General features: G+C 54.4%; 3 protein-coding genes across 7 annotated transcripts in view; 2 read left to right on the top strand and 1 right to left on the bottom strand.

The window, feature by feature from the left end:
• Positions 1 to 5,427: 5,427 nt before the first annotated feature.
• Positions 5,428 to 11,372, top strand: ATG101 (autophagy related 101). Of its 4 annotated transcripts, XM_054590792.1 has the most exons (5): positions 5,428 to 5,573; positions 5,830 to 5,956; positions 6,070 to 6,190; positions 9,411 to 9,738; positions 10,670 to 11,372. In XM_054590792.1, the coding sequence occupies exons 4-5, from the start codon at positions 9,487 to 9,489 to the stop codon at positions 11,072 to 11,074; spliced, it is 657 nt and encodes a 218-aa protein (XP_054446767.1). In that variant the 5' UTR covers positions 5,428 to 5,573; positions 5,830 to 5,956; positions 6,070 to 6,190; positions 9,411 to 9,486; the 3' UTR covers positions 11,075 to 11,372. The 4 variants fall into 4 exon arrangements, with proteins under 4 accessions (XP_054446767.1, XP_054446768.1, XP_054446766.1 ...); XM_054590793.1 differs by lacking the exon at positions 5,428 to 5,573 and having other exon boundaries at positions 5,703 to 5,890; XM_054590791.1 differs by lacking the exon at positions 5,428 to 5,573 and having other exon boundaries at positions 5,703 to 5,956.
• A 1,988-nt stretch (positions 11,373 to 13,360) lies between these two features.
• On the top strand, positions 13,361 to 13,621 carry SMIM41 (small integral membrane protein 41). Its single transcript, XM_054590790.1, has one exon. The coding sequence runs from the start codon at positions 13,361 to 13,363 to the stop codon at positions 13,619 to 13,621; it is 261 nt and encodes an 86-aa protein (XP_054446765.1).
• Positions 13,622 to 53,979: 40,358 nt separating this feature from the next.
• KRT80 (keratin 80) overlaps positions 53,980 to 64,933 on the bottom strand; it is a 22,951-nt gene continuing 11,997 nt past the window's right edge. The window contains exons 5-9 of one of the 2 annotated variants that reach the window (XM_054591079.1): positions 58,070 to 58,234; positions 57,418 to 57,543; positions 56,551 to 56,771; positions 56,030 to 56,085; positions 53,980 to 55,903 (exon numbers count right to left, since the gene is read on the bottom strand). In XM_054591079.1, the coding sequence (XP_054447054.1) occupies positions 55,776 to 55,903; positions 56,030 to 56,085; positions 56,551 to 56,771; positions 57,418 to 57,543; positions 58,070 to 58,234 (696 nt within the window). In that variant the 3' untranslated portion in view covers positions 53,980 to 55,775. Of the gene's footprint in view, positions 55,939 to 56,029; positions 56,086 to 56,550; positions 56,772 to 57,417; positions 57,544 to 58,069; positions 58,235 to 64,933 lie in introns of both variants that reach the window. The other variant, XM_054591080.1, reaches the window with a different exon arrangement.

Raw genomic sequence — 64,933 nt, 5'->3', positions numbered from 1 at the left:
CCCCATACCTGGGCTCCAGCCACGAGGACTGGGTTATAGAGGGAGGTGGTGAGGGTCAGCCTCAAGGAAGCTGAGAAGCTTCTGAAGGTCATGGGCAGCCCGACCTCAACACTGGACTTGAGCTGTATGGTGCCACATGGTCAGGTCTGAGTGTCCAGCGTGTTTGGCTGTGCAGCTGCCAGCCTTGTGGCTGTAGAAGGAAGCCTGTGAAAGAACCTGTCACAGGTAGAAGGGCATTATGACTGGACAGTTAACAGGTTACTAGTGATGTTCTTTCATGGTCATGAGGCAACTGTGTGCTGAGGGCACTGCTAGGTCCCTGTCATGTGAAGCTGAGCCTGGGGAGTCCCAGAAAGTTTTAGGCTAAATCTGGACAAGCCACAGTGCCCACCAAGTCCCTGACGACTGCAGCGGAGACTCTCGGCCACTGGGCTTTCTCGGAAGATGATTCTGAAAGGTGAGAGACTCTGTCCATCATCAGCCGTCTGGCCCGGGCCAGGCCTGGCCTTGCAGTCCCACTGCTCAGCCAGCAGCTGCTCTGTTCTCCCTGGATCGGCCAGAGCCCAGCCCTGAACCTTTGCCTCCACCCCAGCTCCACACTCAGGCTTCCCCCAGGCTCTGCCTTGGCTCCGGACAGGGGGTATCTCTGGCTAATGGGACTTTGAAACCTCCAGCTCCCTGTGGTGAAGACAGGGAGTAGTTAGTGCAGAGTTGAGTAAAAGCCCCTTCCACCCCCACCCACAATGTCTCCTTCCCCACATAGTCAGGGACATTCTGAGGGAAGGAGGCACATTCCAGGGTCCTCAGCAGGACTCAGAGCTGGCCTGAGGGCTATGGGGCCCTGGAGGCTCTGGCCTTGGCTTCTGCCTCTTGCCTCGCTCTTTGCCTTTGGGCCCATGCTCCAGTCATCCTCCCCACAAGCCTGGCTTTGCCTCCTGCAGGCCCTGACCCTGCCAATTGAGGTCTCCTCAAGGTCTGACTCAGGAGCTGGCACTGTCCAGCCCCTACTCAGGCGAGGCCGAAGGGACTGGGGGTGGCTGCCGGGCCAGGGAGTGGAGTGCTGGAGGCGGGGTGGCTGTCCTGCTACATGTTAGCAGGGAGCCGCGTCCAGCTGCAAGCCAGGCAGATGGGGCACCCTCCTAGTTTGGCACATCAGAGAGAAGGGCCCCCCACCCGGAGAGCCCAGCCTTGGGGGAGGCCAAGCAGGAGACCTGGACCCCACCCCATGTAACTGGGCTACCACAAGGATTGATTGAGATGTCCGCAGCTCCACAAGATACCAGGGAGAGAAACTCAGCCCCTAGGGGGAGACAGAATCTCTGACAAGGGTGGGTAAATGGCCCTTCCCTTTTGCAAGATGCAAGAACAGTTACACAGAATCCTGTGCCCCAAAGAACAGCAGATACGCACATGCCTCCCAAAGGAACAGATGCACAGACTTTGCAGGACAGAGAGAGGACTCCTCACCCCTGTGGGACTAACATAGAAATAAAGTCTCATCCCCACCCCAACTTGGCCAGAGGAACAGACACATAGACCTTCCCCAGAAGAAGAGATGCACCACTTCTCCCCAACGTGGAAGGACAGACCCCCACGTCCCCCAGGAGAACTGGCAGCAGACGTGCCACCTCCCAGCCCAGTCCAGGTCTAGAGGCTGCCTGATGATGTTGGGCTGGGAGGTGCCTCTTTCTCACGCTCTCTGTCACTCTCTCGTCCGCCCAGCCATTTCCTCTGCCTTGGAGGCGGGGGTGGGGTGGGGTGGGGGTGGGAGTGGGGGGGAGTGGGGGGGGTGGGGGGTGGGGGGTGCTGGGAGTAACATCCCAGAAAGGGTGGGAGGAGGAGAAGCCCCTGCCCAGGATTCCAGGAGGCACATGTCAGACAGGGAGAGCTGGCCATCCTCACCCTTGAGGCCCAGCCTGGTTACATGTCAGCAGGCAGGGTGCTGGCCACCCAGCCAGGCTGGTCACCGTCAGGAGCCCCCAGCCTGACGTCAGTCCCACTTATTGTTGTTGCTGGGGCCTGAGTCATTCCTGTGACGCCACAGGGGTCAGCTCTGGAATGGCTCGGGGTGGCCTGCAGGGCCAGCTTCAGGGATCAGCTCTCCCCTGGGGCATGCACTAGGATGGGTGGGGACATCCGAGGTCACACTCATCATGCACAGCCAGCTGCCTACTCCCAAGGTCTCAAGTTGGCCTTCACGGTCCCTCCACTGACCTTTGCTGCGGGCCTGGCTCAGAGGGCCTCGGCCAAACGGCCCCTCTGCCTGCTAGCCGTGGCTCGGGCTCTGGCTGAGACGTCCGTGCCTTTTCCGCCTCGGAACCCTCAGTTTCCACCCTGAGTCCTCAGTGAGACCTCTTCCCCGACTCTTTTCTTTCCTCTTCCCAGGGAAGCCTCCCCAGGGGAATTCACTGTAGCACCACTTCTTTCTGGAATCATCTTCCAGAATCCCCTTCCTGTCCATCTCCACAGGCGGTTATCATGTATTCACTGCAGCTGCGCTGGTTTTCTTCTGGGGCCCAGTCACCTCCCAGCTTGCTGAGAGCATGGCCTGGGACTCCTCCTGACTCTAAATGTGTCATTTTCTATCCAGGCCACAGGCATCTCTCTGGAATGACAGCAGCGGCCTCCATGCTGGCCCCTTCTAGTCCTGCAAAACCTGCTGCCATTTCTTTCATACCACTTGCTGTGTTCTCCTGCCCAGGTATATATCTCCTGGTCCATCTCCTCTGCAAGGCTCTGCGCTCCCAGAGGGTCAGGCTGTGACTCGTCCACCTTGGTATGACACGGGCCCACTAGCATGTGGACAGATATATGTGTAGCATGAATGAATGAATGAATGAATGACTACAGCTCGATCATCAAGGGTAGTGGCATAGGATGGGAGAATTCACTCCACACTGTCTCCCTATTTTGACCAAGACCTTCCTTCCCTGACAGGACTACCCACATGGGTGTAGGACCCAAGAACAGAGGGGTCATGAGAACCACCCTAGAAGGATTCAGGGAGGTAAGAGGAGGCAAGCCTTGACCAGCGTCTGAGCTTGAGATATGAGAGGTGACAGGCCTCGGCCTCATCCTCAGGCAAGAAAGGGTCCATGGACAGGGTGTGTTTTGGAGTAGGGACAAGAATGGGTAAAAGGACTGGTGGAATGAAGAAAGAGTAGTTGTGTGGCCTTGGCAAGTACATTAGTCAGGGTCCCGCAGAGAAACAGAACCAAATAGGATGGATAGACATATATATAAATTTAGAATTGGCTCCTGTGAGTATGGAGGCTGACAAGCCCCAAGATCTGCAGTCAGCAAGCTGGAGACCCAGGGAAGCCAAAGGTGTAGTTCCAAATGCTGGGAGCCTCAAGACCAAGAAGAGCAGATATTTCAGTTCAAGTCTGAAGGGAGAAAAACCAATGTCCCTTGGAAGCTGTTAGGCAGGAGGAGTTCCCCTCCCTCGCTTGTGCCAGGGTCAGGCCTTTTATTCTATGTGGGATGAAAGCAGTGATGTTAATCTCATCCAGAAACACCCTTACAGACATACCCAGAATAATGTTTGACCAAATGTCTGGGCATTCTGTGGTACAGACGAGTTGACACATAAAATCAGCCATTGAAGCAAGTCATTACATCCCTAAACCTCCGTTGCATTATGTGTAAGTTGGGGGGAAATGATCTTTCCCTTCAAAGGTGGTTGGAGAAATCAACACAATAGTGTGTGTGAAGTGCTGGATTGGTACCATTTGTAAGTCTCAATGAATGGTAGTATGGATGATGATGATGTTGAGATGGTGGTAGCAAAGGGCCCTGAGACAGATGGACTGTGTCAGAGGTAGAGAGAGGTCAGCCACTTCCCTCACTCACTGCAGTGCCTGGGAATTATGCTCTGGTTCCCCCCACCCTGGAGTTCTAACCTCCCAGGGTTCCCATCCTTTGCCTCCTCGCAGACCCTCCCCTCTTAATATTTATCCTGATTCCCTGCAGGGTAAGCCCAGGCTCCAGGAAAGTTTGCTGGTCTGTAGGGCAGGCAGCTTTCTCCTTCCCGAGGCCCTGCGGGTACTCTGAGGCTGCCTGGCGAGAGGCTTACACTGGGACAGAGACAAAGCAGGGACCAAGGCTGCACAGGGCCCAACTATGGGAAGGAAGAAAGGGGACAGGAAATAGATGGAGTAGGGAGGTCAGCCAGAAGAGGCTGAATAGGGGGTTTGGAGGACTGGGTGGGAGAAGGAACCCTAAAGGCAGGTAGGGGACAATGGTATGCTGGAGCCAGCTTGTCCTGGTACCCTACAGCCAATTGTAACTCTGATGATCAAAATGTAATCTTTCATTCATTCTGGACTCTGCATTCAGCCATGGCCTATAGCTTGAAATTGTTGATAGTGGAAAATTGGCAAATGCTACTAATCAAGGCTTTTCTCTGCCAGAGAGAAGGTGCTGGGGGCAGCGTAGTACACGGGAAGGTGAGGGTGGAGAAACCAGGAAGAGAACTTCTGTAGTGGTAAGGAATCCTTCATTTGAACCCCAGGCTCTGCCATTTACCCAGCGACCTTTGCCAACTAACAACGTGTCCCAGCATCAATTTTTTATGTCCTAGGATTAAATTAATTAACATATATAAAACACTTAGAATCATGCCCTTTCCATTCCATTCAATAAATGTTTTGTATTATTATTGTGGGAGAGAAAGTGTATGTTAGAAAAATGAGCATCTTAATCTCCAAGTAAACAATTTAGGAGTCGCTTCCTCCTGTTTGGAGTTGGGGGCATGCCAGAACCAGCAGGCATTAACAGAGTAACTGAAAGACCCCTGTCTGCCCTGGGCATATAATCTACTTGGAGAAGCAAACATGCTCCCAGGAAGTTATACAGCACTAAAAATGAACTCATATTCATATAACGCTTTACAGTCCACAAAGGTTTTCCACATGAATGATCTCTTGTGATCCTTAGAACAGCTCGTCGGTTAGAGGAGGAAATCAGAAAGGGTGAGTGACGTCAAGAGGCACAAGCAAAGACAATGCCAGAACTACCAGCCTTACAAGAACTATCACCAGATTGGGCCAGGTAAAGCACCAAGTCGTGCTTCTGTTTGGTGATAACACAGGGTAAGGTGAAGTCCCTTTCTCCAGCCTCTTCGTGGGACCAGGGATCCTGGCTATTATGCACTAGAAAAGCTAAAGTTTTGCCATCCACTCAGGGTCATACAGCACACTGGCCTGGACTTACCTCCAGGGCACTTCTCCACGTAGCATGCCCCTCATCTTGGGCGATCGGTACCCCTTTCGGGCCTTTGAGGCCGGAGTTAGGGACCACGTCTCCGCCTCAGGGGCTGGCTCGCCGCGGATGACTCCTCTCTGCCTCGGGAGGCAGCACAGAGCTCACCGGCCTCTCCTTCCTTCTCATCTCTATGGCGGAAGTGAGTTGTTCCACGCGAAACACAGCAACATTCTCGGTGGTGGGAGTGAATGGAGGCGTCCAGATGAGGGGGGTACTTCTCCCCATCTAATCTTAAAATTCGAGAGATAATCAAGAGCAAGAGAGAACAGAAGTTACGGGGAAGTGTAAGACTATATTTTTCCGCTCACGTGAGTGTAAAACGGTCTGGGAAGCTGCACTCGTGTCAAGGTTAGGCCAGCCGTGCTCCCCCTCGCCGGTGGCCGCTGGGGCAAGTGGAGCCGTCCGACGGGCAGGGGCGGGGCGCGGGTTTCCGGGGCCGGCTTCACCTCCCTTGGTGGTGGTCTGGCGCCGCCAGCATCGGGGTTGCATTGCCCGCGAGTCCCGGGCGCGGGCTCGGGGAGGTAGGCCCCCGTTCTAACCAGCTGCCCCCTTCTTTTGGGCAAGCGCGGGCGTTCCCTGAGCCGGCAGGAGGAAGGACGCGCCTCGAACTTCCTAGCCCGGCCAGGTGGGTCGCGGAGCGCCGTCCCCGAGACCTCTGCCGAGTCACCTGCACCCTTGGTATCCGAACTGTGTAGGTTCTTGGGGAGTGGCGGTGGGAAAAACGGGACACAGATCAGGAGTCGTTCCTGAGTCCTGCCTAAGTCTCTTTATGCCTTGCCGAATGCTTTTTGTTTTTGCTTTTAGTCCTCTTGCCCTCGATCGCCCGCGCGGAGGTTGGGGCGGACCTGTGGGGATCGCAGCCGGGCGTGAGGAGGAAGAGGATGATTAGCGCCTGAGTGATCCTGCTTCAGCCTATACGCTTAAGGTGTGTATAAGGGTGCTCTGGGCTCCAGCTTGGCTCTGAGAAAACATCAGTCAGTCTCCGCCCCTGTGCTCTATTGACCTGGGCCTTTGGCGGGGGTGGGGGGTGGGGTACCAGAGTGACGAGACTTCCCGGGCCCTGCTTCGGAGAACTCCCTGCTCATCGGAGGCAGGGGTGAGGGTGAGAGGACAGGCAAGCTCATCGCGGCCCAAAGGTGGATGCTGTGGGAAGGAGGCTGCAGTACTGATTTCCTGCAGAAGTGGAGCCTAGAATAGCGCTGAGAATGAGGGAAGAAAGAGTCTGGGCTTGGGACAAAGGTGAAGCGATGTATATGGCTTGTCTGAAGGTTTGTGGGGGACATTAGAGGGGGAAGTTGTGGAAGAAAGGGGAGCTGGACCAGAGCTGGGAGTCTCTAGATGGGGAACTGCTGGATGGAGCTCAACTAGAGGGCAGAAAAGAATAAGAGAGCCCTGCTTATCCTTGATCTAAGAGTGTAGGGAAGTGAATCCAGCAACCCTTGGAAGGACCTGGAATTCCTGGGTCAGGGTGAATTGAGCAGTAACTTTGTACTAGCGTCTAGGTACTGAGTTTCTGGTGATGAGTAGGATACGGCCCCTGCCCATCAGGAACTGTCTGCCGGTGGGAGAGGGAGGACAAGGTAACACCTGTGAACAGATGACTGCTAGTACAGGTGGCCCTGGGCTGATTGCCCAGTGAGAGGCAGAGCCAGTTGGATTTCTGACCGCTGCCTGTGTGTTCAGTGGTAAGCACCACTGTTTACAGGGGATAGAGACAAACTGAAATAAACCGAGAAAGAGCTGTCAGGACCCTGAGGAGATAAGGTGGGATATGGAGCTGGCAAGTTTACGGGGAATGGAGATCGTTTAATCTGTAAGAAGGGGTGAGGGGGTGGCAGAAGAAATTTGCCTCTAAATAGCTAAAAGGCTTGTTTGTGGGAAAGGGGTGAGCTTTTTTCTGTGTGGCTCCTGATACCAAAACTAGGACTAGTGTTTTGGAGCACGAAGAAACGAATTTCTTCAGTAGAGCTGTCTGAAGAGGGGATGATGTGCTGGGGGAGGTCCTGAGTTCCCCGTCAGGGGAGATTGGTAAGCTGAACACGCTCAGCCAAGAATCTTGACTGTTCCCTCCTGCTCTGGGCTTGTATTTAGTTACTAAGTTCTGGTTCTTAAGTCTGTTTTCTTTTCATTCCCTCCACCAGTGCAGTCATGTAGCCTTGCATCATCTTTCAGCAATTACAGTATAATAACTATAGCAGCTAATACTTGCTGAGTGTTTCCTACTTGCCAGGTACTGCTTTAAGTGCTTTAGAGATGCTAACTCATCTAATCTCCCAGACAACCCTTTTAAGGTGGCTATTGTTACTATCCCCTTTTTATTGACAGGGGAAACTAAGACACATAGGAGTTAAGCAGCTTGCCCAAGAGCACACAGTGAGCAGCTGGCAGAGCTCCGGCTGCCTGCCTTTAGAGCTGCTGTTCTGAACCACTATACTACTATGTTTTGCATGTGTAGTTTTACTTAATTCTCACAACAATCCAAATTTGCAGGTAAGAAAACAGACTCAGAGAGGTTGTGGGGTTTGTTGAAGGTCACAGCAAGATATGAGAGAGTTGGGATTCACACCCAGGATTGCTGGGCATGAAAACCCCCACACGGCGCACTTCACTCCCCCCACATCCATTTCACTGCCTGTGTAACTGCCGCTGCTGTGGTGGCCTCTGACTGGACTCCTTGCCCAGCCTTTCGTTTTAAGAGTGGCAAGTTTTCCCCCCAGAGTCTGTAGATGGCCCTGGGAGTAAGCGAGGTTTGGGGTGCATGCGCATGGGTCGGTTTGGCTTTAAAGCCCAGCCTTCTTAGCTTTCATTGACTTCTCAGAGCATTGTGTAATTCCCCAAATAGTGAAGAGCCAGAGTTAGCTTACTTTCTTTTTCCCCAGCATTATAAAATGTCTTTTTTTAATGTCTTGGGATATAAGCTCTTTGGCTTATACGAATTACATATTTTTCATCTGCATTGAGGAAAAAATGTACATCTTTCTCCAGAGTAATGTTATCTAGGATAAGCCTAAGAGAGTCGTAAAAATGGACTTTATCACCCACGACCTTCAGTACTGTTACTTTTATTAAACTCTTGAACATTCTTTGGCCACTTGGCACATTGCCCATTTGGAGGGACCTGTGCATGGGTCCTGGGACCATACAGAGTTTGCCTCCATAAAACTTGGGGGCATAGACCAACCTAACGGGAACCATTTACAAAGTGAAGCAGTGCAAACTATGGAGGAGTAGTTCCTGTTTCTCAGACACAAGTTCTTTGAGAGGTAGTTTTTCCGATTTCAGACTCCTGAAGTCTTGTCTTTACTAACTGAAGGCTTTTGTTGGGAAATACCTGTTTGGGCGCTGGCAGTTGCAAGGCCTGACTGCCCAGGGGGAGGGGCACCTGCTGATCCTGGAAGGAGACAAAGAAGCAGTCAGAACAGCAGCTCTGTTCCTAGCACATGGTTCAGTGGCCCTGGGTTTGGGCACCCCGGCTTGGAAGGGCGAACTTCCAGATCAGTTCACAGGGTCCAAATCAAGGTGTTGGCAGGACTGCATTCCCTCTAGAGACTAGGGGAGAATATGGCACTTCTTGGCTTGTGTCTGTGTTACTTCAGTCTCTGTCTCTGTGGTCACATTGGTGTTTCCCTCTTCAGTTGTTTCAGAGTTAACTTTCCGAGGTACAGATTTGATCTTGGCACAGTGATGCATTGCCTTTTCATTGCCCTTAGGACAGAGTCCAAATCCTTAACCTGGTCATTCGAGGTCCCAGGAAGTCAGACTTCCTTTTCCTTCTCCCACCATGTAGTGTCGCCACTATGGTAACATTTACCCACCTGTCTCTCCTCCACCTTGGCAGCTTCTCAAGGGCAGAGGCCATGTTCGCCTTTAATGGCCAGTGCCTGACAGCTGGTGCACAGGGAGCATGGGTTTTAAACTGCAATGAATACCGTCATGGAATTCAGGCCTGGCGGGTTGTTTGGCCTTGTAGCTTTGAAGCTCCCCGCTTTCTGCTCCCATAGTCTAAGATTCTCTGAGAGTGGGTGCCGCCGAAATGCAGAGAAAGGCTCTGGAGGCAGGGCCTGGGCTGGGCCTGGAAGGAAGCGAATAGGTGACAGGCAGAGCATTCAGCAGATGTCAGCATTCTGACCTGGCTCCTCTTGCAGGGCAGCCCCTGGGTAGGGCGAAGCTTCTCTGTCTTTACTGCTGTCCCCCACCCTGTTGTGGGCTGCGGGCTGCAGGATGAACTGTCGCTCGGAGGTGCTGGAGGTGTCGGTGGAGGGGCGGCAGGTGGAGGAGGCCATGCTGGCCGTGCTGCACACGGTGCTCCTGCACCGCAGCACGGGCAAGTTCCACTACAAGAAGGAGGGCACGTACTCCATCGGCACCGTGGGCACCCAGGATGTCGACTGTGACTTCATCGATTTCACCTATGTGCGAGTCTCCTCGGAGGAACTGGACCGTGCCCTGCGCAAGGTTGTTGGGGAATTCAAGGTAGGGCGTGGCCCAGTCCTGTCAGGGCTCGAGGGAAGCATCCTTACCCTCTGCTTGGCTCTCCGTGGCTGAGATGGAAAGGGTCCTGGCTGCCCCGGGGAGGAAGAGTGTGGGGTCACCACATGCCACAGGGGTGGGGGGAGCATGTGCAGAATTATTGGACCAGGTGGTCCCATTTGCTTCTCAGACGAGAAGAGGGAGAAGCGGCCAGGTCTGGTCTGTCCTTCCTCTCCTTTCCCTCTTCCATTCCTTGGCTTCCTTCTTTGTAACCAAGGATCACTGGGCTCTATACTCCCCCCTCCTTTTCTTTAGAGACTCAGTTTAGGTTGTCATTGAGTGAGAGAAGTGGGAGGATTGTGCTTAACTGGCAGTGGAGAAGGCAAGTAGGATTTACCTGGGGAGTAGGAGATGCTAGAACACATTTCAAAGGACGGGCGCCCCAGGGGTAGGGATGTGGAAGTAGAAGGAAGGCCCTCCATGTAAGGGTGAAAAGCAAGGATTTTGAAATTAGACAATGTGGGTTCGAACCCTGGCGCAGCCACTCCCTGGCCCGTGACTTTTGGCAAGATAGTTTGACTCGGAGCCTCATTTTGCTTCAATATTCCTGCCTCCCAGAGTTGTTGAGAGGAGCGAGTGGGATTGTGTGTTTAAGTGCCTGGCCCAGAATAAAATGCTTAAAAAACAATTCTGAACAAAGCTGGAGGAGTTGGGCAAGGAGGCAGGTTTGGTTGTTTTGCTTGAACCACTCAATTTCAGGTGCGCAGTTTTGCGGTGTGATGTTACCCAAATCCTTTCCCGCCTCTGCTCCTTCCCTGCCCTCCCTGAAGGACTGACAGAGCTAGGACAGCATAGTCCCCTGGGATGTAGGAAGCAGGTGCTCACAGGGCAAGAACTCTTTTCCTGGCCTCCTCATCTGTTACCTCTTCCCCAGGATGCATTGCGCAACTCAGGTGGCGATGGGCTGGGACAGATGTCCTTGGAGTTCTACCAGAAGAAGAAATCTCGCTGGCCTTTCTCAGACGAGTGCATCCCCTGGGAAGTGTGGACGGTCAAGGTGCACGTGGTAGCTCTGGCCACAGAGCAGGAGCGGCAGATCTGCCGGGAGAAGGTGGGTGAGAAGCTCTGTGAGAAGATCATCAACATTGTGGAAGTGATGAATCGGCATGAGTACCTGCCCAAGATGCCCACGCAGTCGGAGGTGGACAACGTGTTTGACACAGGCTTGCGGGACGTGCAGCCCTACCTCTACAAGATCTCCTTCCAGATCACCGACGCTCTGGGCACCTCAGTCACCACCACCATGCGCAGGCTCATCAAAGACACCCTTGCTCTCTAGGCCTTGCTGGGGGCCTTGGGTGCTCCTTGATGGCTCGCAGACTTTGGTTTCTGGGGATTGTGCTGTTAGGCCCTTGGGGCTCTGGAACCTGATCCAGGTCCTTGATGAGACTTGGAAGGGCCACCCCCTGGCTTCCTTGACCTGTGGTTGCCAGTCTCTGGTCAGCCTCGTAACCTTCACTGACGGTTAAGCCAGGCCAACACTGTCTCACCTCCCCTCTGGGGGGTCCCCCCTCCTTCTCTACTGTACAGAAGCACCATCATTAGGATGGCGAATAAAGTTGAGAATGTGAGCTTGGGCTGAGCTGTCTCTCCCTTGCTTGTGTTTGTTCTGCCCTGAAACATTAATGCTTCCTGATAGACTTCTGAGGACACAGGTATGTGTTGAGGACATTATTCCAAGATGAGGGGAATGTATGGATCGGATTACAGAAAGATTAAAGCCAACCGATTTTGTACTTTGTTGGGTATTCACATAGTGTTACCCACCCAGGAGTGAGCATGGTCGGTCCCTTGAATGAGGATGCAGGTCAGGATCTGTGGCTTTAAACATGACTGTGTGTCCTCCCTTCCTAAGGAAGCTGTAACATTCCTACCCTTTACATTATGTGGTCTTCATGGTGGCTCCAAAGAATGTCTTCTGTCTCCCTAGAGCACAGACAGGCCCACTGTGCACCAGAAAGCTCATTTGATTTGAGGTTTCTTTCAGGGGAGAGAGGGGCCAGCCTGAGGCGTGTGTGGTGCCACTTCTTCCAAGTTGGACTGGCGCTTGCTTGTTAGGACGTTCCTTTGGTACCTCGACTAGTTTCAACACCAGTATTCTCACAGTCAATGAACTCCATTGTGCGCTTTTTATTGATTTATTCCATATTTTACAATGGTTTTTGTTTACATCAGGGCCAGTTGTAACAGACTAAACTGTGTGCAGGGAGGCGTGCTCAGGGAGAAGTGGCTGGGGTGGGGGAGGGGCCATGCCCATCGGCCTGTAACAGGTAGGTTGGAACCGGGATTGCCAGAAAGTGTTTGCACATTTTTCTCATTCCAAGCAGTTTTTGGCCATGTGATATTTCATGACAGGTTTTGTGATGTTCTACCCTTGATTTCTGGGGATTGGAGAACTCAGAAGGTTCTCAGGGATTTGGAGATGGGGAAGGCACATTCTCAGCAAGTCCTTAATGGTGTATGGTCCCTACCTGGCCTGCTGTGGTCCGGGGACCTTTTCCTCCTAGCCGGCCATCAGCTCATCTCTTCTGAGCGGGTGGATGGTACAGGTGTTCGCCAGCAGTGCGTTTGTTTTAAAGAACTGGAGGTTGCTACAGGAGTTTTCAGGAGACCTGGGCAACAGGGTCTCCCTCCATCCCAACCTTCTCATTTTCTGCACCCAGACTCTGCTCCATGCTCCGACGCTGGCTTGGCTGTAGGATAACCAGCGGGCAGCAAGCTCCCTTTGGTGGGCAGGACAGTAACATCTCTGTCCCTTTTGGCATTGAGATTTCCCCAGAGGTAGGGGACTAATTTACTCAAGGTCAGAACCCAAGGCTTGGTGACTCAAATCTGCTTTCCCATTGTTTTGTAACTCTCCTTGACCCCTGGGGCCTGAGCAAAGGAATGGGGGTATGCCCTAAAATCCCCCTGCCCCCTTTTCTCCCTGCATGGGGCCAAGGAGGCACTGGCCTGCTTGTCCACCCCCAGGAGGCTCCCAAAGGGTGGGAAGGATACATGCCGCTCAGGTCTTAGAGGCTGCTCATTGACCTGGGCCATCAAGCAGTACTGAGCTTTGCCCCAGGGCCAGGGAGCCCAGACATGGGGATGGTTCTTGCCGGTCCTGTGCCTTGCTAAGCTGGCAGAACCCCAGCCAGCGCCTGGGATGGGGTCTGGAAGAGCTTTTCAGGGTTCTGAGTAAGGTGACATCTCTTGACTTCTTTTGCCAAGAGGGAGGGAGAGCCTCGGGGACAGGATTCCTGATTTTGGCTGGTTGGACGCCAGTGGGCCAGATTGGCGTGCCTCGGTGTGTGGGCCTTTGGGGCCAGAAGATCTGTCCCCCGCCCGGAAATCTGGGCCATAGTTCATACTGGAGGAGCCCTTTGTCTAGGAAGGGCCTGAGCGGCTCTGCGCAAAGGGTGGGGACTTAGGGGTGCTTGGGACCCGCCCCTTAAGGCCCCTTCCGGATGCTTGTGGTCCGCCCCGAGGCCCGCCAGCTAGCTCCAGCTCCCACACGTCTGACCATCTGGCGGTCTCGCGCACATCAGGGCACATCTGGGCACATCTGGGCAGCTGGCGCTGAAGCATGAACGCCTCGCAGGCGGGCGCTACGGCCGAAGCCGCGTGGCTGAGCTCCTGCTGCAACCAGTCGGGCGTGCAGCCGGAGGTCCCAGAAGGGCCGCGCCTGGTGCAGGCAGCTGTGCTGAGCGTGCTGGCACTGCTCGTTCTCTGTGGGGTCCTGTTCCTCGGAGGTGACCTCCTCCTCCGAGCCCAGGGCCTGACTGCTCTGTTGGCCCGTGAGCCGCGCACATCCCCTGAGGCTGAGCCCGGCAGCGACGACTCCTAGGCACCCCGCTGCGCTCCAGGTTCCGACTGTCCAGGCCACCCTCGAACTCCGCGCAGGACTTCATGGAAGCTGCCGCGGGTGCCGGTGCCTCCAGGAGCGTGCCCATGGCCCCTGCGGAGAAGCGAGGGCTCGGGTTCCTGCCCTTGAGGCCCGCGGGCTGCGTAGGTGAGGAAGGGCAGAGGGGGTACAGTCATACCAGTTCTTCAGCGCCTCTGGTTCGCGCCTCTGGAAGTCCCCGGCGTGGGGACGCAGCTGCTCCCACCCCCACCTCATGTGCTGGGCTGTGAGGGATGGGGCTGCCCCTTCCCCGCATCATCTCTCCTGCAGGGGCGCCCCCACCCAAGTGCTTTTTCTAGAGCAAGCGGTCACAAACTGAGAGGGGGAGGCAGGGCGCGCAAGAGGAGGGCATCTGGAGGGGCCGCGGTGTACCTTGGAGTCTTTCTTCCCCACACCCACTTTGCTCCTGCTCCAACTCCAGCGTCCCGGCACTGCCCATTCCACTGGAAGGTGGAGGATAGGCTGCGGCAGAAACTCGGACACCCTGGGCCTTTGGCTTCTGTGTCCCCCCTCCCCTCCATCTAAAAGTCTGTCTTGGTGGGGTTGGGGGGGTGTTGAGAAAGATTCCTCACTGTGACCTCCCTCCTGAGGCAGGGATAGGAGGGCAGAGCCAGGGGTCTGGATGACCCTGGGGGGTGGGGAAGTGTGCAGGGGGAAGGGGGACTCCCCCAGCCCCTGCTCAGGTTGGGGTGGACAGAGGTGTCCCACAGCAAGGAGTTTTGGGGTGTGTTTGGGGGATAGTATTGGATGGAGGTTGCTAACAGCTGGGGGGAGCCTCAGTAGCACTTTCTCCAGGAAGCTGGGGCTGATGATTCCCAGCTGTGGGGTCCCTCCAAGGACGGGAACCATCTGGAGGGAAGGGCCTGGGTGGCCTAAAGACTAGGTGATTTCAGGCCAAGGCCACCTTGGGCAGAGCCACAGAGATTGGGCAGAGAAGCCTTCACTGCCCTTCTCTACCATTCAGCATTGTATCTGGGGGGGTCCTGGCCGATTTGTGGGTGTGGCAGTCCATTGGGGGTGTCTCTACCCCCGCCCCACTCTAAAACCCCTCCCTGCTTGCAGAGGCAGAGTCCTGGCTTTCTTCTGAGAAAGCAGTTAATGCATGTGAGGAGGGGCTGGTGAGTGAGGGGCAAGGGGACAGTGTGGGCAGGGTGCTGCTAAGCAGCTGTGAAGCGGATGACCCGCGATCCCTATCCAGAGCAGCCCAGGGTGTGGTGCTAATCCCAGTGGCCAAGCCACTCTGGCCTTGCTGAGCTGTGGACATCTCACCTCTGGACGCCATCCTCACCCCTTTGGAGAGAGGGCTGTCTGGGGCGGTGAGGGGGCTGTGTGTGTCTGCTCCTGGCACAGGGAAGCAGGCTGGGTGCTGGGGACACACCGCGCCTCCCTGGGCTGTGTCCTGGGGGAGGGGTGGGAACTCCTTCTCTGTTGCATCCAGGTTCACGAACCCCGGATGAAGCCTGAGGCCGCCTGCTGCTTTTCCGTCCTTCCCCCGTGCGCTCCTCTGCCTCCCCAGCTGGGTGGAGGACTCTCCGTGTCCACTGTGAACCCTTCGTTTTACACGTGGAAAAGCACAGAGAGAAGAAAGTGATGTGCCCAAGTGAATGACAGAACTGGAACTGGACCCTGGGGCTCCTGATTCTGAGCTCAGGGGTGGGGGTGGCATCTGAGTGAGAAGTCCTCCCTTAGGTTACCCATCTTGCTCTGTCCCCACCTCCCCACTTCCTACTACTCTTTGCTATTCTGATCCCCCCAACCTCCTAAAGAAACCAGAACCCCAAACCCTCGTGTTACTGCCTCCCTCCTGTCCGTCCTTCCCAGCAGCCTTGTTAGGTACCTGCTTGCTGCGGGGGACAGCTTTCCAGATGCTGCAGCAGCTCCTCAGCCAGCTGGGCTCAGCTTTCCTGGTCTGAACCTGAGGTTGGGGATGGGCTCAGAGGGTCACCTGGACTATACATCTGTGAAAAAAACCCAGTGGCCAGAGCAGGGGGATCAGAAGTAAGGGTGATGACTTTGGATTGGCCTTTGGGTTCAAGTCTGGGTGGTTTTAGGGGCCTAGAGAGATTCAGTAGAGGCCAGGGCTGTGTCCCAACACCATCATGTCTGCTGACACCCAGGCAGGGCTGAGGGGAGGAGGAGAGGGGGTAGGCAAAGGCTTTCTTTATCCAACTTTCTGCATTTGCTGTCCCTTCCGCTCAAGGCCTGTTGAGTCAGGGTGTGTCATGAGCTGGGGACCTCAGTGTTCCCTGGGAAAGATACTGAGATGTTTGCTGTGGAACCCTGACCCTGGTCAAGGCTGCCAGACAGAGTGGGAAGGAAAGAATTTAGGAAGTTGGGAAATGGGCGCTGCTGCCACCCCATCTCTCAGGTTACAGCCGGGAGTGAGGGGTGGGGGAACGGGTGCAGACCGGAGCGCCACGGAGCGAGGCTGGGCATCTGGATCCTTGGCAAGCTCTGTCCGTCTGCACAGTCCTTGGGGGAACGATGGGCCAACAGTTGGGTGGAGATCCTGCCTTAACTTTCCTCTGGCCCCTGAGTTTCACCCTGAGCTGGAAAACACTGTTGGAGTTTATCCAGTTCATTCCTTGGCTTCCACACAGCGCAGCTCCCTTTCCAGCAAAGATGAGGCCGGCTGTCTCGTACAGATTCCTGAGCCTTGCGTGGTCTGCTCTGCGGAGAGTGCTCCCTCAGCCTGCTGGAATTCTGCTGCGTTAGATCCACGCACGGTGCACACGACTGACGGAGAAACCTGGGTGTGGTGAGACCTCCACCGAAGATCCTTGCACTCAGCTGCTGCCTCTCATGAGCTTCACTCAGCCTCCTGAAGTCCTCGTGGGCGTCGGGCTGCAAGGTCAGGAATGAAAGCCCGTGGGCCACTGCAGTGTGTCCTGGGCGCTGAAGTGGCCACGCACCCTGGATACTCTGCAGCAGACGCTGGCTGTGCCCCTTGCCTGCTGGGCCTCTGAGGACATGCACATGTCCTGTGTCTGGTATAAGGTGGCCGTAATCTGACAGACCAGTGACTGGTCCCTGCTGAGAGCTGTGGGTCAGTGTCACCCATGTGGAAGTCTTGGGTGCCCCAGCAATGACCCATCAGTTGCTGTGGCTTGTTATTAAATCTGCTGGTAATGCAAGTGTGTGGTATATAGTCTATGTTTCCAGCTCCTGACTCTTGGAATCAGTGGTGCCCCCGCCTCTCCTTCCAGTTTGAACTGTTTGTGGCAGATACTGAAATAACAGCTCCAGCCAGGGCCTCTCTCCCCAGGTCTCTCCCTGGTGGTGGCTTTTCGAGTCTCAGGTCCAGATCTAAAGGTGTGGGAGGAGGCAGACAGTAATTTTCACCCAACACTCTGCTGCCGCCATGTGGCCAGTGTGGGCAAAACCGGCTTCATTCTACCAGGTATATTGGGGTCTGAGCAGAGTCCAGCCCCAGCTGGTGCTTCAGAATGAGAGTGGATTTTGTGGTTGTGCTCAGTGAATTCTAGATTGTAAACTTGCCTGAACCTCAACCTGTCTCTTTTTTAAAGATTTATTTTATTTATTTTACTTTTAGAGAGAGGGAAAAGCAGGGAGAGAGAGAGAGGGAAAGAAACATCAATGTATGAGAGATTCGGTTGCCTCTCACACACTCCCACCCAGGGACCTGGCCCGCAACCCAGACACCTGCCCTGCCCTGACCGCGAGTTGACCTGGCAACCTCTCGGTTAGCTGGCCAGCGCTCAATCCGCTGAGCCACACCAGCCAAGGCTCAGTCTCTTTATTTATAAAACGAAGGCAACAACGTCCTTCTGAGGATGAAATATGTAATGTGCTTGTCTATAGATAAAAGATTTCTGCACTGCAATGATCGTGTAATGTTATTATTTCCTCAAACCTGACCACTCCCAGAGAAGACAGAGTGTCACCCACCCTGTGTTTGGGGACTGCTTCATTTCTTTGTCTTTTCCATGAGTATTTATGGAGTGACGGCTCCGTGCCAGGTGTGCTCTGAGGGCTGGGGATGAGGAGGTGAATGAGACGGAGCTATTGCGCTTGAGGGGCTCACAGTCCAGTAAAGAGCGTTGCTCACAGAGCTAACGTTAACAGCTGATAAGAAGCGCCAGTGTTGACAGATGCAAGAGCACAGAGCGATGGGCTCATAGAGGAGGCATGGGCTGAATGGGTGTTCATGGACGAAGAAGGGGAAGAAAAACATTACGGGCAGAGGTGCAGAGGGGTGTGGGCCAGGGTGCCCTAAAAGCAGGGTAGTTAGAGCAGAGTGTGGAGGGAGGTGAGACCAGAGAGCTGAGAAAGGGATGGGATTTACCTAAGGTGGGACCATGGTAAGATATGGATCTTAGGGAATTAGGTTAACTTCGCAGGCTGGACGTAGAGTTGGCAAGGAGGCTGTGGTCAAAAACTGGCAAAAATGGTGGTGGCCTGGACTAGGGTGGAAAGGGAGGGGACAGACTGGAGTGGTATTTGGGATTCAGGCTTTGGTTACTAGTTGGACGTGAGGGACGAGGAAGAGGGAGGGGGGAGGATGGCGCCCTAGCTCCTGGCCTGGATTGCGGGGGTGGGGGGGTGCCTGCCACCCACCAAGGTGATGTGTGTCAGTTAGTACTCTCTGGTCTGACTTTACAGGGAACCCACACGATGTATGGCTTGAGCAGAAGGAAATTTATCGGCCCGTGTGGCCGCAAAGCCGAGGGGGTGGTCCTCAGGCCTGCTGTGGGTCAGGCCTGAGGAGGAGGGCAGGGCCTCGGCCTTTTCTTGGCATGGTTGGTCGTCTGCTCGCCTCTGCCAGCCTCCTGGGGACTGTCTTGTGGTCGGAGCGAGGGCTTGGGGTCATGCTGCTGGGTCTGAATGCTGGCACCACATTCACTAGCTGTGCAACCAGAGAAGGTGCCTACCTGCTCTGTGGCTCCCTTCCCTCCCCTTTAGAGCGTGGAAAAGCGGCGCTGGGCTAGTGCATTTTTGTGAGGACAAAATGTGATTCACACATGTAGAGTGTGCATGTTATTAGTTCCACGTGAGGCAGGATGTTGACTTTATGGGCTCTCAAATCTATCAGGAAAGAGGGGGGTCATCTCTGAGTTCATTCAGGCCAAACCCCTGGATCAACTGTGACCGGGCCTGTTTGACTCTGTGCTAACCCCAAAGTACTGAGCTGTAAGTATGGAATGTTCTAGGCCTAGGTCATTGCTCTACTCAGACTGGTGGTGGGGTGGGGTGAGACACCCCAAACCACAGGGCCAAAGGAGGGGCATATCTTCTCACCAAATCTAGGCCTGTTTCAGTCCCGAGGTGAACAGATGCTTGGTGGCTGTAAACCAACTCAGCTGCTGCAAATGGAAGGCCACAGGGGGCGCTGATGAGTTTGGTTCTTGCGTGGGGAGTTTGAGGCAGTCAGGGACATCCAAGGGGAGCTGTCAGGTGGACAAGTAGCAGGTGGAGCTGGGGCTCAGCAAAGAGAGTTCTGGTCCCTGACGCTGCTAGAGATGGAAAATGGAACTGTGGGAACAGATCAGCTAGGGGTGGGGTCGCTGGGGCATGAAGGGAGGAGACTGAGCATGCAGGGTCCCCCACTCACAGGCAGGGCAGGGGAGGAGCTGGCGAGGGGGTGGAGGAAGTGCAGTGAGGAGGTGGGAGGGACATGCGAGGCAGGCAAGGAAAGATTTTGGAACTGAGGGTGCATGTGACCAGGAGTGTCAGCGCCCTCAGCAGTTTCAGTGTGCTAGGAAGGGACATGTGGCCTGAGACCTAGGAGGGAGGGCCAGGTGAGGGTGGCCTCTTCATGCACCTCATAGCCCACCTGAGCTGCCTCTGCCACTACCCTCAGCCTCGGAATAAAGGAGCCCCATACAGATGAAAGTGGGAATGTGGTTCCCACTGGGCCAATGAACTCACTGTAGAGAGAAGAGGGTTTTTTTTTTTTTGGTTTTTTGTTTGGTTTTTTAAAAATATAGTACATGCCTTTGGACAGTGTGAATGCTTTACCATGCACATGTCTCGCCTAGGCAAAGTAAAACAATAAAAAAGCAACACACACACGAACCTTATCTCACTGCAGCCTACTTTTGTGAGTGTGGCATCCCATTGGAGAGTCTGAGCCTGCAGCCACTTTAGCCACGCCTGCCACCTCTGTCTCCTGTGTCTCTGAGCCCTGACTTTATATGCTGTGCTTTATGGGCAGACCTTCTATTCTCCCAGCCTCCTCATTCAAACATCTGCTCGATGGTCCCCTGACCTTGTCACCATCGCCTTCCCTGTTCCTCAGCCCTCCTACCCCTGCTTCCTTCCCCTCCGGGTTGGCTTCTGGTGCATACTCAGCCGTGCCCCTGCCCATTTCCTGACCTTGCTCCCACGGGGCCCTCCTGGTAGAACCTTAGCCCCGGAGGGCTGTGACTCTGTTCTTTGAACTTGCACCTGGGCTGCTGAGTGCCCCCAAAGAACATCCCAGCCCTGAGCAGACTGGTGGCGCCAAGAACGGTCACCAGGCCCTGCTGGACCCTTGCCAGGCCTGCCCCCCACCCCTCTAGCCAGCTCTCTGCCAAGGCTGAGTTGCTGCAAATCACCCCGACTCTCAATCCCTGCCCGCCTTTCCTTCTGTGCTCTGGGCAGATACCCTCACCTCCCGCTTCTCATGGGAGAGAGGCCCCAGAGCACAAGACTCCCTCCACTTGTGTCCCAGACCCACAAGCACACCTTCTCTGGAGCATCTTCGCTCGGGAAAGACGCGCGCTCCACCTCTCCATCCCACCCCTCCTGTATGCCCATCGTCCTTCTTCACCCCAGTTTTCTTAAGGCTTCTTTAATGCCTACTGGCTTCCACTTCGAAACACACTCAGGTTTCTTCCACCTTAAAATAGCCTTCTTCTCACCCAGTGCTTCTCCACTTACTACCCTGTGTCTGTCTTTGCGGCCAAACTTCTCTGAAGAGTTACCCGTGCTTGCCACCCCACGTCCTCAGCTCCTGCTTACTCCTCAATCCTCTCCAGCAGCTTCTGCCTACATTGGCGGCTCAAGGTCACCAGCCCCTGCGTGGTTGCTCTGAAGCCTCTTTTCAGCACGTATCCCAGCTGCCTCCTGGACACCCACACCTGGACACTCACCACTGCCGAGCCCCTCCTCCTCCCCAACCCCCCTGTGGCTCCTGTGACACTCCAGAGAAGCTTGGAGGCTGGAGAGGAGAGGCTGAGACCTTGGGTTCTGGAACAGCCCTGGGTCTCCACGCCGGGACCGCCACTTACTGGGTAATGGAAATCCTCCCTGCATTAGTAAAATGGAGTAAGGATAATACCCACTTTGGGAACCCCCACCCCCTCCTCCCCAGGTGATGTGTACTTCAACGTGTGGGAGCCTGGGCTCTGGACGCCTCCCTGGATTGAATCTAGGCCCTTCTCCCAGCTGCATTCCTTTGGGGGGACATCTTGCTTAGCTTGTCCCTGTCTCACCCCTCTCTGAGGGTCCTGTGCCAGGCCCCTCTCTCCTCCCCCAGCACTCGCACGCTAAGCGCCTCAGGACACTGTCCTAGGCCTCTCTCTCACCTTGCCTTCTGGCCCCAGGTGCTCCCCGCTCTCCGGGGACTGAAGTCACCCTCCGTATGCCAACAGCTCTGAAATCAAAAATCGGCAGCCGCAGCTTCACCTGGCTCCTGAGCACCCATTAATCCTGCTGTCCCTTCTACAGAGATTTACTGAGCAGCCCCTCTGGGCAGCCCCTGTTCTAGGTGCTAGAGAGAATGCAGGAGAAGAGACAGGATCCTTGCCCACAGAGCCCATGATCTGACGGGAAGGGATATTTGATGGATGCGTGAACAACTACATGAGGTAATTGCACACAGTGATTGTGCTGTGGAGAAAATATAACAGTGCAATGAGATGGAGACCTGTGGGGTGACTTTAGGTGGAGGTGGTCAGGGAACCTCTCCCAGGAGGTGACATTTGAGTCAATTCCTGACCCATGAGGAGGATCCAGCCAAGCGAAGCGCTGGGGCACAGCGTTCCTGCCAGAGGGACAGTGGGTGAAAAGGCCCTGCCCTGAGCATAAGATTGGCACCTCTGAGGGAAGGGAAGGAGGCTAGTGCAGCAGGAACTTAATGAGCGACAGGGGGGGTGGCTGGGCCAGGACACGGAGGCTCGTGGTGAGGGTGGCCTCGTTCCAAGCGCATGATCTTCACTCTTGCCATCTTCTGGCTCTCGGTGCGTGGTACCTCCCCCTCCCTTGCAGCCGTCCTTGATTCCCCTTTCTCCTTCCCTTCCACAGCCAGTCCATCACCAAATATGGTCCATGCTTTGGACCTTGGAGCTTTGCTCCATCTCTCTGGCCACCATCCTTCCCTCTCAATCTAGATGCCTTCACCCCATGACAGCTGCTCATCATTTGCAGTTGACAGTCCACGTGAACCCTTCTCTTTTCATGACTTTGTACCCCTTCCTTGCAAAATGCCAACTAGCTTTGCCTCCTTCTTGGACTGGTTTCCATGATAGGAACCACCATATTAGCTGGCAACTTCTCTGCCTGAGCCATCTGCTCAAATGTTAGCTCCATTAAGATAGGAATTTTTGTTGTTTTCTTCACTGCACATGGAGGGCTGTCAAGAAATACATTTTTGAATGAATAACATCATCTCAAACTTTTCCCAGCACAAGGTAGGGAGGAGGGGAAAAACTGTAAACGCATTATAACCCCTTTGTTTTCTCAAGCAAAAATGTGTTAATTCCCAGGAATGTGCTAGAACCTAACCAAGGCACATGAAGTAGATCATATGCTATGCTGCTGGTATAAACGGAAGCTTTAGAGAATGGCAACAACATTTAAGGAGAAAATTGGTAGATTTCCAGATAGTGTCAGACACATCTTTTGGAGTTGGCCACAATGAAGTTTTGCAAGGAAATCAAAGAACTACAGAATGCTTTTCATACTGTCAGTTCCTTAGACACCACTCTTCATGGGTTTGCCAAAAAAAAAAAAAAAAAAAAAAAAAAAAAATCAGCATATTCCCCCCCACTGTGTGGGAGCTGGGCGAAGAGGGACAGACCTGTGTGATTGGCTGATGATTTGAATAGCACGCTCTACACCTGGGAAGGCGTTCCGGAGGTTCCGGCAACAGTGGGCTCAGAACCAGCCGCTTCAAACGCACAGGCAGCCAATGAATGGAACAGTGTGCTCGCTGCCTGTTGGTTCTCGATTACGGACGTATATTTTTATTTAAAATGTCTTTATCAGATACCAAATGTTCCAGGAACTGTAGGCGAAATGAATTAAAAGTAGAAATAATATTTTGTCCTTTGTCATTTGAGAGAAATGATGAATATTTCATTTCAAAACCATTTGGCAGGAAGAAATGGCGTCCCCCCTCCTCTTCCCAGTGGCTGAGGTGGTGCTTCTTAAAGTGGGTTCATGCTCCTCCCGCCTCAAGGAACTTTAATGAAAAAGATTCTGTGGCCTAAGAAATTTGGGGAGTATTGTGGTATGCAAAGCTAAACAGGCTTCTTTACTCCAGTTCTTTTACGAGGCATGATTATGCCAATATTATAATTAATCTAAGAACGGCATAGAGGATTTTTAAGCAGATTTGGCCAAAGAATTATTTTTCCCCTTCCTCGTTTTTTTTTCGTTTAATTTTGAAAAGGAACATCTCATGGGACCAACATTCCAATAAATATACTTTGGGAAATGTCGTTTAAAATCTTTCCTTTGGAAGAGAAGAAAAATTTTGGAAAAAATTAGATTATATCACTTCAGATAGTGCATTTTCCTTACTTTGTCAGAACAGTATAAAATTAACTTTATTTCTCAGGACTGTAATGTCACATTACTAAATTTAAATTCACACCCCCCCCCCCCCAACAAAGAGTGTTTTAAAAAACACATTTCGGAACTACTCCTTATGTGAAACAAACCTCCACAAGGAGCAATGGCCAAATATGTTCATGAATTTTATACAGGATGCAAATGTGATCCCAGAATTTCAGTCTTGCCACAACTCTTTTACGCAGAGTTCACTGTAGTCTGTGGTTCTTGTGACAGTAGATCTTGGCTAGGTTTCCTTTAACATGTTGGATTGTCACAAATAAAGCCCAGTCCTCGAAGAGCTATTTTGTTTGCTTTGATCTGACCAATCCCTATAGCAGCTCAGCTCGCTTATTGCCTAAAATGAGCTGGGCTCAGTGGCCTGAGCTGTTGGCTGGGGAACGGGGACTGGGGGCCAAGCCAAGGGAGCCCGAGGACCTGACATACCGGCTCTGCAGGGAAATTGGCTGCACCGGTCTGGAGATTGGTAATATTTTACTGGACTAATGTGAGTTTACTTTGGTATGTTTTATCATGTTATACATTCTGAACTTTAATTTCTGAGTTGTAACTCTGACCACTGTGGTTACGGCTGGAGGCTGTCATGTGAACTTTGTGGCTGGACTAAAAGAATAGAAATGAACAGATTATTTATGAGCCTATTTTCTTATTAAAAAGTAAGTAATCACCCTGGCCAGTGAGGCTCAGTGGGTTGGAGCATCATCCCCTAAAGGTTGTGGATTCGGTTCCTGGTCAGGACACATGCCATGGTTGTGGGTTCCATTCCCAGTCGGGGTCCCTAGAAGAAGCAACTGATCTATATTTCTCTCTCACATAGATGTTTCTTCTCCTCTTCCCCCACTCCTGTCTTCCTTTTCTGAAATCAATAAGCATGTTCTCAGGAGAGGAATGAAAAAAAAAAAAAAAGCCCTGGCAGGTGTGGCTCAGTTGGTTGGTCACTGTCCCACAAACCGAAAAGGCCACCAGCTCAATTCTTGGTCAGGGCACATGAACTGCGTTGCGGGTTTGGTCCCTGGTTGCATGGTGTGTAGAAGGCGGCCAAGGCCAATCGATGTTTCTCTCCCTCTCTCTTCCCTTCCCCTTTCTCTCTCTCTCTTAAAAAAAAAAAAAAGTAAGGAGCCCTTTGGAAGTAACCTTTTTGGAAGAATTAACCCATGGGCTGCCAGTTTGCGATTACTGGTGACTGAAAAATCTCTGTCTCCAGCTTTAATTCTCCCCTGAGCACCGGAGCCACATACAGAACTGTTTACCAGGTGCCTCCACCTGGATGTCATGTGTCCCAAAGGGTCTCAATCCCACATGTCCAAAATGGAGTTGACCGTTTCCTCCGTGCCTGTTCCCCCGAGATTCCTGTTCTCAGTGATGATACAGCAAGCATCCAACCACCCAGACCACGCTGGGCGTCTCGCTATGCTCTCCTTCCTTTCCTCTTCACATTCAGATCATCACCATGACTTATGTTTTTGTTCTAGAGACTAACAATCTCTAGCATCCATGCCCTCTTCTCCGTTTCCTTGCCACTGTCTTTGGGCCCTTATCTTCTCTTACCTGGACAATTTCCACAGCCTCTAAGGTGGTGTCCCTGCCTCCAAATCTTCTTCCTTCCCGCCCTTCCTCTAGAGCTGTGCTATCCAATACTGTAGCCACTAACCACACGTGCCTATTTAAATGAATTAAAACTAAATAAAATGTAAAAATTCAGTCCTTCAGTATTAGTAGCCACATTTCAAGTGCTCAGTACTCATGTGTGACTAGTGGCTTTCATATTGGACAGTGCGGATTTAGAACAATTCCATTACTGCAGAGAATTCTACTGTACGGTGTTGCTCTGTGATTATGTTAATGTCTAAAACTTCCCTGGTTGTTCATTTCCCTCTGGATAAAGTCCAGATTCCTTAACCTATTGTACGCCTCCACCCCACCTGGCCGTACCTGTCCAGAGGCACCTCCCCTCTTGTCTCCACTTGTACCCTTTGTTCCAGCCGTCCCAGCTCCCTGTCTCTGCTGATTCTCTCCTGCCTTCATGCCTGGCCACCTCTGGCCCTGCAGCCTGGAGCCCCTTGTTTATCTGCATGACCCCAGGCTCAGTTCAAACACTGCTCTTGTTTGGGGTTTTGTAGTGCCCCATCCAGGCCCACACACCTGCCTGCATCCCGTGTACATTACCATTGGCACTGCCTTACTGTAGCGCTTAACACTCTGTTGATAATTTGTCTGTCTCACTCTGTGCGCTCTAGCTGTGCTTCCTGCCCATCTGCATTGCCCAAGCCTAGCCCAGTAGGTTGCTCCAGAGGTAGGAATGGGGGTGGGTGGGAAACACAATCTTTTTTTTTTTAAATTAAATTTATTGATGTTGGCGGGGAGGGCTGAGATTTGTTGTTCCACTTATTGATACATTCATTGGTTGATTCTTGCCCTAATTGGGAATCAAACCTGCAACATTGATATATTGGGATGACACTGTAACCAACTGAGCTACCTGGCCAAGATCTTTTTTTTTAATCCTTCTGAGGATTTTGGTTTAAGAAAGAGAGGAAGGAGGAGAGTAAGGGAGAGAAACATTGATCTATTGCCTCTAGAACTCACCCAGACCTAGGCATGTGCCCTGACCAGAAATGAACCTGAGACCTTTCAGTTTTTGGGATGAAGTTCTAACCAACTGAGCCACAATGGCCAGGGCGGGAATACAATCTTGAAAAGCAACTGCAGCTAGCAGGAGGCTTTCATTTACAAGGACACTCCTCACTCACACTGAATTAAGCAGTAAAGGGGGTTTATCAACTCAACCAACTGGCCCGTGCAGAGGAAAGATGGACATCAGGGCTGACTTGACTTGGACTCAGCAGGTAAAGGCCTGGGGAGTCCGGTCTCTTTCCATGCAGGCGATGCGCCGCCTCTACCTGAGACTGGCACCCTCGTGTGGCCCAAAGGGGTACAGCAGCTTGATCTGTGGCTTCCCAGTCCAGGTCCTGGGAGGAAGGGAAGGCAGCTTTTGGAAGCTCTTCTAGAAAACTGAGGAAGCAACTTCTCAGAGAGCCCCAGCAAACTCTTGTTGGCCCAGATGGGCCATGTGCCCACCCTGACTGTGTAACTGGCAGAGTGAGGGCCTGGTCTTGTATGCCTACCCTAGGGATCCATGGAGGAGCCAGTTTCCCACAAAGCATATGGGTTGCCTGGGGACATGTGTGGACATAAAATAAAATTAGGAATGTTACTAAGAAGAGGGGGAGTGGTTGTCGGGGGAGGCACCTGAGAGCCACCTGAGCACAGCAGCCCTCCCCTCGGTGGTTAGCCAGGGGGCAGCAGCACCTTCCCAATCAGGAGTGGGTAAAAACTGGAGGGCACCCCATTCTTTCTCTCCCCAGACCCAGGGCAGGACAATCTCTGTCCACAGTCCACAGCTACTTAGTGCAAAAGTCTGGGAAGGTCATGCCAGGGGAGCTGATCAGAACCCCCTTTACTCCCATACATGCTGCCTCCTCACCTGAATGCCTTTTTTTTTTTTTTTTTTTTTTTTTTTTTTAGAGAAGGCGGGGAGGTTGGGAGAAAGGGAGAGAAACATCAATGTGGGAGAGAAACATCTATGTGAGAGAGAAACATCGATTGGTTGCCTCTCTCATGCCCCAAACCGGAGACCCGGCCTGCAACCCAGGCACGTGCCCTGGCTGGGAATTGAGCCTGTGACCTTTCAGTCTGCAGGATGACTCCCAACTCACTGAACTGCACCAGTCAGGGCATCCCCCCCACCCCCCGCCCCCCACACACTCGTACTTACGCAATGGGTGGGAGCAAGGGAGAGCCATCTGTTTGAGCTTGAACTTCCTCAGATAAGCTCCCAAGGTGCCCTGAAAGTGTGCTAGGGGAATAGAAGGACCTCTCATTTCTTCATAAAGACACTCTGAGTCAAAGAACATAATCCAGTCCAGAGTCCTTTTCTCCTGATTGCACAAGGCCCTGGGGGACCAGGAAACAATGAGGGAATGGGGACCCAATGACTTCCAGAGCAAGACAGGCACCTTTCAAATGTGGAAATGCTCTTCCCGAAATCTCATTTGTCTGAACTTCTTGTCCCTGGAGATGCTGTAAGTGTTCATGTAGGCTGGAGTCACCCAAGAAAAAACTGGTGCGTCTCTAGCTCTCTTTGGAGGGAATCCTGAAAAGGAATCAAATGGGAGGATTCCGGTCATTGTGGGACTGCACCCACCTTCTCCCAGCCCCAGCCCCAGCCCCCGTAAGGGTAGGCAGCAACGCAGGCCTCCCCCGCCCCCACCCTGCCGAAGCCTGGGGTGGTATTTAGGGCCGCAGGGCTCAGACCTGAGGCTGTTATGAAGGAAGGTGATGGGGGAATGATGCTGGGAGCCAGACAGTTTCCCGAAAAAGGAGCAGATGTCTGAGGGAGGGGAGAGAGCTGCTGGGGGGCTGGCGGCGGCCTGCAGGCCGGAGAGCAGCTGGGAGAGGGGCAGCTCTATGTGGGAGAGTCCCTTCCCTGGAAAGACCCAAATTTTTAGGTACATTCCTTAGTGAAATGCAGTGGAAAATCCAAATGATTTGAGGCTTTAACTGCTTCCTCTCAGAAGAGGTAATTCCCTTTTATGTAAACACTTCAGTGAATAAATTTGCATATGTAGCCAAACTGTCTGTGTGGGAGATTTAAGGGACATGGTGGCAAAGGGAACCAGTGTCATCCTATCTCCCACTTTCCAGCAGAGAGGATGTCAGCTTACTGAGGCCATGAGGTCCATGGGGGTGATGGATGGCTCTGGAGGTGGCAAACAAGGGCAGGAAAAATAAACCAGAGGACATGCCAGAGAGATAAGAGACTTTATTTATTTATTTATTTTAATATTTAGAGTATTTTTAAAAATACGTTATTTATTTTATTTTTAGAGAAGGGAAGGGAGGGAGAAAGAGAGAGAGAGAGAGAGAGAGAGAGAGAGAGAAACATCAGTGTGTGGTTGCATCTCACTGGGGACCTGGCCTGCAACCCAGGCACATGCCCTTCACTGAGAATTGAACCGGCGACCCTTTGGTTCACAGACTGGTGCTTAATCCACTGAACCACACCAGCCAGGGCCCCATTCCTGATTTACTCAGAGAATAGGAAGTTCTGCTGCCCCCACCCTGAGAGAAGGGGACAGTGAACTCCTGCCTTGTCATCCTTGCTGGCATGGTGTGCTTGCTCTCAGCATCCATTCCCTTCTCCTTTGAGGTGCCTTCTGTCCCCTCAGAGGCCAGAATGCCAGACACCACACTGCTCAGTCTCCCTGGCAGCTAGGCGCCCCCAAAGATGGAGGTGCTTTGGGGGTTGTCTTCCTCCTGCTGTTTCTGCTGCCCAGCAAAGTTGGGGAAGGTGGTTGTGGTATCTGGCCTCTGTGTCCCAGTGTCTGATCATGATCGTCCTGGGCGACAGATAGTAGTTGTGGTGATGGCAGCATCAACAACAGATTCTTGATCCGTGGATGGCGATGTGGTATGTTGGTGTGTCCTTGACTTCAACAGTTCCATCGGAAACCTCCTGCCTTGCAAACTGCCATCTGCTGCCTCCAACCATGATTTTATATGCGCCTAATTCCTTGTATTGAATCCCTTTTTCACACCCAGAATGGTTTGTTTTCTGCACTGCTGGTGCAGTAGGCACTCAGAGAAGGCTGGTTTGAATGAATGAAAACAGAATGTCGCATCTACTCCTACAACAGATCTTTGGGGCCCTTGACTCTAAAAGAGAGAGGGCCACACCACAGTGACAATGGGAGGTAGGGAGGAATCCTTGGACGTGCAGGACCGGATGGGCGTCCTGTTTTTCAGAAGCCAGTGGGATGAGGGCAGGGAGAGTGCAGGTGGGGTGAAGCAAAAGCTTGCAGGAGGACCAGCCTCTGACTTAAGGGCAACAGGGAGGGCCCTTTACCTGAGAACCTTAGACCCCGCTTCTCTCCTTTCCTCCCCCTTCCCAGGCGTCCAGTCAGGATGGACCTTTGGTGAAAAGCAATAGCTCAGGTGCTCCCTCCTCCTCTCTCAGCCACAGCTGCTCTCTGGAAAGATCTGGTGAGCCCATTGAGGCCTACAGGACAGTCCCAAAGGCAGCTGAGCTTGGAAGACCTGTTTTAGAATAAAAGTCCCTTCTTGATCAAATACGAAAGCTCTCCCTGGGAATTTGAGGCTTTAGCTGTGGAAGAAAGGCAGCCATTTTTTTATATTGGAACACCCTGAAATCTTATAGGTGAGCCCACTGAGGAGATAATCCTCACGGGGTGTCATTTATGGTGTTACAGAATGTGGCAATTTTAAGCATGGTCCCAAAGTCTTCGATACTTTTTTCCATTGAAATGGGATCTATGTCCCGCCCTGTTGAAAGTGGGGTGGGGGGAGCTGCGACTGCCCCACCAATAGAATACGGTGGACACAAAGCCATGTGCCACAAAAAGGCTTACACTGGCTTTGGCCTCTGGGAATTCTGTTTTTCCAATGTGTCTCTCTGGGCATTTTCCTCCCGGCACCTGGCTGCTGTGCTGTGGAAGCCCCATGGAGAGGGCCTTCTGGGTGTCCCAGCCGAGGCCAGCTTTTGAATCATCTGGTCCAGATTTGTGAGTGAAGAAGCCGGTGGGACGATTCTAGCCCCAGATGTGCAAGTCACCCCTGGCCACTGGAGTCCTCCCAACTGAGGCTCCAGGCTCCATTCCTGACACGCGGCCTGTCCCCAAACCCCCACTGACTCTGAACCGAATACCATGGGTGCTGTCTCTGCCACTAAGCTGTGGGTGGTGGGAAACAATGTACCGGCTAATGGCAACGCGGGGCCCTGCCCATGCAAAGGCCCTTCTGTGGCGCCCCTGCCAAGTCCCATGTCCAATGGGTTGTTGTGGGAACAAGGCATCGTTAGAGTCGCAAAGCCCAGGTGCACTTTGTGAGACCTGCCAACTGACTGTTGCAGTCCATTACCCAGACCTTGGAGGTCTGAGCTTGAACCCTGGGCAGGCTTCCTGAGGCACGTTCCCCAAATATCGGCTTCTCATGCTACGGGAATAATTGGTCTGAATTTGCCTGAGTGAGTCAATAACAATTCTCATGTCTGTCTGAGGAGCAAAGACTGAGCAGGCAGACCTGAATTTTGAGACTGGCTCCACTAATACTGTCTCTGGGCCTTTCAGCATGTCTCTGTGCCTCTGTTTTCCCACCTGTAAAACAGGCTTGTGTGAGGGTGAGGTCACGTGTGAAAAGCCTCAGGTGCAGCGACTGGTCCCCTTGGAAACAGCCAACCTTCTGCTTGGAGCTGTTGATAATGGAATAGCTTCAGGGGGAAACAAGTGGTCAAACTAAGTGCCCGGGGTGACAGGCAAGGGCATCTCTGGGTAGGTCCTCAGTTCACTGAGAGGTTAGCTGGGCTAGCAATTCACCCGCTGCATTGGAGGCACAATGTAACAGTGGCTTAAAGGTGGAACCTTGGTTCACTCCCACATGCGTCCTGGTGGGAGCATTCTGGGGCTGGAATACCTCCACAGAATCGAGTCTCAGGCTTTTTCTGTCTTGTTGCTCTGCAGGTTGATAGGCAAGTGTGATCTAAACTGACTTGCCACGGCCGCCTCTGGGTTCCAGCAAACAGGAAGGGACAAGGCAGGGAGAGCGGTGCTCCATCGTGGAAGCTGAACTCATGACCTCCAATCGCATCCTGTGCCCAACTACAGCTTTGGTTCCGTTCCTTCTCCAGGCAGGGGGGCAGAGATTAGGGGATGAAGGAAGTGTTGGCCATACAAGGCAAGGGGACTTGGGATGGGCCCACCTTTCCAAGCAGCTCAGCTGCTGAGGGCCCGGAGCCGGAGCTGGGTCACAGACACGGAGGACAGGACCCTGCCCTCTGTGAGCCCCCAGCTCCTCACAAAGCCAAGCCAGCGGGGTGTGTTCAGGCCATGGCTTTGGGGGCCAAGCTGTCCCGCCTGGGTCTCCGAGTTTTGGCCCTGACCAGGCTGTCCTGCCCGGGGGGAACCTGTCCTTGGACCATGGCGGCCTCTCTCCTGGAGGACCCCCCTTCCCCGAGTGTTGCCTGGTGCAGTGCCTTTGGCATTGTCGGTCAACAGTCACATGAAATGCGCTTTTCTTTTGTTCCTTATATCAAGACCCATGTGAGCCATTTTCACCAGAATTTATTATGAAGGGAAATCTTTGTCCCCACAGAGAAACTAATCTGCTTCCTGCAGATAGTAACAGATCAGATTTCCTCTTCCATCTTGGCTGCCGGGGGCTTATACATCACAGCATCTGCTGCCGCCCAGTCAGCCTTTTACAATCTCGGCTCTCTGGGGGCCTTGCCTTTTAGCTCTGTGTTGGTCTAGCCCTTAATCTTTGATACACGTTGCCTCCAACATTCTTTCTAGAAAGACATAGGCTATCCTCACTGATAAAATGGAAGATTAAGGCCCCTTTACTGGGAAGAAAACAGAACTGTGCCAGTGTCAGCATTGACCTGAGCTTCCCGCTGCTGGGGCAGAGGTTACGGGGCTGTTCTCAGGAAGGAGGGGCAGGAGCCAGGCCTGTGGTCAGCTTCTGAGGGGAAAAGGTGCGGCCTGTGGACGTATCTCCCGTCCACCCTGTCCACACGGCCCTCTTCCAGCGGCCCCTCTCTTTGCCTGCGGAATGGCTCCTCCGCCTACCTGGTTACCCAAACTAGACTCTTGGGCATCGTCCCTGATGCCACCCCCCCCCCCCAGCCCCCCAGGTCTCTTGGGAAGACAGAAATGTAACAGGGATTCCAATGAAGTGTTGGAACTGTCCTCGGCTTCAGCCCCCACCCTTGTAGGCTCTTGTCCATTCAGCAGCAGGAGGGCTCCCGGTAAATCCTTAAGTCAGATCGCATCAGTCCCTGGTCACGAGTCTCCAGTATCTTCCAGTCTCTTTCACAGTAAAGCTAAGTCCTGCCATGGCCTGCAGGGCCCCACATGACCTAGCCCCTCTGCCTCTCCGCCTGCCCTCCTAGCCGCCCCGCTTCCATCGCCCCCTCCGGCCACAGGGGCCTCCTGCCTTTGCCTGCACAGGACAGCTGTGTCCCCCCTCAGGCCTACGCTCTGGCTTCTCAGCCTGACGCTCTTTGGCTAACATCACCTTCTGATGAAACCTTCCCTGACCTCCCTATTTAAGTGTATAATCCCTCCTTCTTGTCATCCCCACCCCCCTCTCCTGTTTTATTTTTCTCCACTGCAACTACCATCTAACAAACTTTTTTAAAATAAAGATTTTATTTATTTATTTTTAGAGAGAAGTGAGGGGAGGGAGAAAGAGAGGGAGAGAAACATCAATGTGAGAAAGAAATATCAATCAGTTGCCTCTCATACTGCCCCGACTGGGGACCAAACCCACAACCCAGACATGTGCCCTGACCTGGAATTGAACCAGCGACCTTTTGCTTTGCAGGACGATGTCCAACCAACTGAGCCACACCGGTCAGGGCCAGACTGTGTTTTTCAGGACTGACTAGTTCGTAGGCTCAATATAAAATGCACATGTAGGCACCTCCTTAAAACATTATTAAAAATTCTAAGACAGTGACAGAACATTGAACCAAGTGTGGGAACCTTCTGAGTGGGGGGCCCTGGGCAACTGTGTGGCCTTCACACTCATGAAGTGGCCTGACAATGTCATAGGTATTTATTGATTGTCCCTCTTCCCCAACTGGAATGCAAGCTCCGTAAGAGCAAGGGGCTTGGGCTTGCCTGCCCTGCAGCAGGAGCCACAGTGTCCAGAACGCAGTAGGTGCAGGTAAGGATTTATTAGATGACCGACTAGGGGTCAGTGCAGAGAAGGAGCTCCTCACCCAGCTGGACGCGTAGGGAAAAGCTTCCCTGAGGAGGCACCTCGCAGGCAGGTCTGGAAATGTGGTGGGGGGAAGCCAGTGGGAGACAGGCGGCCGGTGAAAACAATGCTCCTGCCCGACGCTCACGTGGTGAAGTGGGAATGAGACCCCAAAGCCCACCCTCCAAAAAACTGACAACCAACCCTAAGTGGGTGTGGAGGTGGGGTTCCCTGGGGCAGGACCAAGGCCAGGCCGTCACCTAAGTCTTTGTAACCCTGCTGCAGGGTCCCCAAGCCTGGGGATTAGGGGGGTACTTGATCCAGGACCCCAGGGCACCTCCAGCACAACCCACAAGGCCAGGGAACAATGCCCACCCAGTCCCACACCCCTCGCCACACACTCCCGCAGCCGCACGCGCAATCCCAGCAGTCACAGCCAGACACGCGGGGGGCCGGCACCGACGCACCCTCAACCCCGCCTGCACTCGGCCTCTCGGTCCACACCCAGACTGGCCGTCCCTGAGGGCGCCTGGAAGTAACTGGGGGCACTTTCCGGGGACAGCATGACGCTCTACTGCACACAGGGGTGTGTCAGAAGCCTCTCTGATTTGGGTACTGATGTCAAAGTGGCCAGTTTTCACCCACAAGCTGGTGAGGCTGCCTTGGCTCAGTGCCTCCCACTTAGCTTGTGCTCAGTAAATGGAAGTTTACCTGACCCGTGCCTTCGGTGTTCTCAGCGGGGCTCTCCGGGAGACAGGCCCAGCGGAGGCAGGGTGGGTGGGTAATGACAAGCACAGGGCAGGCAGGGACCTTAGAAGCGGCTTGTCCACATTAAGCCCATTTTGGGAAGAGACTTGTCTAGGGATGGGGTCAGAAGCCAGAGAGGGGAGCAGCTCTGTAATGAATGTCCTTGCTTCCCTGCCATGTCTGCAGACTCTCCGCATCTTCAGAGGTGAGTGTTCACCTCCTGCTGGTCTCCACCCAATGTCGCTCACAGCCCTCAAGGCCAACGTGTCCATGACAAGTCCTTCAGCCACCTTCCCAGACCTGGCTCACCTATGGCTCCGGCCTTGGCCTTGCCATCTGCCCAGTGCCAGAAATCTGGGAGCTCATTTCATCCTTTCTTTTCCAGCCCTGGCCTAATCCATCACCAAGAGTAAGGCCGAATGGGAGGCAGAGCCCCTGCCTTTGCTGTTCCTCCCTCCACATTTGGGCTCATGTGGTCCCAGACCTGCCTTTTTCTCTCCCCTGCTCCTGGTTCACCTCTCTAACTTGGACCTGGGTGCTCAAGAAGATCCAGAAATGGTGAGATGGGCAGAGGTCCTGGGACACGCAGGACTCCTTTTTCTGGCCTGGGGCCTAGGTTGGGTCCCTGTGTCCTGCCTGGCCCACACTGGTCAGCTGGGGGCGCTCCTGCCCCACGGAATCCTGCACCCCGCTCCAGGTGGGGGCAGGGAGCCCCTGGAGCCTCTCTGGGCCTGTGCAGTCTCAGCCTGTCAGGCCGGTCTGGGTGTGGACCGAGAGGCCGAGTGCAGGCGGGGTTGAGGGTGCGTCGGTGCCGGCCCCCCGTGTGTCTGGCTGTGACTGCTGGGATTGCGCGTGCGGCTGGGGGAGAGTGTGTGGCGAGGGGTGTGGGACTGGGTGGGCATTGTTCCCTGGCCTTGTGGGTTGTGCTGGAGGTGCCCTGGGGTCCTGGATCAAGTACCCCCCTAATCCCCAGGCTTGGGGACCCTGCAGCAGGGTTACAAAGACTTAGGTGACGGCCTGGCCTTGGTCCTGCCCCAGGGAACCCCACCTCCACACCCACTTAGGGTTGGTTGTCAGTTTTTTGGAAGGTGGGCTTTGAGGTCTCATTCCCACTTCACCACGTGAGCAATCACCCTGTTGTAGCCTCAATGTCCTTGTCAGTAAAATGGAGACAGTAACACCAACGTCACAAGACTGTCATGAGAACCAGAGCTATATGTGGGAAGCACCCAGGCCCTGGCTGCCACCCAGTGGCCTGAAGCCAGGTGGGGAGGAACTGAAGTGCCAGACAAGACCACCATGAAATCACAGCTCCGTCTCCTGCCTAAGGTGTCAGGTGGCGAGAGCTGTGCTCAGATAGTCTGCGCTGTCAGAACCTGGAGGTTGGTGTGGGTGGGCAGACAAAAACCCGCCATAAAGCTGCAGGACAGAGGAGGTGGAAAGACCATCAGAGACAGAGCACAGTGGTCTGGGCTGCAGAGAAGGGGACCTCCCTTCTGATGGAGGAGGGGACTAGCAAAGGCCTCTTGAGGAGGTGGAGGCCCCGTTTGGGCTGGTGCTTGAAGAACAGGTAGGAATCTCTTCCTGCCTGGAAGTGGAGGGGAACACTCTCCAGGCCGTTGGCAGCCCAGCAAAGCGAGGAGGCTGAAACTGCAGAGCCTCTCTGGGCAGCATCAGGGGTTCATGTGGCCAGGACAGGGGACGGGTAGAGAGCAGCGGGTGTCAGGTTGCCGGGTGGGTGGGCATGGTGTGGGGGTCCTTGACTGCTAGTGATGAGGCCTGTCCTGAGTCCGTAGGCAGAAGGCAACTGCGAGAAGAGTCTGGGGTCAGGGGGCAGTGGTGCCTGCATAGAGCTGAGCTTCAGGGTGACTCTGGGCCACTGGAGCAGGGAGGGCTGTGTCCCTCTGCTCAGCATGGGGGCCGGAGTGAAGGGGCAGGGCCAGAACCAGGGGGGCCAGTGAGGGGTGCGATGGGGTGCAGTGGTTCCAGCCCATAGGGTCTTGGGTCTGGACCTGGCTGGCACCTGGAGGGACGGAGAGCAGGAAAACCCACTCCTCCCCTTGGACTGCATTGTAAGGAATCAGCATAGATGACTGGAAGTACTTCCTGAGCCCAGGTGTGGCTCAGGGGCCTGGCTCTGCCTTACCTGTTCTTAAGTCCCCTGCCTCTTCTTAGCTTCCACGGCCTCCAGATGCCCCATGCACTTTCCCAGGCTTCTAGGACGAGCCCTGTACTGGCCAAGGCCTGAGGTGGGGCAAGGGTGTCTATGCCCCAGCCCTAGCGGGTGACGGGTGATGTGTGTGATCTCTCTGAGTCTCCCTTGCCCACTGTGTTGAGGGGTGCAGGGCCGCAGCCTCTGACTGTGCCACTCCATGGTCCGAGTCTTCTCACAGGAAAGTGGCAGCTGGCTAAAGAAAGGAACCATTTAAGATCGTCCTGCCACTGCGGGTGCCGGGCCTTGGGTGGGGGCAGAGCGGGTGAGAGCAGGCCCCGCAGGCTTGAGGAGTCTGGGGCACTTGGGCCTGCCTGAGAGGGGTCCTGGGGAGCCGTGTGGAAGAAGCTGCGGCATGAAGGCCTCAGGCCAGAGGTGGGGGGCAGAGTGTCCCATCTAACTGCAGTGGCCACCTTGGAGCTAGGAGGACGGGTGGAGGAGGGTGCTGAGCTTGTTTATCCAGGTAGCAGGTCTCAGCTTGGCTGGGAATGTAGCCTGGGCCTGGGGGAGGGAGAGGAGGGCCAGCACCAGCCAGCCAGCCCTGCTCCCTCTCCTCCTGCTGGGCCTGCTGGGCGGGGGATGGCTTCCCCTGGGAATGTTGGCCTAAGTTCTAGGGGCCTGGGTTTGATTCCCTCCCTCCCCGAGGTACAAGTGCCCCAGGGTCTGGGGTGGAGGAGTGGGGTCCTGACCTGGGTGGGCACAGTGGGCATCTTGGCTGCTCTGAGCTGCGCACCCCCTGCTGAGAGGCAGGCAGGCTAGGGCAGGCCCAGAGTCTGAATGACTCCCCGTATGAGTCCTAGCATGGGGTCCCCAGGAGCCTTGGCTGCAGGGGCTGCAGGTGCTGGCAGACTACCTGCTGTTCTCACCTGGGGGCCTGCTCTGACCCCAGGCCCTGCCCTTCTACCTCCAAACCCAGCCTGGGGATGTGAGATCGGCCCTGCTGTGCTGAGTCCACGCCCGGCCCAGGTTCTCAGGCACAGCCTGATCCCGTAGGGGTCCCTGATTATCAGACGGTGGGAACCTGGTGCGCACAACATGGGCCCTTGGGGTAGAAGTGGGTTTGTGGGGAGCTTGGGGCACCTAAGGTTGGTTTGGTGGTGAGGGTAGAGGCAGGGTGCGGGGTGGCCCTGGGAAAAGGGCTAGGGATTTTAGGACTAGGGGAGTGCCTGGGAAGGCTGGGGTTGGAGGAGTGTTGTGGGTTTGGGGCAGGAGTTGCAATTTTGGGCAAGAGTCTGATCTGAGGGTGGGTGCAGGTCAGAGCTGGGGTTTGGGATGGGGTAGGGCTTGGGCATAGGGAAGCACCCAGATTCTCGGTAAAGCTAATTTAGAGTAGAGTTGGGGTATGGTACAGATTTGGGGTTAGGGTTGGGGTTAACGCAGTGTCAGATTTGGGGGTGGGTTCAGAGGTAGAGGGGCAGGCACGGGTTATCATGGATGCAGTTTAGGGTTAGGCTAGGTTGGACCAGGTTTCTCTGTTCAGGTTAGGTGTGGTTGGTCTGTTGAGGGTTTTAGGGACCCGACTGTCTGCCCTGTGGTCTCTTTGCTGGGTCTGTCTTCTCTTCTCTTGAAGGGGTGCTCTCAGCCTTGGTTGGAGACTGGGTCCTCTGGCCCCAGGGGATAGTAAGACCTCCTCCGCCTACCGAGCCCGGGCTGGGCCCCAGGGAGGCGGCAGTCTGCAGCTGGGCCCCAGACTTTCTAGGGCTTGGGCATCAGTTGAAGGAGGGGCCTCATTCCACAAGGGACAGAGTTTGGGGTTTGGGTCTCCTCCGTGCCAGTGAGTTCAGTCCACCCCCCGGACCCTCCTTGCGACCTGCCTGGGCTTCCTCTCTCATTCTGGACACTTGTCTCAAACTTTTGGCTCCTTCTTTGAGTCACTACTGGTGGGGGTGCTTAGCAGGGTGAGCCCCAGCCTCTGGCTGACAAGCCCCGCTCCCAGGAGGGAAGCTGGGCCTGCTCCTCTCCAGGGTGGTAACTGGAAGGCCTGATCGTCATGATTCCCACACATTTCAGAGCCAGACTTGGGGGCCCGGGGTCAGGGCTGTCTCCACAGCATGGCCCTGGTCCAGGCCAACCAAGGTCCATTGCCCTCCTGGAAGGCCTGTCCTCTGCCCTCCATTTCCTTCCCTCTGAGCCTAGCCTCTCCAGGAAGCCAGCCTGTGGGCCCAGGCCTGTGGCTCTGCAGGAGCTGGTTCTCTGCCCCTGGGCTGGGCCAGGGACTGGGGCTCGGCGGTGTGCCGGTGGTCCTTGGCCTGAGGCCTCCAGGCTTCCCTGGGTCTGGGTCCTGTTTCTTAGCCACCCGTCCCCAGCGCGCTGCTGGTTGTCCGTGTGAGACGCTGCCTCCACTCCGCAGCTGCGGGAGGGGGCTAGGGGTGCCTTCACGATCCCCCGGGGTCGGACCAGCGTGGAGGCAGAGGGGCACCTGGTTAGGTGTGTCTCCATATGACTCAAACTGGATGCCAAGGCCCTGAGCTGGTGGCTTTGTTCTCCCACTGGCCGTGTAGGGCACATGCCGCAGCCCTGAGTCACCAGGGTGTGGCCCAGCCAGCCTGGCGGCACCCCAGACACATCCAACCACATGCACAGACAGCCACGCACTGGGGTCAGGACATGGCGACCTGGGGACAGAGAAGCCCGCCTGGCGTGGGTACTATCCTCAGTGCCATTTTTTGGGGGTGCTGCAAACCCTTCTCAAGTGTCCTGTGGTGACCAAAGACCCTGTGTCCCTGGAGCTCTCTCCTGTTAGGGTCTGGAGGAGCTGTACAGGGTGTGGCACCTGTGGTCTCAGTCAGAGACCCCGAGGAGCACCATGGCCCTCCCCAGCTGCCCTTTAAGGACACTTGCAGGCCACTGTGTGCTACCGTCCAAACCGTCTACCAGCGGGCCCCTGAAACAACTCCGAGAGGACGAAACCCTCACTCCCACTTTGCAAATGAGGAACCTGGAGCTCAGGGAGGTTGATAGTTGCCCAAAGTCACCCGGCTAATGAGTGGCCAGGCAGCCTTCAACCTCCTTATCGGGCATTCGCTGTGTCTGCCTGTGCTGGGTGCAGGGACATCAGTGATGGTGGCCTGGCCCCTGCCCTCTGCTTCTGTCCATCTCATAGCTGGGACCCCCTGACACCATCCCTCACTCAGGGTCAGGCAAGGGCCCCACAAAGTTGGGACAAACGAGTAACCCTGTTGCCCCTCCCAGTCACTGGGCCTGGGGGCTAGGCCCTTGCACACCCGTGAGGAAGGGACAGACATGGCCCAGCTGCCTCATTGCCCCCCAAGGAAGGACAGAGAGTGGGTTTCCACATGACTGCTCGAACTTCCACCCGGGCAGCTGTGTGTTTGCTGTGTAAAAGTGTGTATATGTGAGTGTGTGTGTGTCACGTATGAGTGTGTGTATGCTGTACATATATGCCATGTATAAGTATGTGAGTATGTGTGTTGTGTATGAGTGTGTGCGTGCGTGTGTGCGTATGAGTGTGTGTATGTGAGTATGTCACATATGGGTGAGTTTCTGAGAGTATGTCATGTATAAGTGTGTGAGTGTGTATGTGTGGGTACGTATGTCGTGTATCAGTGTGGAGGGGCAGGAGAGCCCGAGGGGCTGCAAGCCGGTAAGATGAAAGCAGTGCAGGTTAAGGGCATGTGGGTCTCTACCTGGACACGCTGGCAAGTGAGTTAAACAGAGGAGTTCACAGCACGGTAGGGCAGAGGCGGGCCTGGGGACACCCGTGCCCTGCCCTGAACCCCTTGCGGGCCCAGTGATGGAAGTGGGTAGCCCCCTCCCACAGGGCAGGGAGGGGGAATTGGGAGCCCTGGTTCCCAGACTTGAGTCTTCCAAGGCCACCTGCAGGCTGTAGCCTCCAACAGACCAGGGGCTGTTTCTGGCCCTCCAGCCCCGAGAGGGCTGCGCTGGTGCAGCGGGGTAGGTGAGTAGGGTGCGGCTGCAAGAGCTGGCCCCAGCGCCTCCACCCACAGCTCCACCCGGTTCTTTGTCAGAAGCTGTTTGAGGGAGAGGAGAAAGCACCTTATAAGGTAATAAATGCCGGTTTGCCAGGTGGAGAGGCTAGGCTCCCTCCCTGCCTTCAGGCCTCCCCGCCCTGCCCAGGCGGAACAGTGGCTTCTGTGCTATTCCAGCCCTGGCCTTGAGCCTGGCACCCCGACCCCATTCACCCTCATCTCATGGAGTCCTTGCTGCCCACCCAAGACCCAGGTGGGGGCATCTGGCATGGGGGAGGCCTGGCCCTCCCCACCTGGGTGGCAGAAGAGGCAGCCACAGCTTTGAGAGACAGCGTGGTGGCTGTGTGATCTTGGCTAAATGAGCACTCCTTTTCAAGCCTCTGTTTCCTCTTCTGTGCAATGAGGGGGTGGGTGGGCTAGGGACTGTGATTTCACCTGAGGATCGTTGGCCCCATGGGGCAGTGCAGACACTTCACAGGCCCAGGCCGTGCCAGCCAGGAGCTTCCCTGCCGGCCCCACTGGGCTCTCCAGGCCACGGCCCCCTGCTTCTGCCCACCCTCTCTCCTCAAAGGGGGCTGGGGCTCCAGGACAGCCCTCCTGGGCAGTTGTCCAGGTGGGGCAGCCGGGCTCAGCTGGCTTACTTCCGAGAAATGCGATGTCCCCCCTTAGACCTGCCTCCTTGCCTAGAACACCTCTACCTCCCTTTCCCGACTGGTGCCTACTGTGAAGAGTTGGCCTTCCCGGGAGCTCCCAATCCACCCTGGCCATGCTCCCCCCAGCCCTGGGGCACACTTGTTTTACATTGTCCTCTGTGGTGTCCTGAGTGTGCCAGATGCACTCTCTTGGAATCTCAAACTGGAGATAAAAACACTGACTCTACATTTCCAAAGCATTTTCAAATGTTACTTAATTTGACCCTTGCAACAGCCCTCCTACCAGGACACGTTGGCAAGTGAGTTTAACAGAGAGGTTGGACAGCAGGTAAGGCAAAGGTGGGTCTGGAGGTGGCCCATGCTCTGCCCTGGGCCCTTGTGGGCCCAGTGAAGGAAGGGAGCATTTTCCCCTGCCGGTCTAGAAATACAGGAGCCAGGAGTGTTCTTGCATATAACTGAGTCTGGTTCCTTGCTATGGAGCAGGGAACTAAAGCCCTGAGCTGGGCCCAGCACTCCTGGCCCCGGGTCTTGTCCCATTTCCTAGGGGCAGACTGAGTGTTTCTCTGCTGCGTCCCCACCCTTCTGGGCCTGGGCCTGGGCCTGAGGGGCGCTGGGCTCTGCTTGGTGAGCCCACCCAGATTGCCCAGCTGGGAGAGGACAGGGTGGGGCCCGGGTACTGAGCCTGGCCTGACGGAGGGGCCCGGCCTTGGGCCTCTCTCTCCCCCCACCCTCTGTTTTGGAGCAGGAGCCCTGACCCAGCTACTCCCAGCACAGTAATTCCACAGAGATTTTCCAGGGAGCTGACAGAGCAACTTCTGTTGTGTGAAAACAAGACCAAACACATGAGAATGGCTGAGCTGTCCTCTTTCATTCCCAGCCTCCCCTGCATGGAGCGGCCTCCCCCCACCCCGCTGCCTGAGTGCAGAAAGGACCTCTCTTGAAGCCCCTGTGCTTCCAGTACTTCCTGGAAGCCCTGGGGGTCAGGGAACCTCTCAGGCTCTTGTCAACTTGGAATTTAGATAGTTTCGCAGGAAGTTCTGTCTGCTGTCTGGCTCTTGTCTCTCCTGCGGTGTGTTGAACCCCCTCTCTTCTTGTCCTGTGTGCTGGAGGATGCAGGCTGCGTGGTGCTCAGGCCATAGGGAGCTGGAGGTCAGGACTGCAAGAGCCCTCATGCCCTCCTCCACCCTCAGGGCGCGGGGAAACCTGAGGCCGTGTTCTGAGTGCCCACTGGGGATGCCCCTCTTCACGCCCCTTCCCCCGCCTGCTGGCTCTGTCCTGCGCCACCCCCCGCCCCCGCATCCCCACACTTTGTGCACACTCCCCTCTCCAGGAAGTGCTGTCTGCTACCCCAGAGTCTGTCCTTAACTCTGCATCTGAGCTGGTGTCCAGCACCTTCTCTGTGTTCCTCACTAGGCTGTGTTCTCCGTGCCTTGGGCAGTGCCTGACACATTTTGGTGCTTAGCAAGCATCTGTTACGGGCTTGCTAAGGGCAGCTCTTCAGGTATCTGCTGAGAACCATGGTCGGCTGACTTCCTCACTTTCCAAACCGGAAACTCCAGGGTAGACTCTGTAGGCCCAAGCCACAGGGACCTCTGGACCTAGTGCACTATGAAGTGCTCTAATGGGGCCATCTGAACACCTGTGAGCTTAAACTGTCTCTCCTGGCCTATAGGCTGGTGCTAGGCCCTGGAGAAGGTTAGAGGGAGAAGACTGCCAGGCTTGTTCATAGATCGTCCCCTCCTCCGGGTCACTGGCTTTTCTGGGCCTAGACCAGGACCCGTTGGGGAATTCTAGAACCCAGGAGGGCCAGGGCCTGAGAGAGGGTGTGCTTCCTCCTGGGTCCCAGGCTCAGAGTGGGGCTGAGAGTGGGGTCACAGTCTGTGAACAACCATTAGTTAGTTCTTGCATTTAGTGAGCACTTACTCTATACAAAACACTGTGACCCCCAGAGAGGAAAGCGCATTGTGAAATGAACAAGCCAGGGCCCACTCTGAATCCCCACACGGGCAGGTCAAACATGGCCTTAGAAATGGTCTCTTCCAATTAACTCAGAGACCTGGGGCTCAGAGAGGAACGTGTGCTGCTCTAGGCCACACAGCAGTGCATGGTGGCTGGGACTAGTGACTGTGTTCCTTCTCCAGAACCTGCTGCCCGCAGAGCTGCCTGAGTACTGGGCACAGCAGTGGGCAAGGGGGCTCTGGCCGAGGGAAGGACGGGCGGTGTGCCCAATGTTCTGAAGCACGATTGCCAGTGGTAGGGGGCCCAGAGGGAAAATCCGCAGAAGCCCAGATCTAGGAATGTGGAGTTAGTTACAGGCACAAGGGGTATGTGTGTGTGAGTGTGAGAGGCAGGGGTGTTAAGTGTGTGAATGTTCATAAAGCAGGAAGAACAGTGTAGTGCCGCATAAGCATTTTGCTGTTGATACTTTGGGGGTCTTAGAGCAGGTGAGCAAGGATTGGGTGGACATGCCGGGCTGGGGTGTAGGCAGGAGGCCAGGTAGACACCGAGTAGAGCATGACAGGTGGGCTTGGAGGGTGTGTGAACCGCTCAGAGTCATGGACAGAAGGAGGCTCCACCTCTGCCCACTTCCTGGGCAAGGGGTCCAGGAACTGAGGGCTACTTCTGCAACCTGGCTTCTGGCTGTATAGAGCATATGGCTGGGGTGGTTTAGGGGGTCTTGAGGGAGTGGCTCAGAGCTTTGGCAGGTCAAAGAGGGTAGAGGGTCTCTGCAAGGCTCTGGCTTTGTCCTTTTGCAGTAACCCCCACCCCACAAGCAGGATGCGTTTGGTGAGTGACTGATGGGGGTAGTGGGACCTTGGGAGGCGCCTCAGGGCTGCGATTATGGCCACCTTCTCGGTCACCTGCAGCAGCCCGCGGCAGCCGGCAGGGGGCGGTACCCGACCGGCTTTGGGGGCTCCTCCGCCCCTACTCCGGGCGGGGCGCCCGGGAATGCGGTGGGGCTTAGATGTGGCGGCGCCGCCCGCGTCCCGTCTCGTCCGGTTTGGGCGGCCCCGAGCAGCCTCCCTGCCTGGGCACGCCGGCCCGCGGGAGGGCGGGCACCAGGTGTCTGGGCTGCTGGAACGGAGGCTTCCGAGCCCCGCCCCGGAGACGTGGCGCCACACCTGGCGCCTCTCGTGGTTGGGCGCTGTTGGGATGGACACAGAATTCCCAGAGTCACGGAGGTCCAGGGGACCCTTCATGACGCACACCTGCCTGTTGTTGGGTGGCTTGAGGGGTGGGTGACAAGTCCCTACTCTCAGCTTCAGTGGCCTCGCACCGGTTCTGATGGAGGCAGTAGGAACTGTGCTGGAGTCCTGGCTCTGGGCCTCAGCCTCCTCATCTGCTAAAAGGGGGTGATGGCCCTCTCTTGCTGTACTGTTGTGAGTCTTGACCCACAGGAGAGGTTCATGGACAGACACCCAGGGCAGTGCTAAAGGAAGTCCCCTGCCATGCTCCCCCATCAGACCCGCAGCTCCCTCAGGGCAAGGCTCCTCACAGGGGGGTCCTCACTGTCTCCTCCACCCCAGCCATCGCTGGGGGTGGCCCTCAGACTGGGAGTGGATGTGAGGGGCAGGGTGGGCAGGCAGAGTGGCCGAGAAGTGAAATGCAAGCTCTGGCCTGTGCTGGTAACAGGCGGGGCCTGGCCTCTTCTGTCTGCTGTCTCGAGTAGAAGACGGAAGACAAGGGGCCTGGAGGCGGCTGGAAAGGGTGCAGCCCCTGACCGTTCCTGGCCCTTCCCTTGGTCAGCAGGGCCAAGACAGGGGAGGCACATTCCTGGCTTGGAGGGAGACACCCAGGCTGTGAGGGGCAGTTTCTGGCAGCATGGGGTGGCAGGAGGCAGGGAGATCACAAACTCTGTTTCCACTTGACCGATGGGTAAACGGAGCCTCCATTTCCCCGCTGTGAGTTAGTGGCAGAAGCAGAACCAGAATCAGGACCCCTGACTCCCAGTCCAGTGCTTTTTCTCCATTTGGAGTTGGTGTAAAATTACAAAACCATAGTGGTGGAGACAGTGTGGGTCTCATAATATGTTCAGCGTCTGCATTCACGAACCCAAGCTTGTCTGTGGTCATATCAGTGACCCTCTCATTCTCGTCATGGTCCAGGCCCCGGAAGTTCCAGAAGGGACCCTGCCTGGGCAATGCTGATCCTGTCAACCTGAAGGCTGGGCCCGGGGAAGAAGTCTTGCAGCCTGCCCCTCTGCCCAACCAAAAATCAGCTGGTTTTGGAGTGTCTGCCCCCTCTTCCGCTTTCTATTCCACCAGGTGGGCTCTCCCAGGCTGCAGAGCAGAGGCCCGAGAGAGAGATTTGTTGGAGCCCTGGCTGTCTGCAAAGAGGGTGGGGCAGGGTGAGGAGGCCCAGCTCCTGGCCTAAAGCTCGCCCCTACAGATGGCTCAGAGCAAGGCCCTTGCTCTGACCCTCAGTTTCTCCATCTGTAAAATGAGGTTGTAGGCTTCGTTCATGTGCCAGTATGTCACCCCTTGGGATCCCTGGGCTACCCTCTGTAGCCCCATACCCAAGGTAGGAGGTGACCCTGGCCTATTTTGGTGAGACCTAGAAGGGGAAGGGTCTAGGTGATTGCACCAGCTGCCTTGGGGCCACTTTAGTTTCCAGAGGACAAAAGAAAGGCCTCTCATTGTCTGCTAAGGATGGCGGCAGTTCCTCCCAGGTGCACGCCTGGGGTGAGGAAGGTCAGAAGAAGAGTCCCAGATCATCCATTCAGGGCCTGATAGATTGGGAGCTTGGTGACTGAAAGGCACACTTTTAAGAGGCGATCTGCCATGTGGCTGTCCCTGATCCCTGGGAAGGTCTTCAGAGTTAGCTTATCAGTCAGGTTGAGCTCTGCCCTGGACCAGGACAGGGAGCTCCTCTCCCTCCAGGCCCAGGCACCAGGGCGGCCATGGCAGGGGGTGGCTTGGTGGGGAAGGGTTTTGTGAGGGGACTTGGGGTCCTAGGGCCAAGGAGGTCACGGGCATATTGGCTGATTTCCTTTTTCCAGGAGGCCATGGGTGAGCATGTGTGTGGGACGGGCACAGTGGGCCTGCCATACGCCCTACCTCTCATCCCACCAGAGCATAGTCCAGCAGCTGTGGGCTTGTGGGAAGATAGAGTTGGGGCGGAGGCTATCAGGGACACTGAAGAACTCCCAGGAGGACGTTGGATTCCCCCAGATTCAAGAGGGCGCTTAAAGCACCGCTAACTCACTGCAGGCAGGGTAAGCCTATGATGGCATGGAGGCTGAGCATGTCCTTAAATCCTCCATTCTGTACCCCAATGCTGTGGCTAAGAGGAAGAAGGAAGGCAGCAGGAATGCTGGAATCCTGGCCAGGCCCTGTCCCAACAGGCTGGGATGGGAGGGCGGGGCTCCCCTGTGGGCCCACGTGCTCGTCAGCTCAGCTCGTAGCTAAGCAGCCTGCGCAAACAGCAGAAACACACCAAGCAGCCCCAGTGTGTGTGCATATCTGCTGGGCCTCTAGGCTCAGGGGACTTGTTGCTTCAAACCACAAACGGAAGCCTTTCTTGTTACTTTAGTGACAGTCACATGCAGGCCTGATGGTGGGGGTTCTGCTTGCTGACACTTGCTGAGCGCTTACTATGTATCACAAAGCCTGATCCACTCATTGGCTCCTTTAATTCTGACAACCCGACAGGCCCGACAGGCACTCTGATTACCTACTTTTGTAGATAAAGAAACCAAGGCTCTGAAAGTTGCACCTATCCAAAGTCATAGAGCAAGTGAGTGGTAAAGTCAAGCTAGAGTTTCAACGGAGGTCTCTCTGACTCCAGAATATGGGTTTATCCCCAGTGTGTACACATGAGCATCTGATGGATGTGTGTGTAGATGTGAGCCTTCATGGTGGACCTGTCTTGGTTTGCATGTCTAGGGATGCCTGCTTGTAGGTGTGAATACCTATGCACCAATGGAGGTGTGCAACAATGTTCATGTGTGAGCATGTGACACACTGTGTACATGCATGCATATTTGTGTGCTTGTTGCATGTACATGCTCGCAAGCATGCCAGCGTTCATGTGTACACATGTGCACATGCAGTGTGTGTGTGTGTGTGTGCATGAATGTCTGCATATAGCCGTGTGCCTGTGCAGGGTCCTCTCCAAAGGCTGAGCTGGCTCTCCAGAGCCCCACGTTCTGTCCCCTTCTCAGGCTCCTGACTCAGCACAGGAATCAGTGCCATGGCAGCATGTGTAATGGCCGTGCAGATGGCACCGGAACTTCTGAAGTTTTGAAGGAAGGGCATTTTGGAGAGGGATAGGATTGGCAGGGATGGGGGTTGGAAAAAAGAAAGGCAGATGGATGAGAGGAATTAAGGCTGGGGGCAGGTACTGGCCTGGGTGTTCTTCAGCCCCCAAGCAGTGGCAGAGGACCCACGGTGGACGGCCCCAGAGAGCCCTGGTCCTGCTCCCACCTCTCTCAAGGCTCGGCCCCCCACCACACAGGGAACTTCTAAAGGGAGCCTGCAGGCCAGTCCCAGGACCCAGAAGACACACCTGTGCTCTGTCCCCACATCTGTGCGCGTCATGCAATACCTCCTTAACCCCTGAGGGAACGGATGGGTGAGAGCAGCTCAGGATGGGAATCTTCTGTGATCCATGGATCTGGGGCAGAAAGACTGAGGGCAAATTCCAGCTTGCGGAATTGGCCATTGCAAACGCCTTTGCATTGTGCTCTACTGCCCCTGCTGGGCATGGAGGTGCAGGTGGAGCAGCAGTCAGCAGGGGGCGCTCGGGGTCCGTGGATGGCTGGGAGAAGTGCTGCACGCTGGCGCGACAGGGATCCGGAGGGTGGGGCTGAAACACTGGTACAGACAGGCCCACCAGCAGGACGGGGTGAGAGTGGGCACCAAGCCCACCGACTGTGTACCAAGACGGCCAGATACACAGAGAGACAGATTCCCAACCCCTACTTACAAACTCGCAGACCCTCAGAGAGACAGGCACAAAAGAACAGCTCCCTCCTCCTCTAGAGCATTCTGGGCTGTTGTTTGAGGGCTCTGGGTGAGCTGGATGGAGGCGGGAGGGACCGCACTGGCCTGACAGGGTGTGCTGGGCCTTTGTGACCTTGAGAAAGAGGCAAAGACTCAGGAATCATAGGCTTGAGGTCTGATTCCAGCTCTGTCTTGGGGTAACCCTAAGGAAGTCACTCAGCCACTCCTGAAATGGGGATGATGTCCCACTAAGGAGCCCAGCAGGGGCACTGACACACAGCGGGGGCCAGGGAGGTCACATCACAAGCTGCCAGAGCCTCCCTCACTGGTAAGCCTTTGGTTTCTTTAACAAATATAGGGGTTGGCAGAAGTAGGTTCACAGTTGTTTGCATGGAAAAAGACACGCAAGTTATGATTACTACAACAGCTTTATTAACTTTGTGTTTCGAGTACTCACAACTGTAAGCCTACTTTTACCCACCCCTGTATTTAATGAGCACTTGCTACGTGTCAGCCCTTTGTGAGGCACAGGGGACACAGTAATGAGCAAGTCATAGGGGGTGGCACCTGTCTTAAGGAGCTAACAGTCTAATGAGGTAGGGAGGTGTTGCAGGGCTTGTTGAAATGAAAACTACCCCCCACCCTTTGAATCTTTGAGACAGAAATTACGGGGTAAGAGAAAGACTGGCAGAGAAGGTCCTTTCTCTTTTTTATTTCTTGTCAAAGGTGGGGCTGGGAAAATTCCAGATCTCACTGTTTTGCTCTGGCGCTCTGCCCCTCACCACAGAAGCCAGGTCCAGTAGCTGTCCCCCAAACCCTCCATCTTAGTCAAAGCTGGAGTCCAACAATGACCCACGATCTGGCACGGTCTGGGCCCCACCTCTGACCAGCCTCCTCCTCCCACCATCCCCTCTTCTTTCCATGGCAGCCAACTGGATTCCTTGCAGAGCTTTGGCCTCTGCTGTTTTCTTTGCTTGAATGCTCATCCCCGGGCACCCATGTGGCCTACTTCTTTACCTCCTCCTGGGTTTTGATGAAATGTCCCCTTCTAAGTGAGCTTTTCTATTATTGCCACCTGGCTGACTTTATCTTGTATGATGCATTTCTTTCTTGTCTGTCTTCTCATGAGATGAAACTCCATGTAAGCAGGGATTTGGGCAGATTTGTTCATGCTACCTCCCCAGAGGCTGAAACATGCCTGGCACATTGTAGGCACTAATAAGTAATTGTTGAGTGAGTACTGAGTGCTGCTTCCGAGGTGGTACGTATCTTGGTGATGGCGGCTGATGACAAGGAGGTACAGTCCACCTACTGGAAGCCCACATGGTCCTCAGAACAATCTCCCAGTCTTTAGGTGCCTACTCTTCCCAGTGGAGGGGAAACATTTTACTCCATCCAATTCCCCTGTCCCTATGTCCAAGAACCGCCCTGCTGGGGCCCTCACTGGGGTTTGGGTAAGGCCCCTCTCTCACCTCTTCAGCGATTGCCTTCTGTGTTTACTAGTTTCTAGAATCCCTCAGCATTCCCCCTTTGTTCTTGATGGTTTTAATATGCACACTATCAGTTCCTTACATCGAATCCCCTCTGTTCGAAATACTTAGCCTGTTTTCTCTTTTCCGATTGGATCCCAACTGATATGCTAGAGAAGGAAAAATCAGCAAGACAAAGCAGGCTGTGCTAAATGCAATGAAGAACACAAGACAAGGTAATAATAAAGTAGGAAATAAGGTAGCATGAGGTAGTAGGGGGCTCTTTTAGCTGGGCAGGTGTCTCCGAGGAGGCGACATTTGAGCTGACAAATGAGGAGCCAGAGCTGGAAGTGGGGCGAGTATTCCAGGTGGGGTCAGTGTCTCTGAAGCCTATGGGCAGCCCCCTCAGTGGAAGGTGCTAAGCCTGACCCTGCAGGGGGTGGTTCGAGGGTAGGGGGTGACCCCAGCTCTGGGGGTTCAGCCCTGAAGGCTCAGCCCTGGGAGCCTCTGAGCACTTAGATCAGAGCCAAGAGGATAGGGACCTGAGTTCTGGGTTTTGCATTTGAAAACACATCCCACTTCCTCCCTGGGGAGGGGGAAGCTCCGTGGGCTCAGGGTCCTAAGAAGTGCTGGTCTCGCTGAGGCTGGCGGAGGGAAGTGGTTGCCGCGATGCATGCCGGTCTGGCCAGCACTCACCCTTCCCTAATGGAATGTGGCCAGTCAGCTTCTGCAGGGAACGGAAGGGTTGGGCCACTTGACATACCCTCTCTAATCCCCAGCTGCCCCAAAAGGAGTCTCTGAGCCCTGGCCACTCCTGGAAAGGGTGGGGTGGGACAAGATGCAGGTGAGCCTGGGCAGATGGTGTGGACCTTTGTGTAGCCACTCCGTGGGGATGAGGGGAAAGGCTCTTACAATGAGCATGTTTGCTGTTATTTTTTTTAAGCATTTAGCCTGAACCAAGCATGGTGCTAATTTTTATTTTTATTTTTTTATTGTGCATGATTTCTTTATCTATGAGGCAGGTACTCTATTTCCGGGAGGTTGCCAAGACCACACAGCTCGAAGCCCGCAGGCTTGTTGCCTAGGGAATTGTGGGGAGCCGGGAGGGGACAGCAGCTGTCAAGGTGTTGACACAGCAGGGATCTGCAGGAGCACTTCTTTAACCCCTTTATTTTACAGGTGAAGAAAGAGCTGCAGAGAAGGGACATACCTTGACCGAGGTCCCACAGAGAGCATGTGGCTTCTGATCACAACAGAGGGCACTTTAGCTTAACAGGGGACTGGGAGCAGGATCTTGGACAGAAACCAGAAGTCCCTAGCCCCTTGAGGGCAAGGACCCCATTGTCCCCTTTATCTCCTCCTACCTCCTCCACTGTGTCTAGCACAGGGTGCGGCACAGAGCAGGTGCCCACAAAGTCCTTTGTGACGGGTGAACCTCTCATCCCTCAGTAGCTGCAATCCCCACCATCCATGCCTCCCTTCATTTATCCAGCGCTTAGTAACCACCGACTGCATGCTTGGCACCCTGCTAGACAGTGGGGTGCACGGTTGAATAAGACACAGTCCCTGCACACAGCTGATTTATCTCCTGGTTGGGGCTTAAGGGTTATTCCACTTTACAACACATGCTCCCATAGTATTTCTTGTTTTCAACTCAGGCTTCCACAGCTCGCGCCTGGCAACTTGTAGCTTGCTCTCTGCCCAGGCTGGAGGCTGAGCAAATCTGCTCCCTGCTCCTCCCCCAGGCCATTGCCACTCTCTCCTTCCTTGCCAGCCCTAACACCCCCTCTTTCCCGGCCACTTCCCTCCCCTCCTCCAGGAAGCCCTTTTTGACTAAAGTGTCCCCGCTGGTCCGCAGCCCTGGTGCTGGGGTATTGAAGCTCTGCCTAGGTATCTCTGGTTCTACCTCATTCTTCAGCCTTTAGAGCTTCCCAAACACAAGGACTACTTCCCTTCTAGCTGTTTTTCTTCAGGCCTAAATGGACCAGGAGAAGGGACAGGAGGGGACATTGTGCAGCAACCCCTAGCACACAGGGCCTTAGAAAAGGGTCTCTCTGGAGCCACCAGGGTGCTGACTTGCTAGTCCTGCCCAGGACTTCTGAGCCCTGATTTTCCACACTGAGCTTGGGGGGCGGGGGGGGGAGGTACACAGGCTGGGCACTAGCTGTTAAGTACCTGCTCAACCCCGCCCTTTGTGTTTGGAGGTGGGGCCTTCAGTCTCCACCTCCCCACTCCTGGGTTTGGTCATTTTTACTGCCCCCAGGGCAGGCAGTTTGCAGGTAAAAAATGTGGTTCTGTGCAACCAAAATGCTTCCACTTACTTGCTGGGTGACCAAAGTTACAGAGCTTGGCCTCTCTGGGCCACAGCTAATGATACCTTTTCTGCCCATCTCGCAGGTGGTTGGCAGGACCGGGGATCTAGGAGAAGAAAAACCCAAACCCAGGTAGGGGCTTATTTTTGTTGTTGTGCTCAGAGCGCAAAAATAAGCGGCACCCTTGGCCAGGTGTTCACTGGATTACTCCAGGGGGCAGGAGGGGGCAGGAGGGGGCAGGAGGGGGCAGGAGGGGGCTTGCACAAGGAGGGGACTCAGCCTCCCTGCCTCCGGAGAACTGTTCAGGACCTGCAGCAGGAGAGGGGCAGGAGGGTTTCCTTGTTTAGGTAGAAAAATTGTGGTTTCCTTTTCCTCTCTCCCTTCCTTTCTCCTTCCTTCCTTCTATTTAGCATGTCTTAACTGCTCCTTCAATGAGTCACACATTGTGATAATACTGGGAATACAAAGGTCAAGGAGATAGGCCCTCATTGGGACATTTAGACTAGGAGACCTTTGTTGGGGAGGAACATCTTTCACTCATTCTTTTCTTCATTATACATTTATTGAAAACCTACTACAGGCCAGGCACTTTCAAGGCCCTGGGGATGTAAAGGGAAGCAACCCCTGCCCCCAAGGAGTTTAGGGTCTTCTGGGGGTAGAAGCACAAAAATAGGCAACTGAGGCATGGCTAACGTAGAGGCTTAGGAAGTCTAAGATACAGAGATAAATGCTGGACAAATTTAATGTCTCCCTAAGCACATCCAGAGCAGGGCCAGGCACAGACTAAGTATGTGCTCAATAAACATTTGTGACATGAATGACCCATGTTTGTAGAAATTTCTAAATAACTTATGAGTCAAAGAATAAAATCATTTTAACTAAATGCTAGTAAAAATGCTACATATGAAAACAATAGGAAGCAGTCAAAAGAGTACTTAAAAGGAAATTTATGGTCTTCAGAGAATCTATATTGAAAAAGAAGAAAGCTGGAAAATTAAATCTTCAACTCCAGAAGTTGGACAATGATAAAAATAATAAATTTAAAGAAAGTAGAAAGAAGGGAATAATGAAGTGTTATATATATTTAAAGATTGTATTTATTTACTTTTAGAGAGAACGGGAGGAAGGGAGGAAGAGAGGGAGAGAAACATCAATGTGTGGTTGCCTCTCACGTGCCCCCGACAGGGGACCCGGCCTGCAGCCCAGGCGTGTGCCCTGATGGGAATCGAAGAGCACTGCGCTCAGTCCATGGAGCCACACCAGCCAGGGCTAAAGTGTTATATATTTTTTACAATGAAATTCATATTCAGATTCAGAAATTCAAATTAGTATTCAGAAATTAGAATAGAAAATGGAATTTAAAATAAAGATAAAATAAGTAGAGTTGATCTTGTCTCTGGGCCCCTCCTGGATGGGAATGAGGTTCATCCAACTGTTTCTCCTGAGTCTTGAGAGAGCCAGCCTGAGGCCCATTTACCTGTATTTGGTCTCTGAGCAAGAGGGTTGTCTTTAATCTATAATATCTGCTGTAATAACAATAACATCACTAATAATCCTTTACATTTATTGAGCTGTTACAGGTCAGAGTGCTGGAAGCAAGAGATGTGCCATTTCTGATAGGAATGAACATAAGTATCTTCAGATCCTCAAATGCCCTGTTAAGTAAGTAGGGAAGGTTTATGCTCCATTTTACAGATGAGGAAACCGAGGCTCATTTGTCTGAGGTCTCAGTGTTTCCCTTCTTTGCCCCCAACATTCCTGTCTTTGAGAAACCTGCTCTTCCTTCAGCCTATCTCACTCCTTCACATTCACTTAAAGCCCCACTCCCTTCAGGTAACCTGCTCTGATTCTCAGGTTTCCTGCATAAGCCTCTGTCTTCTCTGACCTTCTTCACTTGGCTAGGAAGTCCCGAATGGCTATCTTGAGTAGATAGCTTCTCTCTCAAGCTGACTGTTAGCTTCCTGAGGTAGAGGGGTGGGGAACAACTGTAGGTATGCTAGTGAAGTGCTGGGCTCGGAGAAAGTCCTCAGTTCTTCTTTGTGGACCTAGCATTTGGTTTGGCAGGATTAGGCCAGTACTCATCAAAATATATTCTGGGCTGTGCCAACCCCACCGTGGTGCTTTAGAAAGAACCTGCCACTGCCAGGAGGAATCCCTTTGTTGATATGCTTGCTAAGGCAGCCACGTGGTGCCTGGATATGTCAGGAGACACTGGGAACATAGGTCAACACTGGTATAGCCTCCTTGTAGGATGGTGGGACAGGAGACCTTCTGTGTCCAAGTTGCATTGGTCTGAACGTGTAACTAGGTCCTTGGCCCCCTTTCCCCATAACTGGAGAATTCCCAGGGTCCTATGGTCAACCTGTTTGACCAGTGACTGACCAATCCCAAGACTGGAGATAAAAATAGACACATAGCTTTATCCATGAACAAATCTCAGTACTTTATTCATCCCTTGGCAGGGAGAAGGGGGCTTTGCCCCGGAGTAGTCAGCCAGTTGGGTGGGGTGGCTGGGATATGTGTTATCTATTCAAATAATATATAGCACTGATTATGCAGAAACAGAAGCAATAAGTTAAAAGCCACATAAGTTATGAAAAAAATATATTTTATATATTTGTATCCCCACTGAGGCTTTCATCCCTTGAAACCAATAAATAGGCAGAGAAGAAGCAGCAATCACCACCCTTTTGGGACTTCAGGGACAAGTATATGTCTGAGGTCCCTCCAGCTCGAGAGCGTTAGTAGCCCTTCAGCTCCCTCCACAGGCTTGGAGGACCTTGAGCCTAGGGGGAGCCAAGGCTACCTGGAAAAGGAGATGAGTGAATCAAAGACTGGGGCTAGAAGAGGAGGGGAAGCAAGGGACAGGTAAGGAGAAGAGGGGAAACAGAGGAGGTGGCTTGCAGTGTGGAAGGCTTAGAGCTGTCAAGATCTCCCTGCGATCTCCAAAGGTAAGAGCCAAGAGGAAAAAAGAGGAGCGCTCCCCCAGCCCCAAATCTTGTTGGATTCAGACTCTCTCTTTGGTTGTCACTGGGGCTCCCCAGCCTGATCTCAAGAGCTCAGAATCTCTCAGATCTCCCTGGACTGTGCCTTCATCATAGCCCTGCTGAGTGGGCAGGGAAGGAGGAGGGTGGAGGGGGAAGAAAAGGAGCTCTAACCCTACAGGTATAGGGTGCGCTTGGGCACCTCAATGAATGCGGAGGAGGGCAGGGCCAGGCTGTTGGCCTGGTGGAGGGAACAGGGAGCCTGAGAAGGGGTTCATGGGAAATGAGCCTAGGGTTTCATGGCAGGGGTGGGGTTAGAGGCCTGGTACAACAAAGTCAGGTTTCAGGCTGAGGAACACCTGGGCGGGGCAGGAGGGTGCAGAGAGCTGAGATCCCAGCGAGGTGGTGAGCCCCAGGATGGCAGGGAGGGGAAGGGAGGGTCTTATTCTCCTTCTTGGTCTCAGGCTGCCATCCAGCCTTCTCCCAGGGGGTTCATCATGGCAAGAATAGCTGCTGGAGAAGGTGCTGGGAGTTGCTTGGGCAGCCTGTCCATTTCTGACTTTGACCTACTTGGAGGACCCCACAGGAGGAGGGAGGGAGCACAGGTGTGTTTGGGCTGGTCTCAGAGATTCAAGTTCAGGTCCTAAACACCCATGGTGCCTCCTTCCCTCACTCCCTAATACTCTCAGTTCTCTGGGGAGCCCAGGTAGTGCAGGAAAGCCAGGGGTACCCAGCTCCCAGCCCCCACCAGGAGCTCCAGATATGGGGGTGGGGGGAAGCAGTCTTCACCAGTCCCTGGCCTGTGGCTGGGGCTGGGTGAGGTCATGAGCTTGGTACAGAGGCTGAGGCAAGGCAAGGCTTGAGATGTGAGTTTAGGGCAAGGATTGGGCAAAAGGGTCAAAGAGACCTTGGCCGGAGCCCTCTGTTGGGGAGGAGTCTCAGAGGAGTGAGAAGGTGGAGATAAAACTGACCCCACCTCCAGTTTATCCAGTCAGGAAACATATGGCCAGAAGGTTGGAAGGGTAAGATTGTGAGATATTGATATGGAGTGGAGTGACTTTGAATAGCTGGTGACAGTTCTGTCCCACGCCTGGCACCCACAAGAAAACACTCATTGTTTTGAGATCATCTCAGTTCAGAATCAGGTTTGCCTCCCCTCCCAACCTGGAGGCTCCAAACTGCTTTCTTGAGTCTAACTTAAGACTCTCCTGCTGCAGGGGAGTGGCCTGGGGCCCCTGGGGTCCAGCTGCCTTACTCCGAGGCCTCTGACTCTTGCAAGAGGAACTTCTCTGACATTTCGGTGATTTTGATCACGGGGCCTCTGCTGTTCTTCTTCTTCTTCCGAGAGGGAGCTCTTGTAAGGCGGGACTTGGAGGAAGCTACAGGGAACATAAGGGGTGGGGGAGGGAAGGGGCTGGAGGTTTGGGAGCCACTTAAGATGATGCCTTTAGGGCCATGGGCCCCACACCCTGTCTCCCTCACCACCATGGGGCAAGCAGACTCACCAGTTCTGGACCTGGATTGCATAGTGCTGACCATGGTGGCTGAAGGCATGTCCATCCTGGGAAAGGAGGAACATGGTGGGATGGGAAGGCTTATGTTCCCCTGGACTTGGGGGTCTGGGGACTGGCAGGTAGAGGGCAATTCTTGGTTTTCACTCCTAGTCCTGGGCTGCCTTGCTGTGTGAACCTGGCTAGCCAGCTTGCCCTCTCTGGGCCTCTGTCTCCTCTCCCCTGGATGAATGGCTAACATTTACCGAGCACTTATTTGAGACAGGCATTTGCATGCAGAATCATATTAATTGCCCAGGTGGGGCATGTTTATGATGAGCCCATTTTCACGATAGAAAAACTGAGCATTTAGGGAGCTGGGCCAACGTTCTAATGTGTAAGTGACTGAGCCAGGACATGAACCCAGGCCTGCCAGGCACACAGCATCATGCTGGAGCGGGAGGTTGGCTTTGTGTGGGGCTGGTTCTCAGGTTCTCTCTTGCCCCCAGCTCCACTCCGCTGTGTCCACCCCTCACCTGCTCTCCTCGCCCTCTACCAGCTTGCGGTAGGTGGCGATCTCGATGTCCAGGGCCAGCTTAGTGTTCATGAGCTCCTGGTACTCCCGGAGCTGCCTGGCCATGTCCTTCTTGGCCTGCTGAAGGGCCTCTTCTAGCTGGACCAGCTTGGCCTTGGCGTCCTGGAAGGCCAGCTCACCCTGCTCCTCGACCTCCTTGATGTTCTCCTCCAGTTTCAGGCACTGCAGCCAGGAGAACAGAGGGAAGGGGTCAGTGAGCAGGGGTGCGTGGGGGGAGAGAGGGCCAGGGCCAGGACCTTACTTCTGTCCTTGGTGGGGGTGGGGGTGGGGAGAGAGGGCTAAGGAATCCATTCCTGTGTGTGGTAATGGGTTGCACTCAAGCAAAAGGGAGTTCAGAGAGACCTAAGAAGACACTTTCCAAAGATCTCCAAAGAGGGAAGAACCCCAAGTCACCAGAGGAGCCTGTCCCAGCTGTTCTTACAGGGCAGCAAGTGCTCTGAAAGCTCATCCTGGCTGGAAACTGGAGCGTAGGCCTCGCTCCCTTCTCTCTGTATAGCCGGCAGGAGGTGGTGGGCTCTGGGTGTATGCGGTGGGGGCTCTCTACCGTCCCAACAGCCCTGGCCAGTTTACAGAGCGCTTTCACATGCAAGCTCATGTGATTCTCATAACCATCTTAGTGGAACAGGTGAGGAAACTGAGGCGCAGAGGGGCTAAGTGACCTGCCCAAGTCTCTTAGGTCACTTCCTCATGCATATACTTAGCATGAGAGAGAGAGACAGACAGACAGATGGACAGAGACAGACAGATAATGCTTGTCCCTGTGTTCCTCCTCCCTGCTCCACCCCCAGGTGGGTCCTCCAGAACTCACGTGGCTCTTGACGGAGAGGATCTGGGATCGGAGCTTCTGGATGCGCACATTGAGGTCAGCAATCTCGCTGCGGCTGCTCTGGAGACTGTTCCCAAAGTGGGCTGAGCAGGCGGCCCGCTCCTCCAGCTGGAGGGCGCAGAGGAGGGTGGTCAGGGGCTGTTTGTTGTGTCCCTCCCAGCACCTGCTGATTCTGGCCCCTTGCTGCTCCTTTTTCTCCCATCCTCGGCCCCCTTCCTCTGCAGCCACCACGGCAGGCCAGCCTCCCCCTCCTATCCCGCTCCGCAGGCCCCACCACATCCTCCCACTGGCTGCCCCAGACGGAGCCCCCCAAGCTGTGCTCACACCCAGCCCAGCATTTCTGGGTGGCAGCACCGTCCTGAGCTTCTGCAGGGTACAGACTATGGGCTTTCCCAGACCCCATCACCCCTCGGGGTCTGGAACGACTTTGAGCTCTCAAATTCTCCATGCTGGGCTCTCGAATTCCCCATACCTGCCTCCGACCCAACTGCTGTGGGTTCCCGCCCCCGTGCTTCCCCATTCCCCTTTCCAGAGGCTTAGCACACGCTGGAAGGGGACCTCAGCCATCACTAGTGCAGCCCCCGCCCCACACCGTCCTGGTGGCCATGCCTGGCCTGCGTGCTCAGCCACGGACCTGCCTCCGGGAGTGCTCCTCAGCCTCCTCCAGGCTGCGAGCCGCGATGGCGTCATACTGGGCCTTCACTTCCTCCACGATGCCGCTCAGGTCAATGTGGCAGCGTCTGTCCATGCCCACGGTCACCGACACATCCTTCACTTGGGCTACCAGATCCTTCAGCTCCTGGCCGGGCACAGATGTGGAGGGTTCAGGGCTGGTGGGGCACCCTCACAGTCCCTTCATCCCCAGGGTGAGTAGAGGGTGGGCTACTCTGTCTTTCTGGAGAGGCGATCAAAGCATGGAAGCCTTCCCGTCATGCCTGCCTCCCAGACTCTGCGGAGGCAGCTCGCCATGCCACTCACACACACTGTGGCCTCCCTCTCTGGGCAGAGGGGAGGGGTTCAGGGAGGTCTCCTGGCTCCAGAGGCCCACCCTGAAGGCCTTATTCTTCTCCACTTTCCCCACTCTCCGCACCGTGGCCCACTCCCAGGGTGCACACCTCCCTCTGGCCGATGGGGAAGAGGCCCGGGACGTCTGGGCTTGGGGCAGTGGTTCCCTCCGCTCATTGCTGCACCGCTGTGGCTCAGTGGTGCGCAGCTCAGCCTCTCTCCCTAGACGAGGAGCTTCCTGAGGGTCTGGCAGAGCCATTTCATCCCCAGGCCCCCAACAACCGGCAAGGGAGCGTCTCAGTTTGTTGAATAAATGTTGGAATGGAAACCTATAAAGCAGTGGAGCTAGAGGCTAACAAGCCTGTGCTGCCCACCCCGTGCCAGAGGCTGAGGCCAGGTGATGTCACGGTCACCCTGAAACTCACTGCCCCTCCCCATGTAGCTGAGGGGCTTGCTGGGCAACAACAATGCGACTTAGCCTCAATATTTTCATCTTCTCCCTGTCCTTTATGATCCTTCTTTGTCCTTCCTCTCTGTTCTCTTTTCTGCTCAGAAAATGCCAGCCTCCATCCTTGAGACCCCTGGGAGTGGTAAAGCCCCCCATTCCCTGGGAGCTCATTCCAGGCCTGGCTGTGTGCTAAGCACTCTCTGGGCAGCCTCACATTTCATCCTCACCAGGCTTGCACGAGTGAAAGCCCCACATCATGGACAGGAAAGAAACTGCGGCACCAAGAGGTTCTGGAAACAGCTGTGACCTCAGAGCCCTTTGCTGCTCTTGCTAAGCTCCCTCAGAGGGGCGGAGACAGGGGCAGACGCCGCTGTCTATCTGTCTAGCTCCAAACTGCCTCTTCCTATCACACCTGACAGCTTATCGCCCGAATGCTCAGGGGTGTGTAGAGAGGCAGGTGGGGACAGGGGTCTTCATTAGGGGCTGCAAGGTGTCCCCTCTTTGGCCCTGGGCTGCTTTCCCTAGAGGTACTAAAGAACTTCCAGCTCCAGTGGGAAGGAGGAGGAGGCCAGTATTGCACAGAGCGAGACAGGGGGTCAAGACATCCAAGAGCCAGGGAGGGGGCCAGGTGCCCCGGGGCGGAGGTGAAGCTCTCTTGGAGGAGGGGGGCATGGGGTGCAGAAGTTACTCCTACTGGTGTTCACCGTCCATCCTTGACTGCTACGTCAGTCATCACATTTCGGTCAGTGATCTTATTTTTCTGATAGATACATATTTTTTACTTGTTTGTTTGTATCAGGATCCAAACAAAGTCCATACACTACCATTGGTCCATATGTCTCTAAGTCTCTCTTATTGTATAATAGATACCTCCATCACCTCTCTCTTTCTCTCTGTCTCTGGTTTTTTTTTCTTGTTATTTTTTAAAATTGAAAACATGGGGTACTTGCTTTGTGGTTCCCACAGCCTGGATTTTACTGCCTGCTCTGTGTGCTGGTGTTACCAGACTCCTCCGCCCCCTGCATTTCTGAAAACTGGCAGCCGGATCTGGAGGCCCGCTCCGATGCATTTTCGGTTGTTGGCTCATGACCGAATTCTGACTGTTTCCTGACTTTGGGCCCCCTGCTGACCCTCTCTCTGTCTTTATGCTCAAGGGGTTGTGATTGAGCTGTGGGAGTCTGTACCTGCTGAGGCGGGTACTTCTGACCTGCGGCTTGTACCCCATATCCATAGACTGCAGGGCGCAGGTGGGTCAGCTAGAGCCACGGGGGCAGCTGCGGAGGCCAGCCGAAGGAAGCTGGCCCTCCCCTGCCTGCTCACTACTCACCCCTGTCCGCTAGCATTGCTGGTGACAAGGCCTGGCTCCTGGAGAAGGAAGCCTGGGCAGTGGCAGGCATCCTGCAGCCCCTCTGGGAGCGCCCTGTCTCTGCCCTGAAGCTGGCAGGACCCTGAGCCCAGTGGCCAGCTGCCCCTTGGGGGGTCTCCTGACAAGGGGTTTTGGTTGACCTTGACATGAACAGAGATCGCTGGGCAACAGCAAGGGAGGGCTGGACCTGCGCGAGAATAAGGTTAATGGTGCCCACAGACTCACGCCCCACCTGTGCCGCTCCTGGTCACCGTTGCATATTGACATTTCCCACATGGAACCGACATCCTGGCTAGGATTGCTTGGCTGTGGACAGTTTCAGAGATGGACTTTTGGGCTTCCTTGGTCAGTGTGTTGGGCATGTGGGATTGTAGATAAAGCCTCTGTTGGCACTGCTAGCCCAGGCCTAGGGGATGGCTTTCCTTACGGTTCAGGAAAATCCCAGGATACTGTCAGAATGCTCTGGAGGAGGGCTTCCCCAGCAGTGTGAAAGGATCAGCAAGAGAGCTGATGGAGCAGCCAGAGAGCCCTTCTGGAAGGAGGCAGGGTGTGCAGAAGCTTGGTAAACAGAAGCAGGAAATGGAGGGTTTAGAACATCTGCTGACCTGCTCAGACATGCCAGTCTGCCCCGGGGCAGCAAAGGGTATAACAATGCTGCCTTGTATGGCATGGAAGTGCCACCATGGGATGGGCCCCCAGGAGGATGTGCACCTCCAAGTTGGCAGGATTAAGTTGAAGCACAGTTTAGAGCTTCTCTAGGGAACCGGAGCCTGAGGGGGTGGTCATCCCTCCTCATGGGTGCCACCCTCCTTGAGGCCCCCAGGTCAGGGCACATGGTAACTCTGAGGGGTCACTTACTGCTGCTCGGTAGAATGTAGTAATGGCCCTGGGCTCAGAATACCGCCACTTCCTATAAGATGGTAATCCTAGCCAACTTTTTAAACCTGAGCCTTGTTTTTCCCATCTGTAAAATGGGTGCAATTATAGAACCGAAGAAAGCTAATGTTTACAAATACCATGTGCCAGACATGGTTCTGAGGACTTTGGGATAGAGTAACCACAAATCCTCACAACAGGCCAGTGAGCTAAGTGTTACTATTCTCCCTGTTCTATAGAGGGGGAAATTGAGGCACGGAGAGAGGAAAGAACCTGCTCGAGTTCATGTAATTACTGAGTCAGGATTTAAATCCAAGCTGCTCTAATGACCATGTTCTCTTAATCATTACTCCTACTTCATGGAGTTGTTAGGATTAAATGAGATTATGTCTGGAAAGCACTTATTAGCAGGGTGCTGGGGATATAGTAGGCCCTCAATAAACAGGAGCTGCGGATACTTTTGCAACTTGTGAAGGTAATGGAGCCAGAGGGAAGTGTTCAGGGGCAGCGCAGCCGGTTCCTTGAGCAGACTCCCCAAGGCAACAAAAGAGCCGGCGCCAGAGCAGCTTAGATGCGGCAGGTTCTCTCTGCAGCAATCTGCATCCCGGGAGGTGTGCCTGGCAGCAGGGGGTTGTCCTCAGATTTTGCAGCTAATCTCCCTGGAACCAGAGTTTGTGGGTGGAGCAGGCGGCGTTCTGGCTGGCTGCAGCCAGGCCCCAAATGCACTCAGGAGCTGGAACGTACCTTGGAAGCTGAGGGACAAAGCCTCTGCCAGCCTAGGCTTCTCTCACCAGCTTGTGTCCCTGGAGGTGAGTGAGGGGCAGGGGGATTGCCCAGGAGGCTGCTGTGTGTAGATGAAGCTCCAAGCAGCCCATGGCTTTTGGCTCCTGGGAAAGGCTTTCAGGCCTTAGCCCTGCCCGTGTGTGCGTGCGTGCATGCGTGCGTGCGTGCGTGTGTGTGTGTGTGTGTGTGTGTGTGTTTTGGGGAGAGGAGAGAGCCGTTTCCTGGGACACAGAGGTGGCCCTACACATGAGTAGCCCATGCTTTGCTGATCTGGTGTCTGCTCCAAAGTTGAAACCAGAGTGTCCAGCCCTCCTGAGGCTACTCAGGTCTGCCATGTTTTTCTTCCACCTGAGGTGGCAGGGCTGGCTCCTTCCTTTGCTTAGGCCTGCTCTGCCTGGTGTGGTGGCCACTAACCACATGCAATTGTGGGCACCTGACTCGTGGCTAGTCAGAACTGAGATGCGCTGTAATGTAAAATATGCATAGGATTTTGAAGACTTACTATGAGAAAAAGAATACAACATGGCCCTTTAATTTTTAAATATTGATTACGTGTTGAATGATCATTTTAGATACACTGGGTTAAATAAAATGTATTATTAAAATGAATTTTTCCTGTTTCATTAAAAAAGTGTGGCCACTGGAAAACCTAAAATTATATATTATTAAATTATATACTTATGTATAAAGTTACTCAAAATACACGATACATGTGGCCCACATTATATTTCTATTAGTGCCGACCTAGAGACTCACCGGTGTGGGAACCCTTTTAGCACAGGGCCAGCACTGCCTTCTCAGTCTGAGCGGCGCCGGGAGAAACGCCAGCCTCGGGTCCCAACACCAGCTTGCACCTTGCTGCCTCCCAGTGTCACAGGAACTGCCCTAAGGCCCTGAGCAGTCCCTTCTCTGTAGGCACCTGACGAGAGCACAGCCAGACCCTTCACCGTCTCCGCAGCACCCCTCCCCGTATCCACGGGGCTTCCTGTCACACTTAGTTAGGATAAGGTCCAAAGCCCGGCTCAGGGTCCGAGGCCCTCCATGGTGTGGCCCCCGCTGGCTCTGCCCTAGCCATGGCTGCGTCTTTCTTTCCCTTTTACCACCAGACTCTCTTCTGCCTCCGGTGCTTCACTCAGCTCTTCCTTCTGCCTGAAGCCCCCACACATCTCCACTGGGCTGGATGGTCCTGCCTTGGGCCTCACTAGCACCTCCTCAGAGACGCCCCCTGACCTTGGGTCTAAAGCTTTCCCCTCCCTCCAGCACGATTGCATCACCTGGTTTCTTTGCGGCCCAGCACTTTCCACCCTCCAAAATAATCTTGTTCAGATGTGTGTTTAGTTGCTTACTACCTGTCGCCTTAGCTAAGCTGTGCCCATTAAGAGCAGGGACTACGGCCGTCTTGCTCTCTTGCCGTGATAGCGGTGTCTGGCACTAGCAGGCGCGTAATGAATGTTTGTTAAATGAATGAATAGATTTAGTCCTCATCACAGCCCTATGAGCCTGCTACTATTAGATGAGGAAACTAAGGCACAGAGCAGAGAAATAACTTGCCCAAAGTCACAGAAATGGTTAAAAAGGTAGAGTCAGGACAGGGGTCCAAGGGCTGCAAAGTCTAAATGGAGCAGGAGCGGAGACATTTCGTTGCTGTGACAAAGGCAATGCTCAGATGTATGGCTGGTTATATCTCCTACTTGTAGGACCTCTCTCCTGGCTCAGAGTTTGGGCCCTGGGCTTGCTGAGATGTGGGTGAGCAGAGTGGAGGGCAGCTTAGGAAACATCGGTCCTGCTGGTGTCTGTCTGGGCTGCACCCATAGTGAACTTGGGCAGAGGGACCCCTAACTCACTTCTTAAGCCAGTCAGTGGTGCCACATAGGGCTTGGCCTGGCTGCGGAGGGCTCTACCAGGGACATGAAGCTCCTTAGCGTGGCTGGTGAGGGTAGTCTGCCTGAAAGGGCTGCCTTCCTGCTGTCCCCAAGGGCTGCGCTGTTCTCTCTGCTCTGCTGCCTCCCTTGGCCACGAACATGTCTGAGGCTCAGGGCAGCCCCACTACGGACTGAGCCTGCTGGAAGGAAGTGTGGCCCATGGGCAGCCATGACGCCCAATCTCCCTCCCCACAGAGTGAGGCCATGAAGGTGAGGTCAGCAGCCCCCAGAGCCATTCTAGCAGAACTTTTTGACTGCGGTGGTAACTCCCATCTCTGCTCAGACCTTGCCTGTCTTGCCATAGCTTGGAACAAGCAGTTTGCAGTATTCCTTCTGAACATTTATGATTTTCTCATTTACATTTAAATTTTTGAACTGATTTTTAGAGAGAGAGAGGAAGAGAGAGAGAGAAATGCTAATTTGTTGTTCTACTTGTTGATCCATTTATTGGTTGGTTGTTGTATGTGCCCTGACTGGGGATTGAACCCGTAACCTTGGTGTATTGGTTGTGATGATGCTCTAACCAGCTGAGCTACCTGGCCGGGGCCAAAATAGTATGTAATTTTTTTTTATTCTCACCTGAGGACATTCTTTCATTGTTTTTAGAGGAGAGAGAGGAAGGGGGAGATAGATAGATAGATAGATAGATAGATAGACAGACAGAGACAGCAACTTGATTGTCTTCTCATATGCACCCTGACTGGGGATCAAACGCACAACCTGGCTATGTGCCCTATCTGGGAATTGAACCTACAACCTTTCAGTCTAGGGGATGACGCTCCAACCAATGAGGCCACACCGGCCAGGGCAGTCTGCAGTACATGGACTGCCAAGTCCTGTCATTCCCAACAATGGTACTTGCAGCTGAATTGAAGCTTCACCCCTATACCTCCTCACCCTTGAAACAGGAGGCGTGGAGGGGAGAACATGTGTCCCAAAGGATGCCCAAGAGGCAGAGCGGAGTGGAGGGGCCATGCCGGAGGCTGGCAGCCGGGCCCGTCTGCTGACTGCACTGGCAGTGTGCTAGCCTCGCTGGGCCATAGTCCCCCAAGCTCAGCCAAGGACTTAGGGACAAACGAGACTGTGTCTGGAGACTCC

Source organism: Pteronotus mesoamericanus, unplaced genomic scaffold, assembly GCF_021234165.1.
Source record: "Pteronotus mesoamericanus isolate MK-2021 breed Mesoamerican mustached bat unplaced genomic scaffold, CSHL_Meso_final scaffold_21, whole genome shotgun sequence".
NCBI classification, from domain to species: domain Eukaryota; kingdom Metazoa; phylum Chordata; class Mammalia; order Chiroptera; family Mormoopidae; genus Pteronotus; species Pteronotus mesoamericanus.
The sequence above is the reverse complement of the archived record's forward strand: the minus strand, read 5'-3'. Positions and strand labels throughout refer to the sequence as shown.

Bases quoted from the DNA above. Each gene is read 5' to 3' on its own strand.
- ATG101 (XM_054590792.1), top strand. From the start codon at position 9,487: ATGAACTGTCGCTCGGAGGTGCTGGAGGTGTCGGTGGAGGGGCGGCAG. The intron at 9,739-10,669 runs GTAGGGCGTGGC...CCTCTTCCCCAG, and splicing joins AGGTTGTTGGGGAATTCAAG to GATGCATTGCGCAACTCAGG.
- SMIM41 (XM_054590790.1), top strand. From the start codon at position 13,361: ATGAACGCCTCGCAGGCGGGCGCTACGGCCGAAGCCGCGTGGCTGAGC.